At 38.4% G+C, this 72,089-nt stretch overlaps 3 protein-coding genes and 2 long non-coding RNA genes across 9 annotated transcripts; 2 read left to right on the forward strand and 3 right to left on the reverse strand.

Moving 5' to 3' along the window:
* The first annotated feature begins 19,596 nt into the window (after window positions 1–19,596).
* Window positions 19,597–29,549, forward strand: LOC109187048 (microtubule-associated protein 70-1-like). 4 transcript variants are annotated; one of them, XR_002055208.1, is made up of 9 exons: window positions 19,601–19,689; window positions 19,964–20,170; window positions 20,487–20,588; window positions 21,110–21,192; window positions 21,508–21,622; window positions 28,334–28,374; window positions 28,468–28,614; window positions 28,749–28,820; window positions 29,168–29,251. XR_002055208.1 is itself a non-coding variant. In XM_019337204.1 (8 exons), exons 4-8 carry the CDS (start codon window positions 21,169–21,171, stop codon window positions 29,342–29,344), a joined length of 504 nt encoding a protein of 167 aa, XP_019192749.1. In that variant the 5' UTR covers window positions 19,597–19,689; window positions 19,986–20,170; window positions 20,487–20,588; window positions 21,110–21,168; the 3' UTR covers window positions 29,345–29,549. The 4 variants fall into 4 exon arrangements, 3 of the variants coding, with proteins under 3 accessions (XP_019192749.1, XP_019192748.1, XP_019192750.1); XM_019337204.1 differs by lacking the exon at window positions 28,749–28,820 and having other exon boundaries at window positions 19,597–19,689; window positions 19,986–20,170; window positions 29,168–29,549; XM_019337203.1 differs by having other exon boundaries at window positions 28,749–29,254.
* Window positions 29,550–39,738: 10,189 nt separating this feature from the next.
* Window positions 39,739–41,394, reverse strand: LOC109187040. Its single transcript, XM_019337194.1, has one exon. The coding sequence runs from the start codon at window positions 41,392–41,394 to the stop codon at window positions 39,739–39,741; it is 1,656 nt and encodes a 551-aa protein (XP_019192739.1).
* Window positions 41,395–43,442: 2,048 nt separating this feature from the next.
* LOC109187103 (probable sulfate transporter 4.2) lies at window positions 43,443–53,851 on the reverse strand. 2 transcript variants are annotated; one of them, XM_019337251.1, is made up of 18 exons: window positions 53,765–53,851; window positions 53,348–53,727; window positions 52,671–52,719; window positions 52,038–52,239; window positions 51,297–51,465; window positions 50,387–50,452; window positions 50,160–50,267; window positions 48,502–48,609; window positions 48,340–48,405; window positions 47,857–47,917; window positions 47,552–47,679; window positions 47,250–47,291; window positions 45,772–45,888; window positions 45,128–45,179; window positions 44,429–44,567; window positions 44,236–44,324; window positions 44,062–44,138; window positions 43,443–43,964 (listed from the first exon to the last, which is right to left on the reverse strand). In XM_019337251.1, exons 2-18 carry the CDS (start codon window positions 53,699–53,701, stop codon window positions 43,644–43,646), a joined length of 2,148 nt encoding a protein of 715 aa, XP_019192796.1. In that variant the 5' UTR covers window positions 53,702–53,727; window positions 53,765–53,851; the 3' UTR covers window positions 43,443–43,643. The 2 variants fall into 2 exon arrangements, with proteins under 2 accessions (XP_019192796.1, XP_019192795.1); XM_019337250.1 differs by having other exon boundaries at window positions 53,348–53,732; window positions 53,765–53,836.
* LOC109187105 lies at window positions 52,857–53,328 on the reverse strand. The gene is made up of 2 exons (XR_002055225.1): window positions 52,950–53,328; window positions 52,857–52,912 (listed from the first exon to the last, which is right to left on the reverse strand). It is a non-coding gene; the product is annotated as an uncharacterized LOC109187105 (long non-coding RNA).
* LOC109187104 lies at window positions 53,618–53,903 on the forward strand. Its single transcript, XR_002055224.1, has 2 exons — window positions 53,618–53,727; window positions 53,764–53,903. It is a non-coding gene; the product is annotated as an uncharacterized LOC109187104 (long non-coding RNA).
* The last annotated feature ends 18,186 nt before the right edge of the window (window positions 53,904–72,089 follow it).

The raw sequence follows: 72,089 nt of genomic DNA on the forward strand, positions 1-72,089 counted from the left end.
TATAACTATATTGTATTTTAACGCGTTGGAGTGGGTTACTAGCATTATTCGCTGAATAGATATATTTGCCTTTCAGGCACAGATGAGTAGACTCCGGAGCGCGCTAGAGGACCGAAGCTTAGTTAGATAGTTTTCCTTTCGGCCTGCGTGCCATGATGATGTATTGACATTACCTTGAGGATATTTAGTTAGCATAGCCTGTGCATCTGAGTTCTCCAGCTCAGATGTGGCATAGCACCCCAAACTCTTATGTTTATTACGCTATGTTTTGGGATTTAATGATAATACTACCTTTATTTCATAAGCTCCGAAAGTTTTAAATTTTAGGGGTGTTACAACAGGCCATAGCGGTTACTGTGCTAAAGGCACAAACCCACCTTCGACTAGCTTGCCGTTGAGCATGGGTCAGGTTATAAGTGCTGCTGTGTCATGTTAGAGCTATATGCGCTAACCCCTTGATATTGGCACTAGAGGTGCTGATCATGTGAATGGCACTGCAACACCATCTTGATATATTGGTGGTTGATAGGTGGTTTGTCGGTGGGGGCATGTAGTTGCCCGAAGGAATAAGGGGTAGTGATATAAGGGTGGCCTGGGGGTATAGGTTGGAACTGATATAAGAACAGAGGGGAGCTACAAGGTTGGAACTTGGTATAAGGTTGGAGGATGAATTGTGTGCTTTGATGACTACTTGCTAATTGATTGTCTTGAATGCCTTCGTTGCCTCTAACTGTTACTTATATGCTTATCTGCCTGTTATGCCTTGCGTCGCGTTCTTAGGATGCATCTTAGTCTTTATGATTATTCTATAATGTCGAGTCTGTTAATGTATCTTGTGCCTTGATCTTTGACTTAAACTAGAGTCTCGTAAGTATATTGTATTCCAGTTTCAAAATGAGTTTCTTATATCTACCTATATTGTACTTAACGCGTTGGAGTGGGTTACCAGCATTATTCGCTGACGGTTGTTATACCTAATGTTTTTCAGGTGATGAGCATTAGCTACGGAGCGCACTAGTCAGAACCTTGGACTTAGCTTTTATAGCCTTAGCACAGTAGTTGGCCTGCGTGCCTTGGATTGTATTTGAATATTGATTTACGGATTAATTATGCTTGGTTAGTTTAGCATGTGCATCTAGGTTCTCAAACCTAGGAGTGACATAGCACCCCGACTCTTATGGATAGTTTATGCTCTATTTTGGATTTAGACTTTAAGAATCTAGGCTGCATCTAGGATAGTACTCTGTGTTTGAGACTTTAAGATGATAAGTTTTAACTCTAAATGTTTAAATTCCTAGGACTTAAGAATCTTAGGACGCGCGGTGAGGCTGTGAGTTTATCTATCATTTTCTGCTTAACTTCTCCTCACTTTATCTGTGCTCAATTTAAGAATTCCCCGTAATTATAGCATCAAGGTAAGGATGCAAACACCTAACTTACCATTACGATCGGTGTTGATCCTGTAAACACTAGGATGGCACCGACAAGAAGTCAGTCAAGGACCCCTGAACCCTCCGCCCACGAATCATTAACTTAGAACCTGCAGCAACTGACTCACGTCGCCCAGACACTGAGCAACGCCATCCTCCATAACAACAACTGACCACCACCGCCGAACAGGAACTCGGATATAGCTCGCCAAGTCTCGAGTCATCGCCCGCCTATCTTCTCCGGGGAAGAAGATCTCACGACCCTCGAGGAATGGATCTGGACATTCGACAAGATCTTCGAGGTAGTAGAATGCCCGAAGGGACGTCGTGTAGAATTAGCCTCGTTCTACTTCGGGCACGAAGCCGACCTTTGGTGGGTCCACGAAGGACCTGCTTGTAGACAAGAACCAGGATTCAACTGGGAATCCTTGAAGGCACGATTACGAGGACGGTTCTACCCCGCACACATAAGGGCAGCCATGTACGAAGAATTCCTCCACCTGAAACAGGGGATGGCCACGGTCATGGAATACCACAAACGATTTCTCGAGCTAGCTCGTTTCGCACCTGAATTGGTGCCTACAGAGACGACCAAAATAGAGAGGTTTGTGGCAGGCCTCAACTTCGAAGCTCGAAAGGCTAATCGTAAGTAAGCCCAAGACCCTTAACGAGGCTTACACCTGTGTCGCGGACCTTTACTGGATCCAACTTCTACAACGGGGAGTTCAAGAACAAATCCGCAAGAGGAACACCGGAAGCGGGGGACCGACTGTGAAAAGAGCAAGGAACGACTCTAACACAAGGACAGCTAACCCACCTAATCAAGGATCGTCCATGGGTACAACAAAACCAACGCAAGGCAATTCCTTTGCAGAAAATGTAATAAGGACCATAGGGGCAAGGACTGCCTCGGGAACTCCCTACGATGCTTCAACTGCGGGGGAGAAGGACATAAGGCCTTCCAATGCACTCAACTCCCAAGTGTGAAGCCTACGGTTATGGCCCAATAAGGGAACGCGAACAAACGGGGAATTACGGGGCGCCCGGAAAAGTATTCGTCATTAGCCGCACTCAAGCCGACCTCGAAGCCGAAGCCGAGATCGACACAGAAAACGTAGCTCTAAGAGACGAGGACCCCACAAATCAACTGAAAGAGAATCCGGAAGAAGAATTCTGTCTAGGATAAACTACGAACCCTTGTAAACTAACTTTTAGTAGAATCGCTTACTTAGTTCGGTTATTTAGAGTGCTCGTACTTTTCAATAAAAGCCAAAGTTAATTAGTTTAATCCCTCTTGCTCCACCCCTCCCGAAAGAAACGTTTGGGCAAGGTGCAACTCGAAAGCCCCAAAAGATTTAATGTGGCTAGTGTAAATTAAACCTCTGACCTTCTACTCCCAAACCAATGCCTTGACCATTGACCCACCATTATTTCTTAAAACCACAAGGGGATACAACCTTCTTAACCCCCTCCAAACCCTTAAAACCCACAAAATCCCCAAATCAAAAACCCTTCTTCTTCTTCTTCCTCCCACTCTTTCCCTCTCTCTCTTCCTCTCCCTCTCTCCACGCCGGCCGACCACCCAAACCCCGCCCAAAAACCGTACGCCATCCGCGAGTCATCCGTTCGATGGCCGTCCACCGCCCGCCGAACGCCCACAGCTGACGCAACGCCGACCCGAGCTGCTACCATCGGTTACATCGCCCCTCCCGCTCGTCGCCCAGCCGCGTCTTGCCAACCACCCAGCCATCACCCGCCGCCGAACCGGCCAGCCACCGCGCTACCACAGTAACTGCGCCGTGCACAAGGACCTCCACCGTAGCTGCCGTCCGCCGTGCTCACCGGAAGTCTTGTCGGAATTCTCGCCTAAAAATCCCGCCAAAAAATCGACCCCGCATCCGTAGCCACCTCCTAAAATCTCTACAATGTTGAAGAAATCCACCAATGCCTGAGTCCCGGAGTGGAACAATGCCGACTACACGGTATTGGGAGGTAATGCGCTAGAACCCGACCAATTCTCTCCAGAGTTGGTTGATATGCTTAAATACCAAGGCTTTTTGGATACCTACCTCACAATTAAATGGGATACATATCCCAAGTTGGTAAAGGAATTCTATTGCCATTTGGTAGCTACCAAACGGGGGGACAAGCTGGAGATCACCTCCAAGGTCCGAGGCAAAGAGATAGTGCTCTCCGAGGGCCGCTTGGCTAAACTCCTAAAATTGACCACCACGGGTGTGTCAGACTATGACCGAAAGTCATGGGTCAGTACCCGAGACACGGGGTACGCGGACTACTTCGTGTATTTGTTGAGAAGAGAAGGCGGTTTTACTTCGGCCACAAGGCCAATCAAGAAGTTGCTAAACGCCGAGCAGAAACTGCTAGTTATGATTGTTTCGACAGCTTGGTTCCCACTAACAACAAGAGCAAGGACGTGGGAAGCTTGGAATTCACATTTTCCTACTTCTTAAACATAAGGTCAAGTTCAATTTACCCGCCCCTATGTTGAAGCACATAGAATTCTGTAAATCTAGCAACCGGCTCAGCTTGCCCTACGGGATGATCCTAAGTTGGATCATGGAAAGAAAGGGAGTGGACCTAAGCCGGACTGAAGCCAGACCCATGAGTGGAATGGTTTTCAATGCCCAAAACCTCCGCCGCAACGACATCTACCATGTCGGAGAGAGACAATACATTACCCTCGAGAAAGTTTGCCTGAAATCCCCAGAAGAACGGCGGGTATTAGTGGATCAGTTGGAGATCTCAAATAAGAAAATAAAATGGGCAATGCAAGAAAGAGAGGAGCAGGAGTAGCAAGAGGAAGAAAGCGAGCCTAGCCAGCCCGAACCCACACAGGGAAGGGGAAACCTGGGGGACCAAGACGAGAAGTCCACCAATGAGCGCATCCTCGCGCAGCTCCAAAGGCAGAATCGGATCATGGATGAAGGATTCTCGTCCTTGATTCTCGCGACGAGCTCATTCGACAGGAGGGTGGCTTCAATCGAGACCATGTTAGGCGCACGTGGAGCTTCAAGCTCAGGAGCGGGAAACCAAGGTATACTCGAAATCTCAAACCTCACTCACCACCGACCTAATCAACCCCCATCCTACACTCGTTAAATGGCAAACTTGAGCCACATTTCCTTAATTAGGAGACCAAATAGCATGACCCCTAGGGGCAAAGAGAGTAATATGTGCCCAAGCTTCGGGGACGAAGCTCCTTGTAGGGGGGGTGTAACACCCCGTGTTACGGCCTCCGTATCCAGATAAATTATTTAATTAATTCCGTTACCATATAATTAAAAAGGATTTAATCATACTAGAATCCCCATTAATTGATTAGTGTGGTCCACAGGAGACCATTGACCCTTATCCTTAACAAAGTCCTTAATTCCATAAGGAATAGGAAAAGTGGACCTTTACCATTCAGGCCCTAGTTAGGACTCCTAAATCTATATATAGGGACTTAGGAAATATTTACAAACCCTACCATAGTTAATTCTACCACACAAGATATTCCCGAGGGGAAACTTACAAAGGAATTCTCCTGCCACCAAAAGTAGAGGAATCCACTGGAGGGAAATCTTAGGGAAGAACCTTAGTAGCCAAGGACATTGATTAGGGCTAAGAGGTAACCCATGTCTCAACAAAACCTATTTTCCTTGCTATATCTTATTCATTGGCTCCTTTGATAATCGTATGTGTAATTCTGTGATTGAGTCTTGATAGAACCTTGCTTAGGGTTTATGTAGTGTTTATGTGATAATCTTGATGTCCTTGATACTATGATTGATTATATGAATGATCTTGTATTTTGATTATGTCTAGAGCCCTAGGGTTTATATTGTGAATTTTGTATTTTGATGTTCTTGGTATATTTGGGTGGGTTTATGCATGATCGGGTGTTGAGTCTAGCCTAGGACTTGTGTTTAGGACTTTGCATATAGATTTCTTGATATTGTTGTGGTTCCGGATGCTCCTGAACCGTCATATGATTTATATTGAGTCTTGGCATGTTTAGGAATCATGTTAGAACATATTTTGTATGATTCTTGGTTTGTTTCCTTTAATTGAATACGTGGTGTTGTCGTTATGTGTTTGAATGTGTCTAGACATGGTTTCGGGTTCCACGAGAGATCCCGGGATCGAAAGTTACCTGTGAGTCAGTGGGGGGTAGGTGGGGGCAGGGGTGCCCGCCACCTACCCGCTGCCCGTTGCCCACTTTCCAGGGGACAGCCGGCGGGCAGTCGCCAGGCGACTGCCTGCCGGGTATCCGCTGGAGTGGGGAGCCGCCGCCGGCGGGTGGTCCTCCACCCGCCGCCCATCCGCTGGAAAGTTGGTGTGGTCCGTGATGTTTTCCCCTGTTTGTTGTTTCCCCATGTCCCGTTGTGTGCAGTTGTACCCCGTTTGTCGTGTATGAGTCTCGTTGGGTGTTTTGGGTATCGTTCTAGGAATTTATGTGCAATACCTGTCATTGTTGTTGTGCCTTGATTGTTATGTGATTATGTGTTGATTGATTGAATGGTGATGAGTATCGTTGTCATTGCGCAGTGGCCGGTGTGAATGATGATGATGAGATTGTGATTGGTGGAAATTAATTGTTGGCGATTGGCACCATTTGTGCCCGGTCATTGTACTAAAGGTACAGGCCATACGGTTACTGTGCTAAAGGCACAAACCCACCTTCGACTAGCTTGCCGTTGAGCATGGGTCAGGTTATAAGTGCTGCGGTGTCATGTTAGAGCTATATGCGCTAACCCCTTGATATTGGCACTAGAGGTGCGGATCATGTTAATGGCACTACGGCACCATCTTGATATGTTGGTGGTTGATAGTTGGTTTGTCGGTGGGGGCATGTAGTTGCCCGGAGGAATAAGGGGTGGTGATATAAGGGTGTCTTGGAGGTATAGATTGGAACTGATATAAGGACGGAGGGGAGCTACAAGGTTGGAACTTGGTATAAGGTTGGAGGATGAATTGTGTGCTTTGATGACTACTTTTCTAATTGATTGTCTTGAATGCCTTCGTCGCCTCTAACTATTACTTATGCTTATCTGCCTGTTATGTTTTGCGTCGCGTTCTTATGATGCATCTTAGTCTTTATGATTATTCTATAATGTCGAGTCTGTTAATGTATCTTGTGTCTTGATCTTGGATTTAAACTAGAGTCTCGTAAGTATATATGTATTCCAGTTTCAAAATGAGTTTCTTATATCTACCTATATTGTACTTAACGCGTTGGAGTGGGTTACCAGCATTATTCGCTGATGGTTGTTATACCGAATGTTTTTCAAGTGATGGGCATTAGCTACGAAGCACGCTAGTCAGAACCTGGGACATAGCTTTTATAGCCTTAGCACAGTAGTTGGCATGTGTGCCTTGGATTGTATTTGAATATTGATTTACGGATTAATTATGCTTGGTTAGTTTAGCATGTGCATCTAGGTTCTCAAACCTAAGTGTGGCATATCACCCCGACTCTTATGGATAGTTTATGCTCTATTTGGGATTTAAATGTTAGATTCGCCTTTATTTCATAAGTTTTAAATATCTTAAAATTCAGGGGTGTTACAAGAATGATCACCAACACCATTCAAATTATCCTCACTACCTGTTTCATAACTTAGTGGGTTATTAGAATCATAATCTTCACAAAATGCAACCTTATCTTCACATCCACTATCACCTCCAGTTTGTGGTTTATCTTCAAATCCACTGTCACCTCCAACTTGCTACCTATTTTCATCATTGTCTGTATTTTCAGCCCCATCAATGTCTTCTTCAATTTGTTGCTTACCATTCCTCCTAACTTCCCTTACCCATTCATCACCATTTGGCAGAAAAGGTTCAATATTGTCTTCTGCATCAGTCTCATCTATAGGTTCAGCATCTATCTCATATTCATCATCACACTCAGGTATAGAGGAAGGTAAAAATAAGTTAGGAGCTAGTTCTTCTTGAATCCCATGGTCGACATAAATGTCTACCTTACCACATCTACACGCCAAATTAACTGCTCTTAATGTATTGCAATCATCATATAATAGTTCAAGCATCTCCAAAGGCTGCTCTACTCTCTTAAAGTAAAGTGTAGCTACTTGTCCATAAATGTCTTCTTTAATATATTTCATTAAGTGAACAGATGAAATCTTATCTGGGTTAATGTCAATGACTTCTACCTCACCATTTATTTATGACAACCTAGGATTTTTTGCAAAGGTACCTACATGATGAAGTATTAACGCAACTACTTCAAACATCCTATAACAACAAAATATACAGACACTTTAGTGTAGACCACAATAATAAAACATTATTCAAAATGATTATACAACTGGAAAAAATTACTTCTAGGGACCACAACAACACATCATGTCTCCATTATCAACTATAGAGGGACCTAACCATTCACATACTAATTTCAACACACTAGGGACCAAAACAGCACATCTGAGGAGGATCTTTATAATATAGTTCAGAATTTACACACTGCATACATTAACACAGTGCTTCCACATATATACCATCTAAAATTTACAATACCCATATCAACATAACACTTTGCCCACACAAATTTGTGAATAAAATACCCGTGATTTGTGTTTTAGTAATCGACAATGACCGATCTACTTTCTAACCTAGAACAGTTCGCTGTTGATATTATATAGAACCTAACCGGTGACTCTATCAGATGAAACAACAGCTAAGAACACAATGCGGAATTTAAAGGGTAGAAAGTAAATGGCACAAATATTGGTTACCCAGTTCGATACAATGTGTATCTACATCTGGGGAATGATCATCAATGCGTCCAATTCACTATCTCCAACTCCAAATGTACAGAAAGGTAGAGATGAAACAATCTCACCCAAAGTGTTCCCCACTCAGTCAATAACCAGTCTACAATGGAATAGCGAATTATTGAAGACGGAGATCCAGGCAATCAGAAGTCCAAGAATCCCTTCTTTGGAGAGCCACTTTGTTACAGTCTACTTCAATGACAGATCCTACACTATTCCCACAATTGCATGATCTTTACATCCACAGATTTAAGCTTCAATGTTTTCTTATCAAGTTCTTCTTCGTAAAGCTTCAGAACATAGGTCTTGAGAAGAGAATGAATTAGAGTTATTCTGGTAGAGTATTGGGAGAGATAGTCAGTGATTCAAGTCGATGTGGAGTTGTGTGTAAAACCCTTGAATCTTCTCCATTTATATAGAACTCTTATTGAGGAACGGTAGAACAACAATCTTAATTTGAATCTCATGTAACCAGATTACTGTTTTACCCTTTGAGGTGAATAAACTGATCAGTGACTTTCTTGTAAACACACATCTTGAACTAACTGTTGGGAAATAATGAACTAAATTCGATTTAATATCGCAAAATAATATTTATATATACACACAAAAATAAATAAAATATTATACGATATATATATATATATATATATATGTGTGTGTGTGTGTGTGTGTGTGTGTGTGTGTGTGTGTGTGTGTGTGTGTGTGTAACCGTTGGGGTCCGTTTTATATATGTAACCCCAAAGGTTACATATACATATACATATACATATACATATATACCTACGAAAATATATATATCAACCAAAATGGAACTTGTGATCCTCCAGATTACAATTTGATAAATAATATTTTTATTATTATTTTAAATAATATTTTTATAGTTAATTTGTAATAATTAATTAATTTATATATAATTTTATTTATTATTTTGATTAAATAACTTTGTTAATACTATTCTTTTTAAGGTTGTTTTTATTAAATTTATTTTATTATTTGAATTCTGTTTGTGCAATAATTCCTTGATCCTAATTTAATGATAATGTTAATAATTTTAGTAAATACATGTTCAGCAGGAGTTTAATAAATGTAGATTAGTTATATATGGTCACTAATAAGTTATTATTATTATTATTATTATTATTATTATTATTATTATTATTATTATTATTATTATTATTATCATAAGGGGATCGAGAATCAGATTTGCGGACGGTATTGTTCAACATATTCGGTCAGCGGAAGGCCTGGATGAAGGATTTCCTATCGGCATTCCCTGTTCCTGTTCTTCAACGAAAATCTAAAATCGAAGAAATCATGACTAGTGTAGGAGAAGTGGTTGGAGACTAACGGTATAAAAGAGGGCGATTCGAGGAGGAATGCATCATCAGTTGGCCCCGGACTAATTTCGGAGGCGAAGAATTAATTTCCACGAGCTTTGAATTTCTGTTGGTGCACCGCAGTTTGTTTCTAGCGTGTAATTCGGCGACTTCGATCGACGTAGCAACAATCTTCGTTAGCAGCAGCAACATCCGTGTTGGCAGAAAGCCTCTGGTTCTTTTTCTTTTCTTAATCTGTTTCTCTGTATTCTTAGTATGAGTTTGTAATCCAATTCCTTTTAACTTCAATTCTGTTAAGTTTGCAATGAAACTCATAATTACTGTTAAGTTTGCAATGAAACTCATAATTACTGTTTCACTTAAGGAATTTGTAATTTTGCATTTTCTCTTTTTTGATAAATTAACAGGATTAGTCAACTGTCCGAGATTACTGATTGATTCAGTTACGAAGATAGTCAGTAATAATAGATCATATAGAGGATGTAAGGGAAAGATAGCAGCACAAACTCAACGACACAGAATATTTACCCAGTTCGATACAGTGTGTATCTACGTCTGGGGGACGATCACATAGGCGTCCAATCCACTAAATCATAATCCAATGTACAAAGGTAGATATACAATAATCTTACCCAAGTGCCCCACACATGGTACAAACCCAATCTACACAGGTTTAGTGGATTGTTGAAGATGGAGAGCCATGCATACAGAAGTCCAATGAAATCCCTTCACTTGGAGAGCCCACTCTGATGCAGTCCACTTCAATGACGCTCTTTAAGGTTGTTCTCACAACAGTGTGATCACAGTGTCCTTTCGTTTAAGCAGCAGCGATTCTTCTCAATTTCATCATCTTAATCACCATGAACATATTGTATTGAGAAGATGCATGACAATCAAAGATCTAATCTCATATAGCAGATGGGGAGTGTTTCTTCATACTTTCGGCATAACCCTAATTCTCTTCGAATAAGGGTACTTATAGATTCTTCAATAAACACTTCTCCATAGATGACTTTGATTGTAGAAGGTAGGACTATAAAAGAAGAATGTAATCTCAGAAGATTAGGTCCATACCTTTCTTGAAAATATACGCTGATCTCCTTTCCAAACTTGTCTGATAATACCGCGTAAGGCTTTTAGAAATCAGCTTCCTAAATCAGATCTTCAGTGTCAGTCCTTCTGTTGTTGCTTCTGATTGATCAGTCGTCTGTAGCGCTGGACGGACAAACTCTAAACCTATCTTAGTATGCCATAATAATATTGCCAATTATAATATGGGGTTTTTTGAACATTTAAAAAAACACTAACAGAATTTGTAATCCTTTAAATTCTAATAAGTTTGGAGTTGTGCTGCTACTCGCATAGTTATTGTGCTAATTACTTAGTGCTAATTACATGTTTATTACAATTCCTTCACTGTAATGGCTTGTTAAATTGCTTTTCTAGTAATGGTAATTGATTCATGAACTTAGGTTTTTCTATTCTGTTGTTATTTGATCATCATCTCGTTCCTCGTGATTCATTTAATTAATTTCTTAGATTTTAATTTAATTATTATGCATTTGAATTGATCTTTTATCTTTGGCATTTGATTTTAGTACTTTAAATTTTCAGTCTTTAAATTGCATTGTATCAATTCCCTATGAGTTCGACCTCTTGCTTTTGCACCCTATTACTACAGTGATTCGTGCACTTGCGAGGACATTATTAAAATTGTCCATCAATTTTCGACGCCGTTGCTAGGGAATTGTTTAACTTGCAATTTAATTTTTTGTTCTTTTTCTTTCTTTAATTTCTTGATTTTTTTCTCCTATCTCTTCATTATTGTCATCTCGTTCATTTTTAATCTTACATTTTATTTAATTCATTCATCCGTTTAAAAATTGCTTTATATTTGTTTTTACTTAAGCTATTCTCTTTATTTTATTTTCTCATTTCTTAACTGCTTGATTCAATTCTTTTAAGTCTATCTCTATATTATTATTGTCATTTGTTTCTCCTTTTTAATCTTGCTCATTTGTTTAATTCATTAGTTCATTCTACTTTTTGAATTTTGCTTTTTTTTTTTTCTCACAAATCAAAATTTGAAATCTTTCACTTTTTGAAAAAAAAATAAAAATGAATGAGCTTACCTACCTGGCTTTTCAAATAAACAGATTATCCAAACAAGTGGATAATATGTGCTTTTTTGTAAGCTCAAACCACAATAATCCTTTTAATAATGGTTTTGGACAGGCACATCCAATGAATGTTTTTTTTTATCAATGCCTTGTGCACGACCTGTTTTATAATTCTTATAATTCGGGTTGGGAAAATCACCCTAATTTTTATTGGGGTAATAATCAAAATGAGTTTCAACCATATCATTCTAATTTCTCCTGGGATGATAATCAACATGATTATCAATCAAGTCGTCCTACATTTTGGGATGATGATCAAAAAGATTTTCAACTTAGTCATCCTAATTTTACCTAAAAAAACAGCTTTGGAAGATACCTTGCAGGATTATATACAAACCTTCAATAGGCGGCAAGAAGCTTAGGAGCACCAAATGCAGCAAGAAGCAGATGAGAACTGATTCCAACAACATGAAGCTTCTTTGAAAAAAATTAGAAATACAAGTGGGGCAAATCGCCGAAGCTTTGCAAGGCAATGTGCCATGTAAGTTACCTAGTCAACTTGAGGAAGCTAAGCTTGGTGAAATGATTGAAAACAAAATAAAAGATAATATCAATTGTCAACAAACTGAAATGATTGAAAAATTGAATAATGATGTTGATGATATTGTTGTTGAAAAGGATGAACCTCAATTGCATAAATCTGATAACCCTTATGTGCCTCCCAAGCTTTATGTGCCCCCAGTCCCTGTTGATGAAAGCTTTAAAAACACCAAACTTATATAAAATAAAGATTGCGAGGAAGAGGAGCCTTATGTATCACCCAAGCCTTATGTGCCCTCAGTTTCTTATCCAAATATGCTAAAAAGTTGTGTGCCTGAAACGGTAAGTGAAGTGGTACAAAAAGAATTGCCCCCAATCCTTATTGATGCTCAAGCAGACAAATTGACCAAAAATGTGCTTGTTGAAACTGCTGAGTTTCCAATTTTTACGTCTATGAATCTGTCTGATAGATCTAACCAAGTTTTTGCAGTTAAGAGGTTGAATTTTGCTGATGATGGTAAGTTAGAGTTTGATAAAATTCAAAAAGAAAATCTTTTGAATGACGTTGATAAATCAGTTTGTTCTTATTATTATCAAACTGCAGGGCCATATGAGAATTTCACAAATAAAAAATCTAATAAAGGAGGACTCTCTTTGTCTTCTTTTCTTTCCTCTCACAACATTTGGGATAATGTTAAAAATAAGTGTGGGGAAGGGGTTCTACCCACAAATCACAAAAAATTAAAAAATTTCAAAATTTTTAATTTTCTTATGTATATTTTCTTTAGCCATTTTATTTTAAAACTCTAGCATTAGTTGAGCTTTGTCCTAAGTCTTTTAAATATTCGGTGATGAAAATAATGCATGTTTTTGTCAACTCTTAGTTTGTATATTGCTTTTGACTAGTTGTTAATTTCTTTAATTTTATATCTTTGTCAAAAAAAAAAAAAAAAAAAAAAAAAAAAAACAAAACAAAACAAAAAAAAATCCAACAAAAATCAAGTATAGACAAAAAAAAAAAAGAGTAAAAGACATTTTTGGTCCTAGACTTATAGTGGCTTGGACAATTTTAGTCCTTTATAAAAAAATTTGCCATTTTATGGACAGAGTTATTGTGGCGAGGACATTTTTGGTCCTCCGTCTATATTTCTGTTAGATAACCGTATGAGAGAGGGGCAATTACGTCAATTTAAGCTATCTCTTTATTGTGAGATGGACGATTTTGGTCCCACAACCATGCCTTTACTCTGACCCTCATTTATTTGTAGTTTTGCACTACGAAATGCTCTGCCCACAACCATGCCTTTACTGCAACTTGGACTCTCCGACTCCTTCGAATTATGACCGAGAAGAAAACAAAACACACATAGATATAATAGATAGAAGGAGATAGCCTAAATTGACGTAATTACCCCTCTCTCAGACGGTTATCTAACAAAAATATAGACGGGGGACCAAAAATGTCCTCGCCATAATAACTCTGTCCATAAAATGGCAAATTTTTTTATAAAGGACTAAAATTGTCCAAGCCACTATAAGTCTAGGACCAAAAATGTCTTTTACTCAAAAAAAAATCATAAATAGAATTTACAAAATCACAAATAACCTTATATGTTTTATGCATTTTCTTTAATAGTTTATATGTTGGTTTCACTTTATATTACCTTTTTCAAATTCTTAAATAAATTCTTGATTGCTATAAATTGTGGTGTAATGTGTTGATTCAAGGATCATCTTTATGGCATAAGTGAGGTGAAAAGAAAAGATTTAAAAAAATATTTAAAAATAAATGAGAGTGTTTGTTTATTTATTTATTCTTTTTGCAATAAATCAGAGATTCTACTCCGCTGAATTAGCCACCTACACATGTACCATAAATAAATAAATAAGTGTCGTGGTCTGGTTTATGAGTACACACAAAATTGAAAATCCAAACATGCCTGGCGTAAAATGTCGAGGTTTTTTGGGGAAGTTCTCCTTGGAAAAAGTCAAAAATAGAAAATAATGAGTGAACTTTGGAAGAGAGTCAAGAGATGAGTATTTGCATTTTAATTCTTAATAAATGTCTTGATCCTTGTTTCCTTCATGTTTTGCACTTGCACCGTGATAGATTATTTCTGAATTTGGCTTAGGTTATATTTTGTGAAAATTTCATATTTATTTTATTAATTTTTTGTATAGTTCATATAAGGGGTGTCAGCACACGAGCACACGTTTTATATTTATTTTAGTTGTTAAAGTTTTTAACTTCTAGTCAACTATATATTTTATGCATTCTTTGAGTTGGCACTAACCCTGCATTGTTGGCAATAAAATTTTAAGGTTATTTCAGTGAAGCTCGATCTAATACATTCTTTTATTTTAATTTCTTTTCTTGTTAATAATGTTTTTGCTTGAGGACAAGCAAATAATATGTGTGGGGAAGTTTGATAAACAGTATTTTTATTGTTATTTTAAATAATATTTGTATAGTTAATTTTTAATAATTAATTAATTTATATATAGTTTTATTTATTATTTTGATTAAATAGCTTTGTTAATACTATTCTTTTTTTAAGGTTGTTTTTATTAAATTTATTTTATTATTTGAATTCTGTTAGTCCAATAATTCCTTGATCCTAATTTAATGATAATATTAATAATTTTAGTAGTACATGTTCAGCAGGAGTTTAATAAATGTAGATTAGTTATATATGGCCTCTAATAAGTTATTATTATTATTATTATTATTATTATTATTATTATTATTATTATTATTATTATTATTATTATTATTATTATTATCATTGAGAAATAAGGGGATCGAGAATCAGATTTGCGGACGGTATTATTCAACATATTCGGTCAGCGGAAGGCCTGGATGAAGAATTTCTGATCGGCATTCCCTGGTTCCCGTTCTTCAACGAAAATCTAAAATCGGAGAAATCGTGGCTGGTTTAGGAGAAGTGGTTGGTAAATAACAATATAAAAGAGGGCGATTCGAGGAGGAATGCATCATCAGTTGGCCCCAAACCAATTCCGGAGGCGAAGAATTAATTTCCAGCAGCTTTGAATTTCCGTTGGTGCACCACAGTTTGTTTCTGGCATGTAATTCGGCGACTTCGATCGACGCAGCAACAATCTTCGTTAGCAGCAGCAACGTCCGTGTCGGCAGCAAGCCTCTGGTTCTTTTTCCTTTCTCAATTTGTTTCTCCGTATTGTTAGTATGAGTTTGTAATCCAATTCCTTTTAACTTCAATTCTGTTAAGTTTGCAATGAAACTCATAATTACTGTTTCACTTAAGGAATTTGTAATCCTTTGAATTCTAATAAGTTTAGAATTGTGTTGCTACTCGCATAGTTATTGTGCTAATTACTTAGTGCTAATTACATGTTTATTACAATTCCTTCACTGTAATGGCTTGTTAAATTGCTTTTCTAGTAATAGTAATTGATTCATGAACTTAGGCTTTTGTATTCTGTTGTTATTTGATCATCATCTCGTTCCTCGTGATTCATTTAATTAATTTCTTAGATTTTAATTTAATTATTGTGCATTTGAATTGATCTTTTATCTTTGACATTTGATTTTACTACTTTAAATTTTCAGTCTTTAAATTGCATTGTATCAATTCCATGTGGGTTCGACCTCTTGCTTTTGCACCCTATTACTACAGTGATTCGGTTAAATTGCATTGTATCAATTCCCTGTGAGTTCGACCTCTTGCTTTTGCACCCTATTACTACAGTGATTCGTGCACTTGCGACGAAATTATTAAAATGGTTCGCTCTGTTTATTAAAATGGTTCGCTCTGTTTCAGCACTCGTGCACTTGCGAGGACATTATTAAAATGGTTCACCCTGTTTCAACTCGTGCATGTAGTGTAGGCAAGTGGCGTTGTGTTGAATCAAGCCTTTTTTATCTCAATTTGGGATTTGATTTGCACCCCCGCGCACAAGAGAGAGCCTCTATGCTATACAATTTAATAAGCTTATAAAAGACCTTTGTATAAATAGTGGTGCAAATCCACTTCTCAAACCAATGTGGGACAAGAGCTCATCTTTTTCCCCTCATTTTTCCAACTCAATGGGTCTACTTTGAGAATCAATATCTCATTCACCCATTATCCATTTTGAGCGTACAATATATCAATCTCTTCGTCTCACTAAGAAGAACCCGAATCCACTTTTACCCGACCCATTTCGGAAGTGGACCCCACTGATAATTGTATCACAAAATAGCCACTTAAATGTCATTTTAATGTTATTTTTCCAACAATCCCCAACATGAATGAAAATTGATTTTCAGGGTATTTTGAAATCGGAAACAACTGTGTTCAACGGTCGATCCCTGCATAGGATAGGTAGGTGTTACCCTTTGAACCTTCCCTTGTGAAGATATGTTTACTCTACAGGTTGTACGGTATGCGATGTTTTTGAACCGACTGCCGTTTGTGTAGACGATGACATATCTCACACAGGAACCTCCCAACCATGCTTTGTTCTCATGAGTGTGCCTGTTTTGGTCGTGGGTCACCGTTCCTGATTCTGCGAGAGTTTCTAAAGAATTGTGCCCATCAATTCTCCTTTGAAGCGACCCTCACTTCTCTCTTACATAGATGATTCTTTCTCGAGTATCCCGCATACTCACACATGTCAACCGACATTCAAATCATTAAAGCATCAACGTGCTAGCCTCGTGCGGGAGTCAATGTTTCTAACGAGGAGTGGTAGGGAGTCGGAGACCCCCACAGTGACACGCTCTGTTCCATAATTTAGTTGTCCCATTGAACCTAGGTGCCAGCTAGGTTGGGTATCCACTATAGAACTTTTAGTCCAAGGGCTTTAGACCCATTCCTCGTTCCAACTTCTCAACAACCATTTGCTTACCCTCAGGTTAGCGAGTTAGCAGTCGCTACATTATCTTTTGACATCAGTAGTCAATAGAGATAACCCCAGTTGTGAGAAATTGTTTAATAGTATTATGTCTACGACTTATAAGTCTAGACTTACCATTACACATCTAACTCTGTACTTAACTAATTTTGACTTGACTATCGCAACGCACACAAATTGGAGGTACGAGTTTACCTCTATGAACATTCCCGAAAAATGGCATGGCCATTCGGCCTACTCGCTCACGACACGAGTCTAAGGCTCTCAGCTTAGATTCCATCATGGATCTTAGCTATCACAAATCGTTTTGAGAATTTCCATAAAACCAACTGCACTGGCCTACGTTAACACGTAGTCTTTAATGGACTTAGCGTCCTTTGATATCCTTTTAACGTGCTATACTTTCCAAATACAGCTAGATATCTCACGTAGTGTAGTCCAAAGTCATGAGTATAACTTAAGTATCTCATAACTTTCACTGTTGCCGTCTAGTGCTTATCACTAGGGTTACTCGTATGTCTACCGAGTTCGTTAACCGCAAAGGCAATATCCGACTTAGTACAACCCATTAGGTATAATTAAACTACCAATAATCTGAATGTATTCTCCGTGAGAAGTACAATCTCTGTGATTATTGGCTAGTTGTACGTTAGTATCTAACGGTGTCCAAGCCACTTGATTAACATCCTTTGCAAGGATTCAATCAACACGATGAGATTGGCTTAACACGAGACCATGCGGTTTTCTCACGATTTTAATCTCGAAGATTAAATCTGCCAAACTCACACCTCTCATGTCAAATCTCAAATTTAACATGTTCCTGGTAGAATTGATCATTTGATCGTTACTACCCACGATGAGTTTATCGTGTATAAACAAACAGTGATATCACTGTCTATCGTACGCAATACGTAGACCCACTTGTCAGTTTTATTTATACTAAACTCGTTTGTCATCATTGTATGACAAACCTCTCATGCCAAATACTAAGGCAAGTGTTTTGAACCATACAATGATCTCACCAATTACACACTTTCTTTCCATAGCGCGGAACCACAAAACCCTCAGGTTGTTCCATGTCTATTAAGAAAGTGATACATCCATTTCGATGAACTTCCAAATCTCGCTAAACGGCTGTGGCAAGTATCATACTAATGGATTTCATTCTCATCACAAGAGAATACATATCGAAGTAACCGAGGCACTCACGTTGCATGTAATCTTCAATTACAAGACCGACCATTTACTTCAATATAACCAACCAGTTTTTATCTTCCGACACGTGATCCACAAGGATCCAAAGGTTTTACAACCTGGAGGAAGAACAACCAGTTCCAAGTATGATTCTGTAAGATAGAATCCACTTCACTTTCCCGTAGCCTCTTTTATATTGGTCCATCCGTAGAAGTCACAACTTCTACATACGTTTTCAAGGCTCATTTTCTAACAATCTCGTCAGAAAAATTTGGTTTATTTTCTTGTAAACAAGTTAGAATATGCGCGTCACATTCTAGCATGTACGTCAGAAAATATGGACCACGGGGTTTTTCAATCCTAGTTCTTTTGCTACGTCTAGCTTTGACCTCGGGTTCTCTTTCATACCCCCTAACCATAGCTACGTCAAAAGTTCATTTCAACGTGCTAGGTCCCTTCATTGAACCTTCGCAGAAATACATTCTCAAAGAGCGATGAATTTCTTAATTCAATTTATCGTGTTCTTATGTACATCCAAACTGTAAGACTCATGTACTAAGAACGAATAAACGCCTTTGGCAAGACACCCCCACATTTCAGGTATTAGTAGGAAAACTTCCTACGTACCCATAATTCGTAAGAATTTCATGCGGGTAACCTTATTTAAAAGGTACTTACTTGTCCAAAGTATTGTCTCACTCCACATACTTTGAGGTAGACCCGAACTTATCAACGTCTTGATATTGATGTTCGGCAACAACGTTCGACTGAGGTAAACACGGTGTCGTACGCTCGAGTACGATACGCTTGCGCAGAAATCACCAATAGGTCACTACAACAGACAGCTTTTTTAGCGACATATATTTAACGGCGGTTATATATAACCGCCGCTAAATGAATATTTCGCAACAGTTATAAAACCGCCTCTAAATCTTATACTAGAACTTAAAAAAATAATCGTACGAAAGGCGTTATACATTAATTTAATATGTATTTTAGCGGCGGTTATATGACCGCCGCTAAAACTCAAATTAAAATTTATAAGTGTTTAAAAATTAACCCTTCCTGTTTTCCACAGCACTCTTCAACAGTTCAACCGATCGTTTCTCTCCAAAAGAATAGTCGCCAAAAACCCGTCTCCCATTATTCAGTCTTTTCTCTCAAATTTCAATTTTTCCCAATTCTTCCACAATCCCCAGTGATTTCTAAAACACGAGGAAGCAACAATCACTGAATCGTTCATTCAATTCTTTTGTTCGTAGCCGACGGAGTTCGATTACGTGTTCGTCGCCGCCGGAGTTCGAATTCTTGTTCGTCGCCGCCGGAGTTCGATTTCTTGTTCGTCGCAGCCGAAGTTGGGAAGAGCAGTTTCTGCAAAATCTTCTACTAGGTTATGATATGATTCATTTTGCAATTGAGTTAGCCTTCGAATCTGCTATTTGTAGCCTATTTTGAAAAATCTTCTGCTAGGTTGATAACTTGATATTTTTCACCATCGATTCCAAGTTGAACTTTGACTGCATTTTGTGTAAACTTGTTTCGTCACTAAATATTTTGACTATTGGTTATTAGTTTCGTCAGTTTTTCGGTAATTATGCTCGCCTATGTGGAACTTGCTTCAGTTTAGTACCAATACATTAACATTTTGAAACTAACTTAGACAGGTTCCTATTTTTGATGGGTTAGCAAGGGAATGGGTAAATGCAATAGAAGAAGTTGGGTTGAAGGTTACTGCTGATTCTGGTGGCAAAAGCTGTGATAAGTTGGCACCTTATGTTAATGAACCTTTTCATGTGTGGAAAAATGACACTTTTGTTGCTGCATTTCCTTCTTCAAAGCTCAGGAGCAGCTATGGAATTAACTTTCCTCAGGTAAAATTATGCACAAATATGATATATAGTGATCAACCATTGCGGCATTGCATATATTATTGTTAAGAAATCATCCAGTTTGTCTTTTGAACTTCAGGTTCAGAGTCTATAAGTGTCCCTGTGGTCCTTGTCTTGGTCCTATTTTGTATATTTATTTAGCTGAGTATTGACAAATGAATTTATAGTATGTTTTTCGATTAGAGGATTTAACTTGCTGCTGCTTGTAGTGATGACTAACATGTTTATATGGAACTTGGAAAGTGCTAATTGTGGATCTATTCTGCCTTATAATGATTCATGTCTTGCACTCTTGCAGGCTCCTGCAATTGGGTGTCAATGGTTTTCTTGTTCATTATCAGATGATTGCGTCTATGTAGAGCAGATAGCTTCTTCAAGAACATTTTGCATTTATGAGAAGGTCCTTTCCAATTGTTTTTAGTTGATTGTATTTTCATCTACCCAATTTTTTTTCATTATGATGCTCTGCTGGCCTATGATTATATAATCATTTATTCTGCTCTTGGTGGTTATTTATTTATTTATTTATTTTTCTGTGTGACCTAAGGCATAATTTGTGCTCTTATTGAAATATTTGTTTGAAACCATTTTCAGGTGGTTGAGAGATTAATGTATTTAGTCTTAAATTTCAGCTATTCTCAAAAAAATTGAACATTTTTTTTTAACTTTAAAAAATCTATTCAAGATAAACTTAATAACATATTTTAATAATTATTAGTTAAAGTAAATAAACTTTATAACATATTTTAATAACTAATTAACATTGATTACATTATTATAAAGTTGGATTTGTGTCAACAATGGTGATATGATAATTTTATCTGGATAAACTATTCGTTAGTACCTGTTAAAGACTCACTAACCCTTTATTTATCTGTGCACTTTCTTGCTATGTTAATGAGTTTTGTTGAAAATTTTCAGGTATCAAACCTTGGCAGTTAACTGAAATTGTACATCAAACTCAATGCCTAACGGTTTCCATGCCAGAATGCTCTGATGCAAAGGTTTTGACCTATTTTCTCTGTCAATTTTCTTGTGGTTCATCTTTCCTACTAACCAATAATTATTGCTTTAAATAATAAGGTGCAAGCATTAATTATTTAATTCTCGAAGGTTTCACAACTGACTCAATGCTGAAATGATTCTATTAAGGTTGCCAGACTTCTTTATACAAAGTCTGGTGATGGCATCATGACAGTCAGTTTAAACATAACATTAATCTCTCAAAGTATTTTTCTGTGTTGGTTTGCTTTCTCTATTAGTGTTTTTTTTTTCTGGTCTAGTTTTTAAATTTGTAATTTAATCCCAAAATACTTCAGGAAGAGAACAAAATATTGGATAAAATGCATCGCCAAAAGGTTGCAGAAGTTGAAAAGCTTACCCAAACTGTGCGTGAGCTTGATGAGGCTGTTCTTGCTGGTGGTGCAGCAGCTAATGTTGTGTAGGAACCGTTGGTAAGAAAACAAATAATAGTCAATTTTATTTGATCACTGTAGGAACCGTTGGTAGGAAAACAAATAATAATCAAATAAAATTGACTATTATTTTCTGGAAAGAAGGGAAGAAAAGATGAAGAAATTTGGCTTAGGTTTAGCACGAGTTCGAACACAAAGTTCTTTTCCTTAAAATCTTATTTGCTACCTCCCACAAGTGCTAGGAGCGTTGTAGCATAGGTTTCCCAGGATAAAACTTGCTACGATTCTTTGTTTAAGCACCTAAACAAAGAACCCGGCAAACAAAGCACAGCAAGAACACTGGTTGGCTAAAAGAAGAGAATAGAAGCAGAAGTTTTGAAGTAAAACTGTACTGGAATTCCTTAGTTTCGTGTACTGTGTAAAATGCTACTGCTCTACCTCTCTTTATATAGGGATGTTGGAGTGCTAGCATTCAACATGGCCATTAAATTGGTATTAAAACCAATTGTGTAACACCTGTAACAACCACCCACTAAGTAGGATTAAACTGAGAATTTAAAATTGGAATTAAAACAGTATTAATTCAGTAACAGATGAGTTTAATCTGTACAACAGGCTGAACTTTCGGGTTTCAGACCGTTGGGGTGCAGGTGCACACGAGAGCATAAGGACCAGTAACACGAGAGTTGTCGGTTTCGGTCGAACCAAGTGACTATATCAGATGGAAAATGATACCGAAGTTTGGCATAACTTAGCCCGCAAGGCCAGCCAATTTCCAGAAGACATTCGTGCCCGCAGGCGCGAGCTCGGGCTTGAATCAAGCCTTTTCGATCTCCTCTAGTTGGATTTTGATTTACACCCCCCCCCACCCCCCGCGAGAGAGCCTCTATGCTATACAATTCTACAAAGTCCACTATTTTCCCTTCATTTCCCAACTCAAATGGGTCTACTTTGAGAATCAATATCTCATTCGCCCATTATCCGTTTTGAGCGTACAATATATCAATCTCTTCGTCTCACTACGAAGAACCCGAATCCAATTTGACCCGACCCAAATCGGAAGTGGACCCCACTGATAATTGTACCACAAAATAGCCACTTAATATGCCATTTTAAGCTAATTTTTCCAACAATCCCTCACATAAATGAAAATTGATTTTCGGGGTAGTTTTAAAAATGGAAACAACTATGTTCAACGGTCGATCCCTGCATAGGATAGGTAGGGTCACACCCTTTGAACCTTCCCTCGTGAAGATACATTTACTCTACTGACTGTACGGTAGAACGCGATGTCTTTGAACCGACTGCCGTTTGTGTAGACGATGACGTATCTCACACAGCAACCTCCCAACCATGTTTTGTTCTCATGATTGTGCCCATTTTGGTCGTGGGTCACCATTCCTGGTTCTGCAAGAGTTTGTGAAGAATTGTGCCCGTCAATTCTCCTTTGAAGCGACCCTCACTTCTCTCTCACATAGGTGATTCTTTCCCGAGTTTCCCGCATACTCACATATGTCAACCGACATTCGAATCACTAAAGCATTTAACATGCTAACCTTGTGCGGGAGCCACTGTCTCTAACGAGGAGTGGTAGGGAATCCGAGACCCCCACAGTGACACGCTCCGTTCCATAATTTAGTTATCCCATTGAACCTAGGTGCCAGTTAGGTTGGGTGTCCACTATAGAACTTTATACCAAGGGCTTTAGACCCATTCCTCGTCTCAACTTCTCCATAGCTACTCTACATAACCCTTTGGTTAGCGGATCCGCTATATTGTCTATTGACTTTACGTAGTCAATCGAGACAACACCAGTTGTGAGAAGTTCTCTAATGGTATTATGTCTACGATACACATGTCTAGACTTACCATTATACATATGATTCTGTAGTTGTCCAATTGCAGCTTGACTATCACAATGCACACACATTGGAGGTACAGATCTTTCCCAATTAGGAATATCCTCTAAAAAATGGCGTAGCCATTCAGCCTCTTCACAACATTTGTCCAAGGCTATCAGCTCAGATTCCATCGTGGATCTAGCTATCACAGTTTGTTTAGAGGATTTCCATGCAACGGCTGCACCGGCTAGTTTAAACACGTAGCCACTCGTGGACTTAGAGCCCTTAATATCATATATCCAGCTAGCGTCGCTATACCCTTCAAGTACAGCAGGATATCTCCCATAGTGCAGTCCAAGGTCTCGAGTATACCTTAAGTATCTCAGAACCTTCACTATTGCCGTCAAGTGCATGGCACCGGGGTTACTCGTATATCTACTGAGTTTACTAACCACAAAGGCAATATCCGGCCTAGTACAGCTCATTAGATATATCAAACTACCAATAACCTGAGCATATTCTACTTGAGAAATACACGTACTCCCCGTGGTTCTTGGTTAGATGAACGCTTCGATCTAATGGCGTCCTAGTCCCTTGATGATTATCCTTGTTAAATTTTTCAAGGATTTTATCAATATAATGTGATTGGCTTAACACCAGACCATCAGGTCTTCTAATGATTCTAATCCCGAGGATTAAATCAGCCAAACCCATATCCTTCATGTCAAATCTCGCATTTAACATGTTTTTGGTAGACTTGATCATTCGATCGTTACTACCAACGATGAGCATGTCATCTACGTATAAACAAAGAATGACATAACCGTCTATCGTTTCTTTAACGTAGACACATTTGTCACTTTCGTTTATTTTGAACCCATTAGTCAACATCGCATGGTCAAACTTCTCATGCCATTGCTTAGGCGCTTGTTTTAAACCATATAGTGATTTAACCAACTTACACACTTTCCTTTCTTGGCCCGGAACCATGAACCCTTCGGGTTGTTCCATATAGATTTCCTCATCTAATTTGCCATTTAGGAAAGCGGTTTTAACGTCCATTTCATGAACTTCCAAATTCTGCAATACGGCTATGGCAAGTATCATCCGAATGGAGTTTATTCTCGTCACAGGAGAATATGTGTTGAAGTAATCAAGGCCCTCGTGTTGCCTATAACCCTTGATTACAAGCCTAGCCTTATACTTCTCGATGGAACCATCAGGTTTCATCTTCCTTTTAAAGACTCACTTGGATCCTAAGGGTTTACTACCCGGAGGTAGATCAACAAGTTCCCAAGTGTGATTCTGTAAGATAGAATCCACTTCACTTTTAATAGCCTCTTTCCACATTGGTCCTTTTGTAGAAGTCACGGCTTCTACATACGTTCGATGCTCGTTTTCTATCAAACAAGATAGAAAATCGGGTTCATTTTCTAATAAACAAGTTAGAGTACTCGAATTGTACTCCAACAAGTAAGTTAGAAAATCAGGACCAAATGATTTTCCAACTCTCGCCTGCTTACTGCGTCTCGGCTCGAGCTCGGGTTCTCTCTCGGATTCCCCACTATCATTATCCATAGCTTCGTCAAACGTTCATTTTGACGTACTCGGTCCCTCGCTAGACCTACAAGGAAATACATTTTCAAAGAAAGATGCATTCCTTGATTCTATTATCGTGTTCTCGTGTACGTCCGGATTATGGGACTCGTGTACTAAGAACCGATAAGCACTACTATTATGTGCATAGCCAATAAAGATACAGTCCACCGTCTTAGGACCTATCTTTACTTTCTTAGGTGTTGGCACCAAAACTTTGGCAAGACACCCCCACACTTTTAGGTACTGGTAGGAAGGTTTCCTACCGTTCCACAGCTCATAAGGAGTCTTATCAAGCTTCTTGTGGGGTACCTTATTTAAAAGGTAATTACTTGTCAAAATAGCCTCACCCCACACATCTTGAGGTAGGCCCGAACTTATAAGCATCGCATTCATCATATCTTTCAATGTACGATTCTTTCGTTCGGTAACACCGTTCGATTGAGGTGAGTAAGGTGTCGTACGCTCGTGTATGATACCTACACTTGCACAGAAGTCACCAATCGGTGCTTCGTACTCACCACCTCGATCGCTTCTAACCTTCTTAATTCTCCGATTAAGTTGATTTTCCACTTCATTCTTATAAAGAATGAATTTATCAACGGCTTCATCTTTGCTTTTAAGCAAATACACATAGCAGTATCGTGTGCTATCGTCGATAAATGTGATAAAATACTTATTACCACCTCTCGTTTGTATCGATCTAAAATCGCACAAATCACTATGGATTAATTCTCGTGGTTCAGTTTCCCTTTCAACCGATTTGAAAGGTACTTTCGTTAGTTTTGCCTCAACACAAATTTCACACTTGTTATTTGTGTTAATTTGAAAGTTAGGAATATGGTCCATGCTAATTAATCTACGCATAGAATTAAAATTAACATGACCTAGTCTACCATGCCACAAATTGGAAGACTCAAGCAAGTAAACAGAATTAACTTTGCTTTTATTGATAACAGGAATTACATTGAGCTTAAACAGCCCATCAGTTACATATCCTTTACCAACAAACATCCCTAACTTGGACAAAACTACTTTGTCTGACTCGAACACCATGCGAAAGCCATGCTTGTTCAACAGAGAGCCAGGCACAAGATTCTTCCTCAGCTCAGGAACATACAGCACGTTGTTCAACGTCAGTTCCTTCCCGGAAGTCATCTTCAGAACCACCTTACCCATGCCTTCCACAGCAGACTGAGCAGAGTTTCCCATCCACACCTTTTCACCCTCAACGGTCTCAAAGGTGTTGAACATCTCTCGGTTGCAACACAAGTGCCTGGTTGCACCGGTATCAATGAACCATTCACGAGGGTTTGAGCCCACGAGGTTCACCTCGGTCACCATAGCCGAAAGGCTAATCTCGACCTCCTTCTGATTGCTATCTCCAACAACGTTGGCTTCAGAACTCTTGTTCTTCTTCCCTGGAGCCTTGCATTCAGATGCTCTGTGGCCATGCTTGCCACAATTGTAGCATTCACCAGGAAACTTGTTCTTGGTAACGCCACCTTTCTGACCTAACTTTCGCTTGTCCTTCTGGTTCCTCTTGGAGTTCTTACCGTGCTCCACAACGTTGGCCTTAGCGCCAACAACGATAGGAAGTTTCCTATCATTCGTCCTGTTCCCTTCCTCAATCTTGTGTCGCTGGATCAGGTCCTCCAGATTCATCTCCTTTCGCTTATGCTTAAGGTAGTTCTTGAAGTCTTTCCAACCTGGAGGCAACAAATGGATCACAGATCCCACTTGGAAGGCTTCACTTAGCACCATGCCCTCGTCACGGATCTCATCAAAGATTAACTGCAAATCTTCTACCTGACTTAGCACAGTTTTTGAATCAACCATTTTGAAGTCGAGGAATCGGCCAACCACAAATTTCTTTGACCCGGTATCCTCACTTCGGTATTTATGATCCAAAGCTTCCCACAACGCTTTTGATGTGCTTATCTTTCGATATACATCATATAGCGTGTCACACAATCCATTCAGGATGTAGTTTCGGCAAAGGAAGTCCGAATCCTTCCAATAGCCAACTACCATCACGGATTGTGCATCTTGTTCCTTCAACGCAGGAACACTCTCGGACAAGAACCTTGCCAAGCCGAGAGTTGCTAGGAAGAACAACATCTTCTGTTGCCGCATCTTGAAGTTCGAACCAACACCAGTGAACTTCTCTGGCTTTTCAGCCGAACCACTCGATACCGAAGGTACCCGAGACATGCGAATATATCCCTCAGTGCTCCCACCATCCTGTGAACCAACGTTCACTGGTGTAGCATGGGAATTAGCAACATTGTTGCCATTTCCTCCATTGTTGTTCTCAACAATATTTTCTTCCCCATTGTTAACGATTGGCAACTCCGGGTTCTACATTTCTTCAAAGAAATTCGAGAAAACAACCAATGGGAAAACAAGAAAAAAGGTTTTAAGACTATAGGAACCGTTGGTAGGAAAACAAATAATAATCAAATAAAATTGACTATTATTTTCTGGAAAGAAGGGAAGAAAAGATGAAGAAATTTGGCTTAGGTTTAGCACGAGTTCGAACACAAAGTTCTTTTCCTTAAAACCTTATTTGCTACCTCCCACAAGTGCTAGGAGCGTTGTAGCCTAGGTTTCCCAAGATAAAACGTGCTACGATTCTTTGTTTAAGCACCTAAACAAAGAACCCGGCAAACAAAGCACAGCAAGAACACTGGTTGGCTAAAAGAAAAGAGTAGAAGCAGAAGTTTTGAAGTAAAACTGTACTGGAATTCCTTAGTTTCGTGTACTGTGTAAAATGCTACTGCTCTACCTCTCTTTATATAGGGATGTTGGAGTGCTAGCATTCAACATGGCCATTAAATTGGTATTAAAACCAATTGTGTAACACCTGTAACAGCCACCCACTAAGTAGGATTAAACTCAGAATTTAAAATTGGAATTAAAACAGTATTAATTCCGTAACAGATGTACTCTCGTGCGTGCTGTGGTGCACTCTCGCACGAGAGTTGTGCTTTCGTGCACCACAACCTTTCCTCTCGTGCTCTTTGTAGCACGAGAGTAGGTCCTCTCGGTTCGGTTTCGGCCGAACCAAGTGACTATATCAAATGGAAAATGATACCGGAGTTTGGCATAACTTAGCCGACATTCCCATTATCCGTTTTGAGCGTACAATATATCAATCTCTTCGTCTCACTACGAAGAACCCGAATCCACTTTGACCCGACCCAAACCGGAAGTGGACCCCACTGATAATTGTACCACAAAATAGCCACTTAATATGTCATTTTATGCCATTTTAAGCTAATTTTTCCAACATGCTGTTCGGGATTACCAACGCAAAGTTCAAGAGATGAATGTACTGTGCAAAAAATAATTCCATTATACATCATGCCTGATAAGTCAAGAGTACCATGTATCTTAAAATATGTTCTGTTTAATCTGTTCCCAGGAAGAGAGAAAAACTCTTGACCGGGAACTGGCACATGCGAAGGTTACTGCAAATAGGGTGGCCACAGTGGTTGCTAATGAGTGGAAAGATTCTAATGACAAAGTAATGCCTGTAAAACAGTGGCTTGAAGAGATAAGGTTTTTGCAGGTATATTAGTTGTCGATCACAGCCCTTGATTGGCTTGATGTTCTAATTGTGATTCTATCTTGATTAATGAATTTAATGCATTTTGATTGTTATGTTTAACTGGGTTGTGGTGGCCACATCTTCTAATGCCACAGGGGGAGATGCAACAATTATGAGATAAGCTAGCAATTTCTGAATGAACTGCAAAATCAGAAGCCCAGTTGAAAGTATTGCTTCACCCAATTTAATATCTGAGTTTTAACTCAATTTCCTATTTATGTCCTAGTTTAAATTGCACTTTACTATTTTCCCTAGGAAAAATATCAATTAAGGCTTAGGGTTCTAGAAGATACATTAAGGTCATCTAGCACAAGCGTTTCATTGGAAACTTTGTTATCTTTGGTTAAAAGCATCTTTATTGATGGTGGAGTTGGTTTTGCTTTCATCAATGTTGCTGGCAAAAATGATTACCCATTATCTTTGTTCTTTATTCAATCAATTATGAATCCTCCCTAATGGAATGGGGGATGTTTGAGATGTTCATTGTGTAGTGTCTAACATCTAAACATTGCAGGTTGAGGACTTTTATGTCTTGGGGGAAGAATTTTTCATTCCTTTGATGGTGAATTTGCATGCAGTTCCCTTGGGAGAAGATGGAAACCTTGCTTCATTGAAAGTTCCTTCTGGGAAAAAGACTACTGGAATAGAAGTTGATTATGTCACTGTTGCTCCTATATGTGTTCAGCTTTAAGAACCACCAATGTTCAAGACCTAGAGAGAGCGAACAACAGTACCTCTATGCCATGCTTCCTGCATCTGCTCATCTTCGTGTATTTGAAGAATTGTGTTTTGAATTGTCTAAGCTGATGAAGCAACTTCTTTGAATACTATACTATTGAATGTTATTATTTGACAAATATTAGTTACAATTGATTTTCTTTTCAATTAAATGTGTATATAGAGTTTATTTGTGATTATACGCATTTGAATATAAATATTTTTGAAGAAATATAATTAAATGATTATTATAAAAATATAATAATGTAATTATAAAACATTTAGCAACACTTAATAACTGCCACTAAAATTTAAGGATACAAATAAATAGATTTATTTAGCGACAGTTACAAAACCGCCGCTAAAAGCAAACCAAAATAAATAGATTTATTTAAACCGCCGCTAAAAGCAAACGAAATAAATAGATTTATTTAGCGGCGGTTACGCAACCGCCGCTAAATGCATTCAAAACCGCCGCTAAATAATTTTCCCATGAATTCCCGCGGTTGTAGAAAATCGCCGCTAAATGCTTCGCGACACACTATTTAGACACGGTTGTATAACCACCGCTAAACATACTAGTGGCGGTTTATAACCGCCGCTAAATGCCTGATTTGGTGTAGTGGGTGTTTCATGTTCACCACATCGATCGCCCGTAACCGCATTAATCCATGATTAATTTGGTTATCTCTTTTATTCTTATAAAGAATAAACATGTGCTACAAATTAACACATCTCTTAGGTGCGAACAAATCAACACTTACGAAATTTCTAAATTGAGACCGGATCGATGCACACCAAATTGTGTCATACCCAATTCCAAGTAATTAAGCTTTCATTCGCAAGCTTAATCACCAACAACCACTTTGCAAGTGATAACTGCTAAGAATTAGCACCACGCTAAAGGTTTAAGCTAAATAAATTAGCATTAAGACCAATCATAATCTAGCACCTTTATTGCTATTATCAAAGCATCAAATGCTTAATTTTTCAACACCTAAAGGTGCTGCCACCAAGTGGCCGCTAGTGCCTAATTAAGCACTTTACCTAGTGCTTAATAGCACTGTTACAGTGCTTTAATTTGCACTTCAAAGTGCCAAATTAAATTGCACTTTCCGCTAGTTCTACGAAAGTACTATTCAACAAATCACAATTTGTCTTAAATTAAATTTCATACTAGTACAATTTGGTATTTTGATCAAGTTAATTATAACACAATTAACAAGACCAAATCAACCAAAATTTCCAAACTAGTTGAACCAAGCTTATATAATCATACCCAGAATATTATTAAAATATTCAACACTTGAGCTGCGACGCTCGCGATTATACAGCTATCCCAATTTTTGACAAATTGATTCTACTTTGAAATCTATATCGTTCAACATGAACTAGAACCGAAATCCTTACGAGATTTCAAACATGTAACACGCTTGTTACATTTCGTTCCGGCCGTTAAGCATTTTAGCATTTTTCCACATAATGCTACGTGATGCTCAAAGCATCCTTATTGAATCTTTTATATATTAAAAATATCACACAAGAATATTTTAAAATATACAAAATTCAACACACACAAATGGAACAATTCATTTTTATTCAATAATAAAAATGTATCACAAGGATACAACAACATTTATTTAAAATAAATAAATAGAAAAATACATTGAAAACAAATTCCTTATTCCTATCTCGTAGTAGTCCTTCAAACCCGCGTGCCTTGTTCCATTTTCCAACCGTCCACTCCACGAAGGGTGGTCCCATAGCGCACATCGGGGGTACCTGTTAAAGAAACCTTGGTTGTGACCTCACTCGTCCAACCGTCCACATTCTTTAACACAATCGAAGTTGTCCTCAACCTTTTCACCAGGATAACGATTCGCTTCATAGTGGCTGCTCACTTCTTCCTCATAATCATCTTCAGGCCTAAACTTTCGTTTGCCTTTCCTTTGATTATCGTTGAAGACATTGGTCACACTATAATAGTACTCAGACCATGTAGTGATCACGTAGTCACTGGATCCTTTATGGCTTTTAGCCGATCCACTAGGCAACGCAATAGGTACCAATTGTGTGCCACCAGCCACTAGTCTATCGATTCGTAAACCAAGGTTCTAGCTCCGGAGCACCATCGTGTGTTTTTGCAACTCCCACGAAAATATCATTTTCAACGTTGCTGCCGTCAACCGGCATCACGGAATGTGCAACATCGTTGCCGTTCCGACCATTTGAATGTGCACCACGAGCAACATTCACGGTTACAACACTTTTGGAATCCATCGACTTGTTCATCATATAAAATAAGGTTTTAATATTGCTGGAAAATAATGAACCAAAGTCGATTTAATATCGCAAAATAATAATTATATATACACACGAAAATATATAAAATAGTATTCGATATATATATATAACGAACCCCAAAGGTCCCCTGCATGCGAGAAAAAATCTCTATGCTATACAATTCAATAAACCTGTAAAAGACCCTTGTATAAATAGTGGTGCAATCCACTTCTCAAACCAATGTGGGACAATAGCTCATCTTTTTCCCCTCATTTTTCCAACTCAATGGGTCTACTTTGAGAATCAATATCTCATTCACCCATTATCCGTTTTAATCGTACAATATATCAATCTCTTCGTCTCACTATGAAGAACCCGAATCCACTTTTACCTGGCCCATTTCAGAAGTTGATCCCACAGATAATTGTACCACAAAATAGTCACTTAAAATGTCATTTTAATGTTATTTTTCCAACAGTAACTGCTTCTGCCAGCGCATCATTATTCATTCTGAGAAGTCCAACGGATATATCCAAGACGCTCTGTTGTAGAGTCTGATCGATTAGGTCTCTACTCTAAACACTAATAGACACCTAGACTAAAACCTGTCTAATTTTGCCCTAATAATTTTTGTCATTTACAAGTTGGGATTTAGACTTAAAACACTAACAATATCTATAGAAAACTACAACTATTAGCAAATCAAAATTTGCAAACCAACATGCAATAAACTAAACACTATCAAACCGAAATCGATTCTTACCTCTTTGAAAGAAAGCGAAGTCGTCTCAATATCCTATATATAATAAAGCCATATGGTCTTGTGAAAATTAAATAGTGATAATCAAAATTTAATTTTCACAAGATCATAATAATATTGTTAATTATAATAACAATAACAATAATAATAATAATAATTGCAATAATAATAATGATACCATATGGTCTTGTGAAAATTAAATAGTGATAATCAAAATTTAATTTTCACAAGACCATAATAATATTATTAATTATAATAACAATAACAATAATAATAATAATTGCAATAATAATAATGATAATTATTATTAAAAGGGAAAATGGCACTTTTTCCCCCTATGTTATATACTTATAGCACTTTTTCTCCCTCAATTATTTAAGTGGCTCTTTTTCCCCCTGAAATGTTAAATGGACATATTTACCCTTAAAATAAATATTTCATTTATTTTTATTCTCCAATAAATTATTACTATAATTTGGTTCAAACCAGATACTATAGTAACCAAACCAAAATATTCCAATTACAATTTATAATCAAAACGCGATATTTAGAGTTTATTAAAATCACGAACTGGAATGGGCGGTTCATGTTCCAAACTGAAAAAATAAAATACATTTATTGTTGAATTTAAACTAATTTAAAATAAAAAATAAAATTTTAAAATAAAGACGGTTCAAAATCGCGAACGGGATCCGGAACCGTCGGTTCATGATCCAGTTTTTTTTTTTATTCTTAAATTTAATAAATTGAAATCCAAATATTGGGTTCTAGATCTGAATCATAACTGAAAACTTTTAATTCGATTGCTATAGTGTCTGGTTCAGTTCGAACCGAACCGTGGTAATCGCTACATATACGCAATAATTTGTTGGAGAAGTAAAATAAATAAAATGTTTACTTTAAGGGTAGAAATGTCAATTTAATATATTAGGGGAGAAAACCACCACTTTTAAAATAATTGAGGGGGCTAATGTGCTTACATAAATAATTGAGGGGGAAAAAGTGCTATAAGTATATAACATAGGGGGAAAAAGTGCCATTTCCCCTTATTATTATTATTGCAATTATTATTATTATTATTGTTATTGTTATTATAATTAACAATATTATTATTATAATATATATATATTTATTTATTTATTTATTTATTTATTGTGTGAACGATGGTCTATGGATCATGAATATCAAATACATTTTTAATATATTAAAAATACATTATTTTTATATTAAAAGTACCTTACATACATATATAATGTACCCTTAGTATATTTAAAATATACTTTTTATTGCATGCAACCCCAAAGTTCATAAGTTTGAAATTAATATATGGCATAGCTAGGCGGCCTAATATTTAAGATTGTTGATGTGCATATTGAGGACTACGGAGACAAAGATGCGTTATTCGTGGATTCATCGGATACTATCCAACAACACTATCCAACTTAATTGACGTGAAGTAGGCTTAGTAACATTAAGATTATATTCTCGAATTATTAGTTCTCATCTTTTATTGATTACACACTTAATTCAATAGTATTTGGAAGAAAAAATCAGTGTTCGAATTAAGATTGTGATTTTGGTCTTTAAAGGTCAATTGTATGTTGCTACATCTAGAGTTAGAAATATCAAAGGTCTAAAAATTTTAATCCGTGGTGACTCTAAAATTGTAATTCAATTACTATTGTAGTTTACTGAGTTCTTAAAAATTTGTAATATTAAATACTATGTACTAAATTTGTAATACAGTTTAAGATTTGAATCATCCACCTTAAATATTATTTTAATTATAAATATATTTATGTTCATAATTTTATCATAGGGATTCACACATAATAATTATTAATAACAAAAATTTTATATATGAATAAACTTCATATAGGGTATATTTTTATAACATATTGTCCGTGCATCGCACGGGACAAATACTAGTTAACTATAAATAGCTTTGTAGTTCTCCGTCTCTTGTATTGAGCGATTAAGCTCCAGAATGCGAGAAAAACCTAAGACATTATGTTTTTTGAGTTGATAGAGCGTAAGAGTGAAGAGAGATCGACGATAGAGAAGAGATTTAGGGTTTAATTCGCACTTAGTTTGAATTTTATTATTTAAAAAAAAAAAAAAAGAATTCCACTTAGGATAGATAGTGTTGAAATTATCCACATTGGCGAAAACTAAGAATTTACTGGTTGGGTTGGGAACAAATGGACTTAATTGACTTATTTTACCGATTTAGGGGACTTACATGAAGCTTTTTCACTTGGGGGGGGGGGGGGGTAGGGGGGGCTGGTCAACTGCACTATCCGGTTGACTTAGGGGGCTGATTTGACCCCTTTTCCTACATTTTTCATATAAGTAATAAAAATTTATTCTTGATTTAGTATTACATTTGCTAGTATAAGACTATAAGTATTACATTTCATATTGACTTGACCCGTCTTACGGAGTCATGAATAAAGATCCTTGAGATAGTCTCACACAAATTTTTGACATGAAGTATATGCATCTAATACATTTCTAATTTTTTAACCCAACAGGGTAGCTCAAGTGGCAAATGAGCTCTCTTTGTGGGGGAGAATTCCGGGATAACCCGGGTTTGATTCCCATAAGTGACGATTCCCTTTGGGCCAGCTTCTGTGCCTCTCGGAGTGAACTGGGTGGACTTGGACCGTTAAACGGATAGAGAAGGACCCGGACCACAATGTGTGGTTTCCACCAAAAAAAATACATTTCTAATTTTTACTTTTTTTAACTTAAAATATATTTTTCTCTTTTTCTTTATGTGCAAATAAAATTAATGCATATTTTAATTGAGATATTTTAAATAACATTTATATTGATATATTTTTAATTTTTTAAAAATTAATTACAGGGACATATAATCATTACTTTAGTATAATGTTTATATATATATATATATATATATATATATATATATATATATATATATATATATATATTAAGTTTTGTTTTTATGAACATTATGAATTGCTATAAAGTAAATGAAAGTAGATATGATGTCCTTTCGAAAAAAAAAAAAAAAAAGTTTATATGATTTTTTTTTTTTTTGATCATAAACGAGGGGGCTACCCAAAACAAACACAGGATCAAAACCGATCCAAAACACTTTGACAAGTCCTTCGCAAGAAATTTGCTCCCAGGCGATCCTGTTCAACAATATCTTGTATTTCCATGGGTGGCACATCGTGAAGACGCAGCCCAACCGGGTGGGCAAGTGCCATGTTCGCGAGAGCATCCGCTAGCTTGTTCTGTTCCCTGTTCACGTGTGCGATTTGAAACTCCAAATGGCTTTCTGCCTCTTGTATACATCGGCGGAGGACGTTGCAAGGTATGTCCAGACCATCTAGTGCCGCGCTCATCCTCTCCGCTGCCCGTTTGGAGTCACACTCCACGATTACCCTGTTGGCGCCGTGAGCCTTCGCCATTCGGATGCCCTGTAAAATTCCCCAAGCCTCCGCCTTCTCCGCTGCACATCGCCCGATATTGTACGTGAAACCGGACTGCCACACTCCATGCGCGTCTCTAAGGACACCTCCACAACCTGCACAATTGTCTCCTTTACTACAGCCATCGACATTAAGCTTAAGCCACCCCGTGGTCGGTCGTGCCCATCCCATGCGGGTGGTGGTTGTCGTCGTGCCACCCAGTGCCGGCGACCACTTGAGTCTGAATGCATTTTTGACCTCCGCGTCAACTTGCGCGTGCCACTCACGCTTCTGCCCAGCTGTCAGCGTCTTGGAGTTGAAAACTTCATCGTTACGCCACCTCCACAGCCACCACAACCTTACCGCAAAGCGCTCCGGCCAATCCTCTTTGAAACCCCATTTCGTGTCGCCCCTCAGGTTCGCCGCAATCCAGTCTTCCCAGTTGAGGGTGTTGAGTTTTGACCTTGTGCTCCAGCTCATGGACGTTTCCCAAGTCTCTCTCGCAGCCGGGCACCACCGGAAAATGTGGTCTAGATTTTCCACCGAACCTGCACATCGAAAACATTTATCATCAGTCGTTAATTTTCGCCTACACCTCTCTGCGTTAGTGAGAATTTTCCCATGTATCACCAGCCAGGTAAACAAGCTGATTCTCGCAGGGACGTGTAGTTTCCAAAGTCGCTTCCAGTCCGCCTCCAAATTGCCTCGATCGTGACTGGCAATTATTTCATATGCCGATTTAAGCGAGAACCTGCCATCATCCTCCAATGCCCAGCCTATACCATCCTCCATCTCTGTGTCGGTTAGGATGACGCTTGCCAATCTCTCCATCATTGCCGTAGGAAGGGCCTGCCCAATGATCTCCCACTTCCAACCGCGAACATCATCCCAAAGATCTCTTACGTTGGCATACAGTTCGGGGAGGCTGAGAGGCACTTGCATGCACCCATATAGAGGCTCCCGATCCAACCATTTGTCCATCCAGAATCTGGTGGTAGTGCCGCTATGTACGTTCCGCTTGATACCCTTCTCGACATGGGCTTGGGCAGCTGTTATTCCGCGCCAAGCATTTGACATCGAGCGCCTGGTAGAAGGCCCTGCACAATTCGTCCCCGACTTATAGTACTTCGTGGCTAAAACTCGTGCCCAAAGGCTATCTGGTTCCTTTTTCATCCGCCATCCCAGCTTGGTCATGAAGGCTTGGTTCATCGCATGTAGGCGCCTGAGTCCCAAGCCCCCTAGTTCCTTTGGCGAGGTGACTAAATCCCACTTTACTAGGCTCAATTTATTAGCCCGCCATTCCTTCCCCAAATAAAGCCCCGGGTTCGTTTCTCAATTTCCTCACATACGCTTTTAGGTAGTGCAACAGTTTGCATGGTGTACGCGGGTATGGCATTTAACACTGACCTGGCCAGAACAACCCTCCCGGCCATCGAAAGGGTCTTGGCTTTCCATCCCTCTAACCTGCCAGAGATCCTAGAAAGGAGATCCGCAAAAGTGTTATGTGTAACTCGTCCATGGATGGCAGGTACGCCTAGATATTTGCCGAGGTTATCCGTCGCTTCTATGTTGAGTCGGCTAGCTATAGCCTCCTTAAAACCCTGACTCGTGTTCTTGGAGAAAAAAACTTGAGACTTGCTCAGACTAATCCGTTGGCCGGATGCTTTGCAAAACCTGTCCAAACATTCCTGGATCACTTCGACTTGTTCCAGCGTGGCTTCCGTGAATAAGACCATATCATCTGCAAAACAAAGGTGGGTTAGCACGGGTCCAGAAACTGCGAGCTTAACGCCTTTCCACCTGTTATCGTTCACCGCGGCCGCAATTAGTTGGCTTAGTCGCTCCATACAAAGGACAAAGATCGCCGGTGACATGGCATCTCCTTGTCTAATTCCCCGTTCCGGTCTAAAAGGACGTAGCCTCTCGCCATTCCAGATTATAGACAAAGTGGGAGTACGAATACATGTCATCATGAGTGTTCTCCATCTCATGTTGAAGCCGGCTAAGTCAAGCGTTTCCTGGATGAAGTCCCAGGACAGCCGGTCATAGGCTTTTTCCAAATCCAGCTTAATGGCCATGTATCCTGTATCCCCTTTCTTTTCTCGCATGGAGTGCATCACCTCCTAAAAAATTAACACATTGTCAGTAATCTGCCTCCCCGGGACAAAGGAGCTTTGGTGGGGCCCCACGATTTTGGGAAGGATGAACTTGAGCCTGTTGGTGATAGTCTTTGTGATGAGCTTGTAACTAACGTTACACAAACTGATGGGCCAGAACTGCCTGATTGTTTCTGGGGCGGCGACTTTCGAGATAAGGGCAATGAGTGTTTCGTTGAGACCCTCCGGGAGTAAACCTGATCTGACCGCCTCCTCCACTAACTTGAACAGACTAGTACCCGTCGTGGTCCACATGTTTTGGTAAAAACCTGCTTGGAAACCATCCGGTCCCAGTGCTTTAAAAGGCTTCATGTCCGTAAGGGCGGCGTGCACTTCTTCCTTTGATATCGGTCTGTTGAAACACAGCCAGTCGATGTCCCGGAGTGCGGGAAAACTTGTTCCGAGGTGATCCCGGTGGCCTGCGGTATCCTCCTGTGAAAAAAGCTTAATGTAAAAAGATTGGATATGGTCCCGAAGGCCATTATCACACGTTAGCCAGGTGTTATTCTCGTCCCTTAAAGATACAATGTGCTCTGGGATTTGCGGACTGCAGTGGCCGCATTGTAGTAAGCCGTATTCCTGTCCCCGGAGCGTATCCACTCTTCTCTGGAGCGCTGGTACCACAGAATTTCTTCTTGGTGAAGAACGGCTTCTAGGTCCTCTCTTAGTTTCCTTTCTAGCTTAATGAGCCCCCAGTGGTAATTCGTGGATAGGGCTCGCTGGACCCCACTGATCCTTGACAAAAGAACTCTTTTCCGTTTAAAGACGTTGCCAAAGGTCGCCTTGTTCCAATCGGCCAGGATAGAAGCCAGGCCATTGGTGTTATCCGTGATGGCAGCTTCTGGCCTCCAGTTCTGCTCAACAACCTCTTGGAAATTAGCGTGGGTAAGCCACGCTGCCTAGAACATGAATGGAGCCGCTCGTAACGTGTGATGCCCACCTTCCAGTTCTACCAACAGGGGGGCGTGGTCCGATTCCACGCGGGCTAAATGGGAAACCCGAGCATCTTTAAAACTTGTGCGCCACTCGGTATTGCAAAGCGCCCGATCAAGCCGGGCGCCCTTCGTGTATCCGGAGTCTCCGTCCTTAACCCATGTCAGGCTGGGTCCCGAGAACCCCAAGTCAATGAGCCCTTCGTCCTGCACCCAATTAACAAAATCAGAATTTCGGAGAGGAGACGAGGAAACATAATTACGTGTCTCTTCGTGAAAGAGAACCGAATTAAAATCCCCAGCTACTAGCCAGGGCCCCGTAAAGTTCTGAGCTGACTGTCTCAGATCCCGCCACAGCCTGCGACGAAGATGGTGGGCTGGACTTCCATAGACCACTGCAAGGGTCCATGTCAGTTGATCCCGCCCCCTAACCTGCAATAAAATGAACTGGGGGTGAGTAGAGAGAATTGCTAAATGCACCGGGTCCTTCCAAAAGACCCATATTCCCCCACTGAAGCCCACATCCTCCACTCGGACCCAGTCAGAGAAGCCCAACTGCTTGCAGATCGAATCTGCCTTAGTGCCCGACACTTTTGGTTCAAATAGGCCCAGGATGCACGGCTTGTGTACCTGGAGAAAATTTTTTTAAGGCTCGGAGGAACCGTTTGCCTCCGGCCCCTTGGCAATTCCAAAAGAAACAATTCATTAAAACAACAAAACAAGGGAAGAGCTGGAAAACCACAGAGAGGCAGCAAAGTAGATGAACAAAACAAAACCAGCACAGAGAGAGGTGCTCAAACAGCGTCCTCAGCACCCTGCGCGCCACCCTGCCCCGGGACCTCCTCGCGATCCATTACAATATCTCCTTCGTCATCGAGACAGTCCGGAGGGTCATCGTGATGTTCTCCTGTGGGTTGCCAAACGGGAGATGGGATGTCGCCGCTTGTCTCACCATTGAACACCCGTTGAGAACTGATGACCAGACCACCTTGTTCTCCACGTACAACGACATGGTGGGGTGCCTCCGCTGCTCGCCTCGAGCTTCCCCCGTTACTCCTCTGCACACTGACCGATGGCGCTGCCACACTAGGTGCTTGGCGATGAAGTGTTACCGGAGCATTCACGATTTGTTTTTCCCTTGCAATCACATTAGGCCTACGCTGCTTGTCTTTTCCTGTTGCCTGCACTTGTTTCCCACGGCGCGCTGCCATGCCCTCACCCACAGACGTCCTTCCCGCTTCATCCACAGGTACTACGCTATCATCCCCACCAGTATCCTCCACTGCCTCCTCCACATGGTCCGCCTCATTCTGATCGCCAACGTCATCCTGCAAAACAAGCGGCGCAAAACGAGATGCCTGGGGCTGTCCATCGTGCTTTGCTCTGGGCTCTTGTTCTCGACCAGTTGACGTCTTCTGGGCTTTATCCGGCAGCTTTGCTTTGCCCCGTGGTCGTCGGCCAGGAGCTATCATCCACGCTCCGAATGGCGCAGTCCCAACCTGGACACCCGGGCGACTCTGTTCAGCTTGGTTCGCAGCCGTGCTTCCACCCACTGGCTCGCCCTCCTGGTTTCCCGCAGGGGGTTGCTCCGGCTTGTGCAGCGTTGGGCATGCCTCAGCGGCATGGCCATATATTCCACATGTAAAACACACCATGTGGATACCTTCGTATGCCACAGATCGAACCTGACCTTTGTAATTGAACTTGGATATTAGCGGCTTTGTTATGTCGACCTCCACACAGATTCGGGCAAACATGCCTCGTGACACTAGGCTCGTGGCCTGATCAACGCGGATCGATCGTCCGACCTTGTTTCCCAATTTCCGAAGGAAGATGATATTAAAGTACTCAGCAGGTAAACAGGCAATCCGTGCCCACACGAGCACCTTCTCCGTGTTGTCCGCAAAGGGGTCGAAATCTGGCTTCCATGGCTGGACTATGAGGTAATGATCCATGATCATCCAAGGCCCCTCAAACATCGCGAATTCCAGGTCCTCCACCGCTCCAAATCGGACAAGAAAGTAATCGTTATCGATGGCGATAAGATCCATGTTCGCCTTTGGTCTCCACATCGTCTGGAGCCTTCTCAACAAATACGCATATCCAACGCGCCGGCCCATGACCTTGATGATCAGAGTTTTCCTCCAAGGCGCCCGGATCGCCTCCAGTTCCTCCTGTGTCAGACGAATGGTGGGGCACAAGGGATCATCATCCTGCTCGTCGAAAGATTCCATCGGATCCGTCTCCTTCACATCGCCGGGGCGCTGGAAAGAAGGCACGATCTGGCCAGACACGCTCTGGGCATACGTCCGGCGGGATGGTGGGATAGCCTGTACTGACGGCGTTGTGTGGACATGTCCATCCGGCGCAATTCCGGCATCTGCTTGCACCATCTCCTCCACCGGGGTCTCATTAACGATTTCAACGTCCGCATGCAGCGTCCTCTCCATCGTTGGGCTCGCTGATTGTCCTAAGGGTCTTCCGCTCGATCCTTTCTGCTTCTTCGTGCTCCGTTCAAGGAGATCCCGATCTTCTTCCGATTATAGTTTAGTGTTTATGTACATTAAGGTTTAGGTTTATGATCACATAAAACAAATATTATAAACATAGTACAAACAAGAGAAATTTTATTAAATATCATTCAATGTAATGTAATTTTATGTACAATAAGCTTTAATTTTATGAACATATAGAAGGAATATTATAAATATTCTACAAATTGAATAAAAATAGCTACGATATACCTGTAATTTAGTGTGTATGTACATTAAGGTCTAGATTTATAATCATATAGAATAAGCATTATAAACATAGTACAAAATGAATATTATTAACCATGATGTGTCATTTGTTGTGTAATGTTTATGTATATTAAACTTTGTTTTTATAAACATATCGAAACAACGTTACGACCTTACGATAGACTGAATTAAATATATTTGATGTACATTTTGTTTAATATTTATGTACATTAAAATTTAAATTTACGAACATATAAAATAAATATTGTAAACATAATACATAATAGTATTATTAAACATGATTCACTAATTGCGAATTAATACGAAGTATAAAATGATGTCAAGTTAAAACAGAATCCATTATGAAAGGTGGACCATATCTGATCGACGATATAATTGCGGTATTATTGGACGGAGACATTAGACACGCTGACTCTACTTTGTGAAAAGAGTAGTATACCGGAGTATATTTACTTTTTTAGTTTTTTTTTTTGTTTAATTCGTGTTAAATATAAAAATAAATTTTATACATGTTTAATGAGTATAAAATGAATTACAATCGATTAATTAACAAATGGCAAGTTATTGTGTGGACCATGAATATCAAGTACATTTTTAATATACTAAAAGTACATTATTTTTGTATTGAATGTACATTATTTTTGTACTGAAGGTACATTATATAAAATAATGTACTCCTAATATATTAAAAATGTACTTTCAAAAAATCTACTTTACATACATAAATAATGTACCCTTAATATATTAAAAATATACTTTTTATTTATGTTCACACAATTGTGTGGACCATGGTCCATGCAATAATGATTGTCAATAAATACACTTTTGATGATGATGGTAATGGTGATGACATCAACCAAATGCCTTTCAAAAACAATACCGCAAAAAAAAAAAAAAAAAAAAAAAACAAAAAACAAAAACAAAAACAAAAACAAAAACAAACAAACAAAAAAACAAAAAACAAAAAAAAAAACAAAAGAACAAAAAAACAAAAAAACAAAACAAAACAAAAAAGTAAATAAATAAATAAATAAAACAAATAAAAACTTAACTTAAAAGAATTGATTAGTGCAAATAAACATTTTTAAATGAGTTAATATAGTCATAAGGCTATCAATTTCTCTCACTTTTAAAAATGAGTTTCACTTCTACATCATCAAATTTATAATTTCTTTACATCTCTGTAATATTGTCTCACTTTCAAAAGTGATCACACTTTCATATTATATTATTATAAATTATAAATATAATATAAAAGAAATTTAAAAAACTTATGGCGCGACAACTTATCATTTTGGCAACAAAAATTATCTTTAACAAATTTACTAGCCACATGGATTTCAAACCATATTGTGAGGTAAGGACAACCTAATACGGAGTAGTTCTTTTGGATTTAATCCTAAACATTTTTTTGTGTTCAATCACGTTCTTGACTTTGTTGTTTTTACACAATTGAGTACTTAACTGTTAGAATCAAGGACTAAATTGTGTATTAATAGAAATAAAATTAACAAGCAATCTTAATATATAACTCAATTGGGTAAAAGTATCAAAGTTGAAGACCTAATTAAGCACACAGACATTTAGGATTAAATTGAGAAAAAATCACTATAATCAAAGACTAAATTGAGTATTTATCAACTCTTAAATAGAGAAACAAGAACCCCCCCACACACACACACACAAACATATTAATCCAAATAAAGAAATAAATTACAGCAAAACACCATCACTAATGAATTCGTGAGCATTATTCCTCTGCATTAATTAATTACACAAGAAGCAAACAGCAGAGCATATGAACATACGGAGTATCGTTCATTACAATGAATTACCTCAGATTCTAAGTAAACCTCACCTATCAATAAAAACAGGGATACACAGCATCAATATAGACAATTTACTGGTACAAACTGCATGGAAGAGGAGTACCGGTTTTACTTCTTTGACAGCAGAGGCTCCAGTTGAGGGTCTGCATCCTTGGACTGTAAAAAGCGTCCATCGCCCGACTCAACATCAGCAGTTGAGAATTCGTCTTTCCTCTGCTTTAGCAGCCTTTGGAACAATATTGCATTCGGGTTGTTGTCTGATGATACTTCTTGTGTGTTGGGAAATTCGTTTAAGCTCTGTACATGTCGAAGACAAACTTGGACAGCGTCGTGGACTCTAACAAAGTACCACTCCTTGCCGATTAGCTCAACCACACCCGCTTTTGCTAGAGATACCAGAACTTCTTGGTTTGGATTGGAAATGGCTAGCTGCAATGCAATGCAATGTGGTTCACAAAGAAAGATCGAAATTCACGATACTGAATTTATTTTGGTGTTGTATCTTTTAGAGGATTAGATTCCTAACCTGAATGTGCCTTGACTTGTATTCTTGATAGAGGTCTTTCAAAGCTTGAACAGCACTAGCATCTATATATGTAACAGCTGAAATGTGCAAAGGCATTAAAATGGGGTATTAGGAAGACAATTACAACTCTATTACAGTATGAAGTGGAAAAGATTCAAATAATAAGAAACTTACGAGCCATCTCAATAATCACGAAGTGAACTCTGGAAACTTCTGGCCCATGACTTGAGGATCCACCCTTTGCAATTTCATATTCCCGTAACCTGCCAACAGAGTAATGGTTAGAGAGATGATGAACCCAAAGCAATTTAGCCTTCGAATTGGCATAGCAAAAAATATGGATTATTCAACTAATACATGTTCTCACCTGTCCTTGATGTAACTTGTGTTGGCAAAGTAAATAGGTGCATCAATTCGAACAACCACAATCCCGTTGTATGTATACGCTTCAGGATATTGTTGAATGTTTCGGTAAACAGTGGTTCCAGGAAGACGCCCCAGGACAGCTACAAGATAAAACTATATCAATCAAGTTGTGGTCAATTTATGCATTCCTGCAGCAGCTGATACTCTAGACGCCAAAACCATTCACACAGCAACACCCATAAAACTACAACAAAAGATAAATAGAATTTATTTTGGCATACAACATCCGGTATCTCCATCATTGTGAGACTAATTAGGATTTGATTCCGGTTTGACTCTTGCTCGGGAGTATAATGCACACATACAAGAGTTGAACCTCCAACCTTACAATTGAATTAAAAGTCAGCTTGCCAACTGCCCCAAGCTGCTGGGTTGATAGATAGAAATTTTGAACAAGTAGAGGAAATCCAGAAGACTAAGATCAGAATATCTGCTTCTGTTGGTATAAGGAAGCTACGCAAAGAAGCAGAGAATGGAGAGGTAAAACTTCCTAAAAGGCATCATATTGGACAATCGAATAACTTAGGAATTAAGATGAGTGTAAAAGTCAATTTTGAGATTTGTTTAGATGGTGAAAATCAAAATGTTGAACAAGCTTTTTCAGTGTCTCCCATGCCAGTACTTCAGTAGGTGGGCTCACCTATATGCGGATTTGCCGACTCGTGGATCACAAAAGCAAGTGAAACACCAACCTGCACCAATCAAAGTAAACTTTATTCACAACTAAGAGAGTAGGTAAAAAGGTCCTGTTTATCATCATTATCAAATATATTTTCCGATATAAGGTTTGGAGAGTGTACATAAGACTACCAGTGAAATTCAAAAAGAGAGCCAAGGTGTATAATGTTTGGGGACTAATAGTAGGCATTTTATGCAGTCAACTACCACAGTTTATATTTAGTGTCCACAGGCAACAAAACTAAAAAAGATGGTTGATAGAAGGCAGCCTTTTGTTTCTAGTATAGCTATGACAAGTACAAATGTACAATTGTTAAATGAGAAAATATTCAATCTAAGATCAACTTAATACCATGGATACCCAATTTTCATCGTTTTGATTAAAAAATTCATGGATAACCAAGATAAAATCATGCACCTGTTTAATAAAGTTTATGACTATGGATTGTGAATAATCAACTCCAACTTATGGATTATTGGTCTAAATGAGCTAAAAGTGTGTGCAATCCATAATTCATATTTTTTTCCAAGCATGACAAATAGATAATCTATAATCTCAACAATCTAATTAAGCTTTAAAAAACACAAAATAATGTATACACTAACCCCAATAAGGACGCCAATCTCTATACCAAGGAACAAAGTTGTAATGCAAGTAATTGCCCACAGGAGAAAATCTTTCTTGTCAACACGCCATAAAAAAATAGCTTCATCATAATCTACCTGGAGTTGCAAATTATTGCCAGAATGAGAAATTGCAATTTCACCATCACACAATGTAAAGTTGGATAACATATTATGAGCTGATGAAAGGGTAAAGAGCACGAGATAACCTTATCACCATCAAAAGTCACATGCAAAGAATAAAGACAAACAATAGAAACACTATCTTAATTGAATCTAAAGGAGTCAGTGCCTGATACATCAAATCAAATTTGGATGCACCACAAAAGAGAAATTTCACTTACAAATTGAGAAATATATGAAAGAAATTTTAAAATTAGAAAACCATCAGTGATGGAGAGAAAAATTAAATAGAAAGTGTCTAATTGAAGAAATACATATCACAAGATCATTCATTGACACTGCATAATTATACCTTCAATTCAAAGTGTCTAATTAAAGTACGCAACTTTGCTCAACAGTTGATGGCTGCCAAGAAAAACATCCACACATGTGAAAAAAAAGGTTCTGAAAAACAATATGACCGACACTTATCATATTCTATTAACAAATTGTTTATGATGATCACATCATGACTAAATCATCACTCCTACTTCATTTGATCATAGTTATCACGGAATTCTGTTAAGTCACGGCGCCCCCCGACCGCCTCGTCGCCTAGGCGACAAGTTAAAAACTACAATATATATATATATATATATATATATATATATATATGTATATATATATATATATATATATATATATAAAGTCTAAACATTCTAATAAAGTCTAAAAAAATAAAATAAACAAGTGGCAGGCAGTGAGGCACTGCCTCTGCCCACTCCCCACCCATTAAACAAGTGTTTATAAACCAAAATAAACACGTGTCTTTGGTTTATAAACCAAAACCAAAGAGAAAAGAAACTCTCAGCCGGCAGAAAGAAAGAAGACGAGAAATGAAGAAAGAAGACAAAGACTGACGGCGGTGGGATGGCGATGGCGGTGGGAGGGCGACGGGTTTCTTCTTCTCTGTGAGCTCGAGGGAAGTCGACGCACAAAATGTTTCTTCTCTCTTCTCTATTCTTATTAGGGTTTTAGGTCATACCATTTTTTTTTATATTTTTTTTTTAAAAAAAAAAGGTCGGGTTTACGGGTTGGACGCCGGGACGGCGTCCATGGTGTCGCTTGGGACGCCGGAGCGACGCCGTGATAACTATGCATTTGATTAAATGAGAGCACAAGTAGAGGATACAAAGACCGCGTTGTATCATAAGATATATACAACTATTATTGCAAGCAACTTTAGAATGGTAAAAGAAGAATAAAAACTACTCCATAAAAAGAAACATTAGTACCACAACAATGATTACAGTGTACATAAAAAAAGAACTCTTGATCTGACAGTAAGCTATACCTACCAGCCCAATTACAGCAGATATCACTATAGCAGCCAGAGAACACTGCAAAATAGAGATAATAGAAAGAACAATGATTAGCAATTGGTCATTTCAAGTATATGAAAATTCTGGAAAAGAATTGGCAAAGTGTTGAAATATGATTGTAGAAGCCGACAGCGAAATATGAAACAGTATACACATGGTCCAAGATTGCTCTAAACACATTACACTGGGAGATCATAAACAGAGAGTAATGAAATGCATGAGTAGATTTCAATGGTGAAACTGAAATTTCCGTAAATAAATAGACACAAAACCGCAACCTGAGGTATGCATTCAAATAATGGAGTCAAAAATATAAGAGCACAGCACATGATAATTCCCATCACAATCCCAGTTAAGCCTGTTCTTGCTCCACTTTCATGATTCACAGCAGACCTAGAAAAAGAGCCTTACAAAAACATTAAGAAAAAGAAGCCTCCTTCAGGAATCAAATAGTGAGTCATCCAATACAAACAGAAACTAGAATCTCAGGCATCATACTAATTCTTTGTCATTTTAATAAGTGCAATTAGTTGTAATACAAATTCTGAAGAATTATGGGAATTCTACAAAAGTGAAGTCTCACCTGTTGTAGGGTATGATGAGAAGAATGAACCACAAATGTTGGCAACACCAAGACCAAATAACTGGAAGTAAAAAATAAACAATGACATAAAGTGTTCTTTAAACATTCACATAAAATGTTCTTTAAACATTTGGTGAAGAATTAAAACAAGAAAAGTAAGGATTAAGGAAGCCATCTAAATCTGAAATTTCTTTTATAGTTGTATTTGTTAGATATTGAACTTGAGAAGAATGTATGTTGGGCAGAGGAGGTTCAGTAGAATGAGACACTAATTCTTTTTGATAGAAAAGCAAGTTTAAGGTTAATTATCTAAAGGCAATGGCATGTCCTACAATGCTTTACATTAAACATGGTTAAAGGTTATGAAAATAATGAAAGAAAAGGGAAGGTTTAAATATTTAAGCTTAACTCAAGAGTTTATATATATAATAATAATAGTTTGAAAAAATAAGCAAGGAAACTTTGCTTCCTAGAAAGCACTACCTCTTGACTTGAATCCAACTCATATCCATTCTTTGCAGCCAGAGCTTTGGCAATGCCCACGGACTCCTACACATTCAAAAATTGTATAGTTAATAGAGTTTGCTACAAGAGGACTGTAGGAGAGCATAAATACATACAAGTGCATACTCAGAGCTCGCTTACCAAGATAGCCACACCAGTAATAAGAATTGTTGTTGGAATCAAAAACTGTATATGATCAAATTCCTTAGGAACAGAGAATTTTGGCAGCCCCTGTGGTATCTCTCCTACCTAAAACAACGCGCAAAATATTTTAAGCCCCACAGTGAGGGATAATAACTGATTTAAAATTAAAAATTAAAAATAATAATAATAATCAGAGTATTAAATGAAATGGGAAGTCATGAAGAAAAACATTTAAATGTCAATACAAGTTCTCAAATAATGTCAGTTGACATGTAATCAACCATGCTCTATAATAGGAACTAGTACACATGGAATCTAATAAGGGTCTATAATGGGCTCATCACAAGGCCCATAACTACATCCTTAAAGCATCATTAGTGGAAGAAACAAGAAAGCCCAATAATAATTCCATTCGATAGAGGAAAGTATTATAGTGGCCCATTTCAAGTGATATCATGGATTGAAGACAATGCTTACAATATTCGAGGTCGAATCATTTTCAAGAAGGGGAGGATGATGCGACCCAACATAATGAAGATCCATTAAGACTACCAATTGGGCCAAACACAAGGCCCAAGTCCAAACAATTAAGGCAACTCTTCATTGGTGATGTTCAAAGATGGTGGAAATCCAAGTCAAGCCCATTTGCAAAAAATTGAGAAGAACTCAAGGCTTTTTATAATTGTTTAAGTGCTGATTTTGGAGATTAAATTTGGCCCAAATCAGCCTTATTATTTTTTGTCATCATTATTTTAAATTGTTTGGCATTAAAGAGAAAACATTAGCTTGTATTTAGAAAGGAATTCTTAAATCCCTTTCTAAATAGGACTATATTTACTTGCTTTCGAGATTAGGTTTATGACTCTTTTTCCCATTGTATACCTATATAGGTAGGGCACATCCATATCAGTTTTAAGGAGGCTTTCATTCAATAAAATTGTTAAGTTTTTCTTTACACTTGTGTAAGAAACCTTATGGCTAATTGTGGACTCAATTAGTGGCTAGTCATGGACTCGACTAGCAAATTGATTCGTGGACTCGAATCAATCTTCCTTTCTTCAACCTTAGATTTAGGTTCGTGGACTCGTTCTTGAATCGAAGGAAACTAGATCCGACTCTAGTTGATTGAAGATTGCAACATCGAGGTACTTGAAGCTACAATGGGATTCTTCTAAGTCTTTGACAATTCGGGACTAAGGGTTTCTCGTGAGGTCTAAGGTACTTTGATCCATCTCTATCCTTACTTTTGAGAGCATTCTTGGGACAATATTCCATCTTATTTGAACCTTAGACTAGGTTCATATCACTCTAGCAAGTGAAGATACATTTTGTTAGTTGTTTTAATCCTTCCATGTCTCTTCATCTCTTTTCCTAATCTATCAATTACCTATCCACCTTTTGACATTGGAACACCAAAAAAAAGGGAAGCTTCTAACTTTTGTCAATGAATCCGCAGTCAATCACGGTGCATACAAAGAAACATGGCAAATATAAGAGAAGCTCAAGATCATGCTGCAAAAGATTATTTTTAATATTCACTAGGCTATTGTTGAGATCCTATACAGGTTTGAGTTAATTATGTTTTTCGTTTTTCTTTCTTTTTTTGGTTGGTATAAGTAAAGGCTTGTATTTATATATTTGAATTATTTTCTTACCAATGAAATTGAAGTTGGATGAAACATTTTGACAAAGACTGTACCCAGAACAACAGCTGTAAGAGGACCAGCTGCTCGTAGAAACCTCAAGCACTTCCTTGACTTTCCCTGAAGAGGAAGACCAATTAAAGTATGTGAAACATTAGCAGTCTGCATAAATTATAAATATAAAATACAAAAATAAAAAATAAAAAATGAATCAAAAGAAAAGGTCAATAAAGTCATACCAAGTGCTTCATTGTAAGAAGAATAGCTAGCATGATTGAGCCCATTACAAAAGGTGGCCAAGAAAACTACAGAAAGAAAATACAGTTAGCACATAAATAAACACAATTCTTCTAGCAGTAAATTAAGAACCAATTAACCTTGATGTATGAACAATATCATAGGCCACACCAGTTCACATATTGGCAGGACTAGTGTGTTCAATAAAAACACTTTTTTGGCTTTTGAGGAGGAATTAAACTACTAACCTTAGGTTTAGGAGGCATCACTATAGATAATTGTTGAAATACATTAGAAGAGTTATGTCTTTTAGTTTAGGTCATACCTATTGATAATAGGTTCCTTACTTGTATATATACTGATGTACAGATTATTTGAATCTATCAAATACATTCCTCAGTTTATTTATTACTTCACAATAATTAAGCCAATAAGAAGCTAAAAATTTTAGATTTTCTCTTACTGTGAAAAAAAAAAAAGAGCAAAACAACCAAAAAAAAAAAAACAAAACAAAAGGCTGACTGGACTTATAGATTTGAGTTCTTAGTCCAAAAACAATTTCTTTTGGGCCCTGGGGACAAAAGTGAACAGTCCAATGACTAACACAGTATGTTAAAGCTCTGCAAAATTGTCATTCTAGACAAGTACCACACAATAATGAAAATACACAGTTATTTGGTGCCTTAATGAAATGACTTGAGTTAATAGTAAAAAGATACAAGAAAACACAATATGGAAAATTTAACCTAATTGATCATTGGACAGCATATAGTTGATGTTAGGACTAGGTGTCTAGGCCAGAAAAGAAATTTTTTGTATATTTCAGCCTAAGATCAACCAGGATTAGTTTCATAAGATATAAAGTAAATGAACTCTGTCCTAAAAATTAAGTGTTTTGGCAATTACGCATACCTTATCTGCTCCAGATATAATACTCTTGATAAGTGGAATAATTTTGCTGCTTCGTTCTATATCATAGCCTAGGAAATATTTTACTTGGGACAAACCAATAACAACAGCAGAGGCCGTAGTAAAACCAGAAATCACAGAGTGACTGACGAAACGAATGAGCCACCCAAGCCTAAATAGGGAAAGAAATTAAATAAGACATATCAGCAAAAGTTTAAAAGGAATACAGTTATACAAGCAATCTACTAAAGTGGGCTAAGGAAATTTTGAACAGCTGAAAAAACATGTATATCAAATCTCCATTGTGAGAAAATACTTATTGCACAGTACACATTGGATAAGCAACAAATTATCAACTTATAACTTTTTAAGGAGATGTTCAACATTCACAAAGTAGCTGCACTTTGCATGCTGCACCTTTTACTTGACCCTATGAAGTATGGCCTGGGTAAGTCCACTCAAGCAAAATGGGGTAATTGATAAATTGGATTGAGAATAATAGAATCTGCTGTTACTTATTTCAATCATTATTTCCCACAAAACCAAACAAGGTTGCACACCCTAACACCTAGAGGACATCAAATAGTCCCCTAGAATGCCAAACAACCACAACTATAAGTAAAACCTACTGCCTAGGAGTTTAAAGAATTTAAATATTTGGAAGTAAAAGTGCCAGCTTGATATCTGCTCATTTGTCAGCAAACACAAACTGTATAGAAAAGAAACAAGCTTTAACCAGAATACCTTAAAAGCCCCATTATGCATTCTAAAATGCCGACCAGAAGGGCTAAGAGTATAGCAAGCTCCGTGTATAACTCATCTGATGGGTCTACTACACTACTCAAGACATTTGAGACCAGCAGTGATGTTAATGCAACTGGACCGATTGCAAGTTGGCGAGATGACCCAAAAATTGCATAAACAAATATTGGGATAAAACCAGAATCTGACATGCAAAATCCAGAAACAAAAACCACAGTTATGAAGACTAATATAAGAGCAGATTGAAGAATGGGATATCAATTCAGGCACCAAATTAAGTTGGCCTGTAAAACAATTATATAGCACTTAGCCAATACCCCTTTACCATTATAAACTTGAATAGTCAATGCAATTGCTTAGTCCAACTACAATTTGTTTCTTCACAACTAAAGGTAGAGTAAAGACAGAGGAAACTCAAAAAGAATCAAGTGAAAACTCTTCTTTATCCTATTGTAGTTTTCAAATGTAGTAGCACAACTTAAAACCATACACACTCAGAAAGAATCAACACACTGTCAACAGAAATTTTCAGAACATTCATGTTAAAATACCTACTGAAAAAAATTTCGCTCAATTTGAAATAGCAATCAAACTAAAATTAGGTAGCATACTTACAAAGACCATATATTGGTTGAAGCCCAGCAAGCTTTGCATATGACATTGACTGTTCAGATAACCGCATGATTAGAAATTGATCTCAAATTGAGCCACAGGTGATTGATTGATAAACAATCCAAATGATATGGAGCACTTTAAAATCACATTATTATGAAATAGAATGCCAGAGAATGTTTTTTTTTAATAAGAGGGTAAAAAAAACACAATTTACAAATGGCCAAGCATTATAGGATAGCACTCTTAGTGTAAAGCCTTGAGAAGGAATAAAACACCAACTTATCCAATCATCATTTTCTTAAGTGATTTTAACAGTAACCTGTCAGTAAGAAGCAGTACCAGTACTCACAAACAGTGGTTAAATTCATCCATTAATCGAAACACAGAAACTTGCTTTAATATCAGCCAATAAACTCCTATGCTTATTTTCTATGTTGCCTTTTTTTTTTTTTTAATGAAATTTGAGCGATAAAGACAAACTGACAAAGTGAACTATCAATTCGATATATCAGCAAAATCCATCCATTGGTTACATTCTCGCCGTCAGATATCACATATCAATATAAAAAAAATCTCAAATACTCAGTTTAAATACATGTTAAACTATGCGCAACTGAAAGTATGAAACATTTCCAGAGCCAAACATCTGTAGAGAGAAAGAGAGGAGGGAGAGAGACCTGAGGGACGAGCATGATCCCCACGGTGATACCAGCCATGAGATCAGCTTGCAAGTCCTGTCGCCAATTATACGTTCGAATCCAACGATAGCAAGGCAAGCAGAGCTCAATCCACTCCGTCGACGTCATCCGCTTGACTTTCTCACTCCACCGCGACACGGCTGAGCCCGCAACCGACGGCGAGGGCGACGCCGCATCCGTCGGATGCTGCAGCGGTATGACCTTGACGGGGCGGGAAGTCCGCATGGCGGCGGAGGAAAGGGACGAAAGAGGAGCCGAGTCGGCGGCGGTAGCAGCAGCTCCGGCGCTGAGGTCGCGGGCGCTAGGAGACGCGTAGGTTATCTCCCTACGCATTGTTTAAAAAGAAGCGCGTCGGCTAGGTAGCGCGCGTCGGCTAGGTAGCGTGCGTCGGCTAGGTAGCGTGCGCCGGCTGGCCTCAGAGCCGCCGCGAGGAACGGTTTTATAAAGGCTGAGAAATGAGAATAATAGCACAAAATATTGGTGTATCAAAAGAAAAAGAGGCGCAAGTTATTTGTTTGTCATTTACTCCGTTTCATATAAGGGACCTGATTCGCCACTTTAAAAATCAAATCGAATCGAATAATAATATAATAATAATAATAATAATAAAATGAGGATGTTATTCCTCAAACTTTTTTTGTGGTCACATCATATATTTCCTCAGCTTAGAGACAAATTATTGTCTGGGTCACGATCCAAAACAATATCGTTGAATTTTATGAGTTAGAATAATGTACATTATAAATTAGAATAATGTATTTTATGTGTTAAAATAATGTTACATTATATGTTAGAATAATGTACTTTATGTGTTAAAAATAATGAAACTTATGTAATAAGATAATGTACTTTATGAGTTAGAATAATGTACATTATGCTTTAGAATAATATACATTATGAGTTAAAAAATATATGTTGCAGTGTATCGCGTAAAAAAAACTAAACAAAACGACTTTATTTTTGGACTATGGTCCACAAAATTGTATAGTAAAGTATCGTACACCCTATAAAGTAAATCACTAACATAAACTTATTTTTAGTATAATTTAGAAATAAAATTGACATTTTTGCTTTATTATTTTTTCTTTTGAAAACACATTTTTGCTTTATTTAATCCTCCACTCAAGTACAATTTGTGCACTTTTGGAAGTTTGTTGGTTCGGTTATCACATTTTATGTAATTTTCACTTTGTATGTAAATTTACACCATAGAGGAAAAAGTAAAGAAACTATATAATATAAAATGTATATGCTCTATTCAACTTTTCTTTTTAGTGATAAGAGAAATGGCGCAACTACTATATATTTTAGGAATAAGGGTCAAATAGGTCATTCAACTGCATAATACAATTAGATCACTAAACTTAAAAATGAAATAATTATTTTTAAAAATTTATTTTTTAAAAAATAATTTAATTTGGGATGACTGGTTGGAAACCTGCACATTAAAGGAATTGTATAAATTTAATTAGTTTAGGAACCTAATTGTAAGTCTTTTAGGTTCAGTGACCTAATTGCATTATTGTGTGACTTATTTGACATTTATTCATATTTTAATTGTTCGTTCACACTAATAAATTTTTTTAGCTCCGCTCCGATCATCATTTTCTCGTAAATCAAATATATTAAAGTTTGATAAGGGAAGTGTTAAGAGGTTATAATAGTGTGCATATCATCAATGATTTGGTGGCTATGTATATTGACGTAATAAAGGGAAGATTCATTTTCACATTCCAATTACGGGGCAGGTGGGAAGCTTCATTTCATAGTCTTTTTTAGGGACAGTAGTGGGACCCAAATCAAACAGCTAATGCCGGATACGTCAGTCATATACATGGCACGATTTCTATTCCGATAGGCGATAGTCATCTCTAAAGGCATTCTCAATAGTTGGGAATTTTATCCCTAATTTTTGTGGATCCCAACATCCACCTCATCATTCACTATCTCACTCAATCACAAAATATCTTCTTCCCATTAATTTTAAGTTTTTTCACAACTTTTTATGGACCTATCATTTTATCTCCATATTTTAATTATTTCTTTATTATTTAATTTAAAAATTTATAATTTTAGAGGTAAAGATAAATGATATGTAAAAATAATACGTAAAAATTGCAAGCTTTTATTTCCAAACTTATAATTAAAATAAACATAGTAAGCCTAATTAATTAATACGATATTTATAAAATGAAAATTAAACAACTAATTGCTTAAAAATTAAACTACAAAGCGGTTAAAAATAAATTCAAACGCATAAAAAATAGAAATACAAAGCGATTAAATTAATTGCCGTTATTGTTCCATATATGCTCAACCAAATTCGCACAAAGTTGATGATGCAATTGCGAGTCACGTAACTCGTAATTTCTTTGCAAATATCGTTGAAACTCTTCGATTGAGCCTTGTGATGTTTGTGCCGTTCCTACATTTTCGTCGTCCACCCAACTACTTACGTTGTCACCTTCATCCTCAACAATCATGTTGTGTAAAATAATGCAAGTATACATTATTTCTCTCAAATTTTCCCGATACCAAAATCGTCCAGGACCTCTAACCATTGCCCATCGAGCTTGTAACACCCCAAAAGCCCGCTCGACATCTTTTCTTGCTGCCTCTTGTTTTTGTGAAAACAATACTCTTTTGGGATCTGCTGGACATGGAAAACTCTTCACGAACATCGACCATTGTGGGTAGATACCGTCTGTTAGATAGTAACCTTTTTTGTACTCTGTACCGTTCGCGATAAAATTAACCTCTGGTGAAAATCCCTGCAAGACATCATTGAATAAAGGGGATTGATTTAATACATTGATATCATTCATAGCACCTGCGACGCCGAAGAATGCATGCCATATCCATAAGTCTGTTGATGCGACCGCTTCTAGCATAATGGTTGGAACTCCATGATCACCTTGTGTAAATTGACCTTTCCATGCTACCGGACAATTTCGCCACTCCCAATGCATGCAATCAAGACTCCCCCATGTAGCGTTCTTTAGCCTTTCGCTTCGCTGCTTTTTTCCCCATTGGTCGAGGAAAAACTTCTTCACTACCACTTTCACTGTTTGTTGCACTCTCGCTTGATGTTTGATTATTGGATGATCGGTTCCTACAGTGTTAAGTAGCAATAACCGATGGTTGCCAACTTGGAAGGTCTTTGCAAATACCCCATACGTGTTCATAACCAAACTTGTCTCGTTTATGCTTTTGCTTGTACTCTTCCGTTGCACGAACTATAATATCTGCATCGCTAGCACCACTAATATGCATTGATTGTAACTTACAATAAATGTGGTGAAACTCCATGGTTAATCTCTTAATTAGAGTCCAATGTGACTTTAACCTTTCAACGTTTCTTTTTGGCCCACCTTTTGGGTGATTGTCGTTGTAATATTGTTCAACACGCTTCCAAAATGTTGGACCACTTTGCTCATTGCCAGTTTCCGAATCTTGTCCAATTGTGTAGTAAGCGCGTGCCAACATCTTGTCATCTTCAATGCTCTATAGTTGCCGACGACTACTTCCCGTGCTTGTTGGTGATGGAATTATCGTTACATCATTCTCGGGTTGTGTAGAAAATGATGCAACTTGAGAAAATTGCATATTGCGGGAAATTGGAAATTTTGAATGTTGCCCGGATTTTGGCTACTTTGAAAGGTGAATGGAAATTGTGAAGCTTGTGCAAATTGAGAATTTTGGAACATAGGTGCAAATTGTGGAAATTGAAAGTTGGGTGGAATTTGAGAATTTTGGACTTGTGAAAAAAATTGAAGATTTGGTGTGTAACCAAAATTTTGAGAAGAAGAAGAAGAGTTGGATTGAGAAGAAGAGTGGGAATTTTGGTTATTTGAATTGTTTCCTTCCATTTTTGTATGCAAATTGAGAGAGTTGAATGAATTGAGAGAAATATAGAAATTGAGAGTAGGATGAGAAGTGTTAAAAATTGTGAAAGATGTGTTATTTATAACAAATAAAATGATAATTATTTTAAAAAAAAAATTAAAAAAAATAATAACAAGTTGTGCCGTTGCAAATTACAACGGCACAAATTATGGTCGTTGCCAATGGCAAAGGCACAAATTATGGCCGTTGCCATTGGCAACGACGGAAAAATGGGCAACGGCCAGAAAAACAATTAATTTCAGAGTGGCCGCCAGTTGGCAGCCACTCTGAAACGCCTTGGCGGTTACACGCGCCCGCCAAGCAGAAGGGTGAGACGCACCTGCGCGTCTCACCCTTCATTTGTTCTTATTTTTTAAAAAAAAAAAATTCTGACAAGTTTATTTGTTTTGCAGGAGAAAAATGCAACAACATTTTCAGCTTCCTATTTGTTAAAAAACAAAGCAACCAAATTTTATTGTTCCAAAATGAGGGAAGATCCCCCTAATGGGGATGCCCTAAACTTTATCGAAAATTTCCACTTATCATTATCCTAAAATTTTAGTGAGGACAGATAAATTACGGAGCTAGAGCCTAGATGCGACTCAATTGTTTATAAATTTCTTAAAAAGGGTTTATAAATTTTATTAAGGGTCTAATATTTATGTTCAGTTGAATTATTATGATTTATATTCTCTTAAATGTTTTGTCGGATAGAGTACTTTGAGTTGGAAATTCAACAACAATTAATTAATAAATTTCTTAAAGAGTGTAGTGAAATTAATTAATTCAGGATATCCAAATTAACTAAATCCAATTAATTAAAGAAATAAATGGATATAAAGACAAGGTATAAAGCCTAATTAAAGGAGACAAGAGATCTTAATATTGGGAAAATTGACTGAAATGGTCAAAAAATATATATAAATTAAAAGAAAATAAACAACTTTTAAAACTTAGACAAATTTAGAAAAAAAAAAAAATTTGGAGCTTATATTTATGGTAAAAAGTACAACTCTCAAACGAGTTTGTCAAATTTATTGAAATTCTTTTTTTTTTTTACATGAAATACAAGAAACACAAGTCGTCGCATGTATTTTTGTATAAGACAAACGCAAGTGAAAAAAAAAAAAAAAAAAAAAAAAAAAAAACCTTCGCCATGGTTCTTGGGTTTGCTTCAACTAGTGAGTGGTTAGAGAACGTTGAAGGGTCTTGTCATTTGAGCAAACTTGGAAGGTTTGAAGGGTCTTGTCTGTTGGAAAAATTAGCTTAAAATGGCATAAAATGACATATTAAGTGTGTGTGTGTGTGTGTGTGGGGGGGGGGGGGGGGGGAGAGGGTGCAAATCAAAATCCAACTAGAGGAGATCGAAAAGGCTTGAAATCAAGCCCGAGCTCGGGCGCCGGCACCTGCGGGCACGAATGTCGTCCGGAAATGGGCTGGCCTTGCGGGCTAAGTTATGCCTAACTTCGGTATCATTTTCCATCTGATATAGTCACTTGGTTCTGCCAAAACCGAACCGAGAGCACCTGTGTAGCACGAGAGGTTGTGGTGCACCGAGAGCACAACTCTCGTGCATCTGTGACCACGAGAGTAGTGCACTCTCGGGTTGCACCACAGTGCACACGAGAGATGTACTCTCGTGTTGCCTGGTCCGTGTGCTCTCGTGTGAACCTGCACCCCAACGGTCTGAAACCCGAAAGTTCAGCCTGTTGTACAGATTAAACTCATCTGTTACGGAATTAATACTGTTTTATTTCCAATTTTAAATTCTGAGTTTAATCCTACTTAGTGGGTGACCGTTACAGGTGTTATACAATTGGTTTAATACCAATTAAAGGCCATGTTGAATGCTATCCCTTCCAACAGCCCTATATAAAGAGAGGTAGAGCAGTAGTATTTTTACACAGTGTAGAAACAAAGGAATTCCTGTAGCTTTATTCTCTCGAAACTCTGCTTCTACTTTCTTCTTTAGCCAATCAGTGTTCCAAGCTTTGCTTTGTTCGACGGGTTCCTTGTTTAGGTGCTTAAACAAGGAATCATAGCACGTTTTATCCTGGGAAACCTAGGCTACAACGCTCCTAGCACTTGTGGGAGGTAGCAAATAAGGTTTTAAGGAAAAGAACTTCGTGTTCGAACTCGTGCTAAACCTATACCCAAACACTCAACCTTTTCCTTCCCAGTTTTTCTGTTTTCCCATATAATAATAATCTTTCCGTAGGATTATTATTATTTTGGGATTTTTCAACCTCATTACCCAACAATCTTAAAACCTTATATCCGTTTCCCGTTGGTTGTTTATCTCTAATTTCCCAGAAGAAATGGAGAATCCAGTTTTGCCAGCTCTCGGGGAGGAGAATGTTGTTGAGAACAACAATGGTGGGAATGACAATAATGTTGCTAATTCCCAAGCTACACCAGTGAACGTTGGTTCACAAGATGGTGGGAGCACCGAGGGATATATTCCCATGACTCGGGTACCTACGGTACCGAGTGGTTCGGCCGAAAGACCGGAGAAATTCACTAGTATTGGATCGAACTTCAAAAGGTGGCAGCAAAAGATGCTGTTCTAGCTGGAAACTCTCGGCTTGGCGAGACTTTTGACCGAGAAGGTTCCCGAATTAAGGGAACAGGATGCCCAATCCGTGATGGCAGTTGGCTATTGGAAGGATTCAGACTTCCTATGCCAAAATTATATCCTGAACGGATTATGTGATGCGTTATACGATGTATATTGCAAGATTGGCACAGCGAAAGCGCTGTGGGAAGCCTTGGATCATAAATACCGAAGTGAGGATGCCGGTGCAAAGAAATTTGTGGTTGGCCGATTCCTTGACTTCAAAATGGTTGATTCCAAAACCGTGCTAAGTCAGGTTGAAGATTTACAACTAATCTTTGATGAAATTCGTGACGAAGGCATGACGTTGAGTGAAGCCTTCCTAGTGGGATCTGTTATCCACTTGCTGCCTCCAGGGTGGAAGGACTTCAAGAATTACCTTAAGCATAAGCGAAAGGAAATGAACCTGGAGGACCTGATCCAGCGACTCCGAATTGAGGAGGGGAACATGACGAATGATGGGAGAAATTCTGTCACTATTGGCGCTAAGGCCAATGTTGTGGAGCATGCTAAAAGCTCCAAGAAGAACAAGAAGGACAAGCAAAAGCTAGGTCCGAAAGGAGGCATTACCAAGAAGAAATTTCATGGAAAATGCTTCAATTGTGGCAAGACTGGCCATAAGTCCTCTGAGTGCAAAGTTCCAAAGAAGAAGAACAAGAGTTCTGAAGCCAACATGGTTGAGGAAAGCAATCAGAAGGAGGTCGAGATTAGCCTTTCGGCTATGGTGACCGAGGTGAACCTCGTGGACTCTAACCCACGGGAGTGGTTCATCGATACTGGTGCAACAAGGCATTTGTGTTGCAACCGAGAGATGTTCAATACCTTTGAGACCGTTGAGGGCGAGAAGGTTAGGATGGGAAACTCTGCTCAGTCTGCTGTGGAAGGCGTGGGCAAGGTGGTTCTGAAGATGACTTCCGGGAAGGAACTGACGTTGAACAACGTGCTGTATGTTCCAGAGCTGAGGAAGAATCTGGTGTCTGGCTCTCTGTTGAACAAGCATGGCTTTCGCATGGTGTTCGAGTCAGACAAGGTTGTTTTGTCTAAGTTAGGAATGTTTGTAGGCAAAGGTTATGTAACTGATGGGCTTTTTAAGCTCAATGTAATGCCTATTATCATGAATAAGAGCAAAGTTAATTCTGTTTACTTGCTTGAGTCTTCCAATTTGTGGCACGGTAGACTAGTTCACGTTAATTATAATTCTATACGTAGATTAATTAACATGGACCATATTCCTAATTTTCAAATTAACACAAATAACAAATGTGAAATTTGTGTTGAGGCAAAATTAAAGAAAGTACCTTTCAAATCGGTTGAAAGGGAAACTGAACCACTAGAATTAATCCATAGTGATTTGTGCGATTTTAGATCGATACAAACGAGAGGTGGTAATAAATATTTTATCACATTTATCGACGATAGCACACGTTATTGCTATGTGTATTTTCTTAAAAGCAAAGACGAAGCCTTGGAAAAATTCATTCTTTATAAGAATGAAGATGAAAACCAACTTAATCGTAAGATTAAGAAAGTTAGAAGTGATCGAGGTGGTGAGTACAAAGCACCTATTGGTGACTTCTGTGCGAGTGTAGGTATAATACAGGAGCGTATTGCACCTTACTCACCTCAATCGAACGGTGTTGCCGAACGAAAGAATCGTACATTGAAAGATATGATGAATGCGATGCTTATAAGTTCGGGCCTACCTCAAGACGCGTGGGGTGAGGCTATTTTGACAAGTAATTACCTTTTAAATAAGGTACCCCACAAGAAGCTTGATAAGACTCCTTATGAGCTGTGGAACGGTAGGAAACCTTCCTACCAGTACCTGAAAGTGTGGGGGTGTCTTGCCAAAGTTTTGGTGCCAATACCTAAGAAAGTAAAGATAGGTCCTAAGACGGTGGACTGTATCTTTATTGGCTATGCACATAATAGTAGTGCTTATCGGTTCTTAGTACACGACTCCCATAATCCGGACGTACACGAGAATACGATAATAGAATCAAGGAATGCATCTTTCTTTGAAAATGTATTTCCTTGTAGGTCCAATGAGGGACCGAGTTCGTCAAAATGAACGTTTGACGAAGCTATGGATAATGATAGTGGGGAATCCGAGAGAGAACCCGAGCTCGAGCCAAGACGCAGTAAGCGGGCGAGAGTTGGAAAATCATTTGGTCCTGATTTTCTAACTTACTTGTTGGAGTACGATTCGAGTACTCTAACTTGTTTATTAGAAAATGAACCCGATTTTCTATCTTGTTTGATAGAAAACGAGCCTCGAACGTACGGAGAAGCCGTGACTTCTACAGAAGGACCAATGTGGAAAGAGGTTATTAAAAGTGAAGTAGATTCTATTTTACAGAATCACACTTGGGAACTTGTTGATCTTCCTCCGGGTAGTAATCCCTTAGGATCCAAGTGGGTCTTTAAAAGGAAGATGAAACCCGATGGTTCCATCGAGAAGTATAAGGCTAGGCTTGTAATCAAGGGTTACAGGCAACGCAAGGGCCTTGATTACTTCGACCTGCGGAATTTGGAAGTTCATCAAATGGACGTTAAAACCGCTTTCCTAAATGGCGAACTAGATGAGGAAATCTATATGGAACAACCCGAAGGGTTCGTGGTTCCGGGCCAAGAAAGGAAAGTGTGTAAGTTGGTTAAATCGCTGTATGGTTTAAAACAACCGCCTAAGCAATGACACGAGAAGTTTGACCATGCGATGTTGACTAATGGGTTTAAAATAAACGAAAGTGACAAATGTGTCTACGTTAAAGAAACGATAGACGGTTATGTCATTCTTTGTTTATACGTAGATGACATGCTCATCGTTGGTAGTAACGATCGAATGATCAAGTCTACCAAAAACATGTTAAATGCGAGATTTGACATGAAGGATATGGGTTTGGCTAATTTAATCCTCGGGATTAGAATCATTAGAAGACCTGATGGTCTGGTGTTAAGCCAATCACATTATATTGATAAAATCCTTGAAAAATTTAACAAGGATAATCATCAAGGGACTAGGACGCCATTAGATCGAAGCGTTCATCTAACCAAGAACCACGGGGAGTGTATTTCTCAAGTAGAATATGCTCGGGTTATTGGTAGTTTAATGTATCTAATGAGCTGTACCAGGCCAGATATTGCCTTTGCGGTTAGTAAACTCAGTAGATATACGAGTAACCCCGGTGTCATGCACTGGACGACAATAGTGAAGGTTCTGAGATACTTAAGGTATACTCGAGACCTTGGACTGCACTATGGGAGATATCCTGCTGTACTTGAAGGGTATAGCGACGCTAGTTGGATATCTGATATTAAGGACTCCAAGTCCACGAGTGGCTACGTGTTTACACTAGCCGGTGCAACAGTTGCATGGAAATCCTCTAAACAGACCGTGATAGCTAGATCCACGATGGAATCTGAGCTGATAGCCTTGGACAAATGTTGTGAAGAGGCTGAATGGCTACGCCATTTTTTAGAGGATATTCCTAATTGGGAAAGACCTGTACCTCCAATGTGTGTGCATTGCGATAGTCAAGCTGCAATTGGACGAGTACATAATCATATGTATAATGGTAAGTCTAGACATGTGCGTCGTAGACATAATACCATTAGACAACTTCTCACAACTAGTGTTGTCTCGATTGACTACGTAAAGTCAATAGACAATATAGCGGATCCGCTAACCAAAGGGTTATGTAGAGTAGCTGTGGAGAAGTTGAGACGAGGAATGGGTCTAAAGCCCTTGGTATAAAGTTCTATAGTGGACACCTAACCTAGCTGGCACCTAGGTTCAATGGGACAACTAAATTATGGAACGGAGCGTGTCACTGTGGGGGGTCTCGGATTCCCTACCACTCCTCGTTAGAAACAGTGGCTCCCGCACAAGGTTAGCATGTTAAATGCTTTAGTGATTCGAATGTCGGTTGACATATGTGAGTATGCGGGATACTCGGCAAAGAATCACCTATGTGAGAGAGAAGTGAGGGTCGATTCAAAGGAGAATTGATGGGCACAATTCTTCACAAACTCTTGCAGAACCAGGAATGGTGACCCACGACCAAAATGGGCACAATCATGAGAACAAAGCATGGTTGGGAGGTTCCTGTGTGAGATATGTCATCGTCTACACAAACGACAGTCGGTTCAAAGACATCGCGTTCTACCGTACAGTCAGTAGAGTAAATGTATCTTCACGAGGGAAGGTTCAAAGGGTGTGACCCTACCTATCCTATACAGGGATCGACCGTTGAACACAGTTGTTTCCGTTTTAAAACTACCCCGAAAATCAATTTTCATTCATGTGGGGAATTGTTGGAAAAATTAGCTTAAAATGGCATATTAAGTGGCTATTTTGTGGTACAATTATTAGTGGGATCCACTTCCGATTTGGGTCGGGTCAAAGTGGATTCGGGTTCTTCGTAGTGAGACGAAGAGATTGATATATTGTACGCTCAAAACGGATAATGGGTGAATGAGATATTGATTCTCAAAGTAGACCCATTTGAGTTGGGAAATGAAGGGAAAATAGTGGACTTTGTCCCACATTGGTTTGGAAACAAGATTTGCCCCCCTTATATACATGAGCTCTTTTGAAGCTTGTAGAATTGTATAGCATAGAGGCTCTCTCGCGCGCGGGGGGGGGGGGGGGGGGAGGTGGTGCAAATCAAAATCCAACTAGAGGAGATCGAAAAGGCTTGAAATCAAGCCCGAGCTCGCGGGCACGAATGTCGTCCGGAAATGGGCACTTCGGTATCATTTTCCATCTGATATAGTCACTTGGTTCGGCCAAAACCGAACCGAGAGCACCTACTCTCGTGTGTAGCACGAGAGGTTGTGGTGCACCGAGAGCACAACTCTCGTGCATCTGTGACCACGAGAGTAGTGCACTCTCGGGTTGCACCACAGTGCACACGAGAGATGTACTCTCGTGTTGCCTGGTCCGTGTGCTCTCGTGTGAACCTGCACCCCAACGGTCTGATACCCGAAAGTTCAGCCTGTTGTACAGATTAAACTCACCTGTTACGGAATTAATACTGTTTTATTTCCAATTTTAAATTCTGAGTTTAATCCTACTTAGTGGGTGACCGTTACAGGTGTTATACAATTGGTTTAATACCAATTAAAGACCATGTTGAATGCTATCCCTTCTAACAGCCCTATATAAAGAGAGGTAGAGCAGTAGTATTTTTACACAGTGTAGAAACAAAGGAATTCCAGTAGCTTTATTCTCTCAAAACTCTGCTTCTACTCTTTTCTTTAGCCAACCAGTGTTCCAAGCTTTGCTTTGTTCGACGGGTTCCTTGTTTAGGTGCTTAAACAAGGAATCATAGCACGTTTTATCCTGGGAAACCTAGGCTACAACGTTCCTAGCACTTGAGGGAGGTAGCAAATAAGGTTTTAAGGAAAAGAACTTCGTGTTCGAACTCGTGCTAAACCTATACCCAAACACTCAACCTTTTCCTTCCCAGTTTTTCTGTTTTCCCATATAATATTAATCTTTCCGTAGGATTATTATTATTTTGGAATTTTTCAACCTCATTACCCAACATTGTCGTTTTGTGCTAATGAACAATGAAGTTGTACTAGGCAAATGTCATCACCTAGCTTTCTTTCTATGAGTTCATTTCAATCTTTCTTTATTTCTTTCTTTGCGTGGCAAAGTAAACAACTTTTTACTAGACTGACTGAGGAAATAAACATTGGGACTAGACTAGCAATTCAAAGTAATCAAAAGATAATATGAAGAGTATAACCAAGCAAAGTAAACAAAGAGTCTCTCTTACAACTGATACATGGACATCTAATCAAAGTGTGTATCATAACACACTGGATAAATGAACAATGGGGTTTGTTAAAATGTGTCTCAAATTTTACTCCCATTGAATCTCATAGAGGTGCTGATATTGCTAAAGCAATTGAGAAATACCTTATTGAATGGGGGATTAACAAACAATTATGTGTTACATTAAATAATGCTAGTGCTAATGATTCTGCAATTAGATCTTTAAAAGCTGTATTAAAGAATTGGGGTACTAGCATGTGTGATTTTGAACACTTGCATATGAGGTGTGTTGCCCACATACTGAATTTAGTAGTTTAGGAAGGTTAAAAGACATATCTTAGTATGTGAATGTTGTTAGAGATGCAATTAGATATGTTAGGCAATCCCCCGCTAGGCTAAAAAAGTTTAAGGAATGTGCTGAGAGGGAGAAAATTGAATGTAAAAGAGCTCTTTGTTTAGATGTGCAAGCTAGATGGAATAGCACTTATATGATGCTAGATGTTGCAGAAAAATTTCAAAGAGCTTTTGATAGATATGAGAGGCAAGATCTTTAGTTTGAAAAAGAATTGAGTGCTGCTGGATCAATTAGTGTACCGAAAGAAAATGATTGGGAAGTTGTGAGAAAAATGGTGAAGTTTTTAAAATTCTTCTATAAAATGACGGTTAGGGTTTCAGGGAGTTCATATGTCACTGCTAATACATTTCTACCTGAAATAAGTGCAATTGATAATATCCTACAAGAGTGGAAATGTTATGATGATATTGAACTCAGTTTGATGGAAAATATGATGATAAAAAAAATTGAAAAGTATTGGGGACAGCCTAAACAGATGAATAAACTGATTTTCATAGCAACAATTCTTGATCCAACAAAAAAGTTAGGGTTCCTTACATTTGTGTTAACAAAAATGCTTGGGAAAGAACCTGGAAAAAAGTTAGAAAACATGATCAAAGATGCAACTTGATAAGTGTCAAAGACACATACTTTTAAGGTTTCTTTAGGGTGTGTTTTGAGCCAATTATGATCCTTTGGGCACCATTTCTAGGCCATTTAAGCTATGTTGTGCATTATGCGATAAAATATCACCACACTTTGTATTTTGTGTTTCTGTAGGAAAGTTAACCTTAAAACGAGACATAGTGGCACGTCCTGGAATAGAGTGGGATATGGAGACAAGCCGAGGCCAAGCCAAGAGGGGCCAACGCACGTTGTGACATGCTTTGTGAGAAGGCAAAGATGTGCTAAAAAGTAGAAATTTCAACGCACGGCACAACGTGCGTTGTGCGTTCGTTGTGGATCATGTAAGTAACCGGCCAACGCACGTTGGCCGGTGCGTTGTGATGCTCGATGCAGCTCATGTGCGGAATTGTGAAGGGAAAATCAAAGGGAAGGCTATTTAATAGATTTTAGATAGATTTAGAAGGAGATTTTAGAAGGTTTTTAGAGTCTTTAGAAAAGTGCTAAGAAGGGAGATTAGATTTAGAGAGAGAAACATTCAAACTCTTAGATTTTAGATTGCTCTCTAGTTTTCTTTAGAGAGAAACATTCAAACTCTTAGATTTTAGATTGCTCTCTAGTTTTCTTTTGAAGATCAATTGAAGAAGGGAATTGACAATCTCTAACTCAAGAGATCTTTGCAAAACTTCATCTACTTGTAATCTACATTGGTACTTTCTATTTCCTACATTTCAATTGCTTAATTTGGTTTTTAATTCATGATTCCAATGCCGATTTCTATGGCTTTGCTTGGCTAGAGTAGTTAGCGTTTGAATTGTGAAGTGTGTGATTATGATGCCTATGTGACTTAATTCTTGAATTAGGGATTGAATACTTGCTATGCTTATAAGTCTTGTTGTTATGGATTGATTTGTAAGCATCCTAAGGAGCTAGGCCACCTCCTAGGATTGTGCTAACCATGTAATCTGTGCTAGATCACTTGAAGCTTCTATCCTTAGCATTTTATAGCCTAATGATCCTAAGGGGCTAGGTTAGAAAGGTAGTGTAGGCAAGGTATTCAAGGAAATGTTTAGGACGATCCTAAACAAGTCCTAGTAATCAAAAGGTGAAAGGACACTAGCTCCCTACCTTGACTCGGTATATGCAATGTCCATTTCCTATGTCTATTGATTATAGGTGCATCATAATTAACACTAAGCAATTCAACCCTATTTTATTTTATTTTTCGATTCAATTCATAGTTAATTGTTGTTTGATTCCTACTTCGACCATTAAAATCAAATGCGTGACACGATCCTCAAACAATGCACACGTTCTCATTTCTCCAAATCGACAACATGAGGCCATTCCAATTTTCCATCCATAGAGAATGATAAAATCTGGGATTCATCCCATATTTTTTTGACCCCTTGATTTCCTTGTGAAACAGAGGGTTATAAAAAAAAAAAAAAATTGCGTCGTTGCCGGGGATGGCAACCGGTTTTTAGCCAAGTGTTGTTGATTTGAAGAATGAATGTGTTTGTTGTTTGAGTTTTTCTTTTTGTTTTCTTCTCTTGTTCTTTTTTATATTGCTTGTTCTAACCCTCACCAACTACTTTTAGTTGTGATGAGGAATCACTACAAGAAAAATGCACATAGACAACGGTTAATAACCGTTGTTGTAGGTGTAAAATTTCTGTTGTTGAAGCCGGTGTTGTTGTAAGTCTCGCGCATAGACAACGGTTTTTAACCGTTGTCTTTTCTAGAAACAACAACGGTTTTTCAACCGTTGTCTATTAAGTGTTGTTGAAGCTGGCGTTGTTGTAAGTCACGCACATAGACAACGGTTTTAAACCGTTGTCTTTTCTAGAAACGACAACAGTTTTTTAACTGTTGTCTATTAAGTGTTGTTGAAACCGGTGTTGTTAAAAGTCACTCATATAGACAACGGTTTTTTAACCGTTGTCTATTAAGTGTTGTTGAAACCGTTAAAAGTCACGCACATAGACAACGGTTTAAAACCGTTGTCTTTTCTCGAAACGACAATGGTTCGTAACTGTTGTCTATTGAGTGTTGTTGAAATTGGTGTTGTTAAAAGTCACGCACATAGACAACAGTTTTTAACCGATGTCTTTTCTATTAAAGACAACGGTTAAAAACCATTGTTCTCACATTCATAAACAACAAACCGTTGTTTTTAACTTGTTTTGATTTTAAACATAATATAATAAAAAAAATTTATCCAAACACCATAAATACCAAATCATCAATTCATTAGTATAATCATCTTCTACAAATATCTAAAGTATTTCAAAATGCACAAGAATTCATCATCTACATCAAAATACAATAAACAATTCCAACCACCAATTCAAACATTCAAAAATCAACACAATATAACTAAATATCCACCTCTTCTCCGCTTTTTTCTTCATTACTTTCCTCGTCATATAAACATTGCATTCACCATATTGTGGATTATTCTCAACATACCTGCAATCAAGCAAAGTACAAAGCAAATAATAATTATATATCCACACACACTACATATGATAATACTTAAGTGAACTGATCAACTATACACATGTGATAATACTTAAGTTTTCTAATGAGGTTGCCATCAATCCTTCAGAACAGTAATGAGAGAATGAGAATGCTTACAGTTGTATATAAAATGAATGGAACAACTATGTAGAGGAAATCCAAGGAAAGTGTAGCAATGTACATGACCAAGTTCTTAGTATGGGAAAAACCATTATCATTATCATCCTTCTTTGACAAAGTCCCTGCAGAATCAACACCTTTTAAGGAAAACCAAAATAAGTTAAATATGATAGATAATGCAAGTTTTAAGTAAAAAATGCATTCCTAAAATGGAGGAAAAAGAAATGAAAACTAATAAAGAAAAGCGTCAAATGGTTTAGTGGAAATGAAATACACACTTCCACCTAGTACAGGAAACTGCAAGTTATGCACTCTTTTAAAGAGAAAATTAAATTTAATTAAATCAAATATCCTCATTTCCTAAAAGAACTTAACATGCTCAAAAAATACCATAAGAAAATGATAAATAAATACAGGTCAGTCAGATTCCTAAAAAAGAATATGTTATTATTTAGTTGAAACCATTCAATAACGTAACTTTCAAAAATCTTATAACAATCAGGATACATCACAATACTTATTGAAATATTTGAGGTAGCAAAGGCATTCAATGATAGAATGGATTCTTGAATGAAAGTCATAAATCTATATAAACTGAATGAGCAACTTGAGAATTAATAGAAGATCTCTAATTTCAGTACATAGAAGGGTTGTGATAAGATAGGGGTTGTGATTAGAAGGGAAGTAAAAAACCAAAAATATGAAATGTTTAAGCAAGCAAATAGGGGTAACAATCTGGAAAATCATATCTGAACTCAAATTACAGTCAATAAATCTCTAACACACATACATACATCTATCACCAAAATAGTTTGGAATACACCCAAATACAGAACCTCTCGTATACATCATAAGTAGCATTTACCATATTTCTATAGGATTTTCATCAACAAGCTTATGCTCCTCTCCCCTAACTTTATCAGTATCATATATTGAGTTGTTTAACGTGGCCTTCTCCCCATGCCATTACGGTACAAGTGCGCCCTTATAGTATCAAGAGGTTGCTTCCTTAGGTTGCCACATATTGCACATGGGCATGATATTGAATTAGGATCAACAACATTTTTTTTAGCATATTGCAAAAAAGATTCTACTCCAACCTCATATTCATAACATAATCTATCTTTTGACATCCATTCTTTGTCCATTGTTTATATTTATACATCAATTGTAACACCCCGAAATTTTTAAACTTTTAGAACTTATATAATAAAGGTAAATCCTCATTAAATCCCGAAATCAAACATAAGAGTATGGGGTGCTATGCCACACCTGAGCTAGAGAACTCAGGTGCACAGGCTAACTAGCTAAAATCCTCAAAGTAATGTCAGTACATAAGCATGGCACGCAGGCCGAAAGGGAAACTAGCTATTCTACGCTTCAGATATCTAGCGCGCTCCGGTGTCTACTCATTTGTGTCTGAAAGCCAAATATATCTGTTCAGCAAGAGATGCTGGTAACCCACTCCAACGCGTTGAAATACAATAGTTGAAATACAATATAGGTATATATATATATATATATATATATATATATATATATATATATATATATATATATAGGAAAAATCATTTTGAAGCAGGAAGATATATACTTAGGAGACTTTAGCTTTAAAGCCAGGAATAGGCTTAGCAAAATAGGGACAAGCACATTAATCAAGGATAATCAGTTAAGTAGAGTTAACATCATAAGGAATACGCATCTTAAGGTCATAGATTACTTTTCAATTTAAACACATCATCATTCAAGCATCATTCATATCACATTATCATTGGTGGCGCCACGGGACCAATCGCATGCCCCGAACATGAGGGTTAATGCATATAGCATTAACACGGCCCCGCAGCACCCTACCTCATACCGCGGCATGAAGGGAGTTGATCTCAACCAACCCTTGGAGGACCGTTGACGAACTCAACGTCGGACCACAATCCTACACACCGCTGACGCGCACAGTCGGTGGACTGTGATCCCCTTTACAAGGGGGGACATACGACCCTACACACCATTGATGCGTACAGTCGGTGGACCATAGCGGATCAAGTCCTACACACCGCTGAGGGACTCAGTCGGTGGGCGAAGATCCTCGGAGACTACGACCCTACACACCGATGTCCCATCACTCGGTGGATCGCAGCCAGCCGTAGCCCTACACACCGCCTGATTACTCAGGTCGGTGGACTACAGCCTTCCTCGGCTTATTGGCCCTACAGACCGCCTGGCGCGTCCAGGTCGGTGGGTCATATCACCGAGGCCCATGTGGACCGCAGCCCAAGAAGTGAATCATTTCGGCCTTTAGCCAACTTCTGAACCTCAGCTCAGGGACAATCAATTTGGCCTTCAGCCAACTTTCGAACCTTAGCCCGGGAACACCCAATTTGATCTTAACCAAGATGGGGGGATCATGCATCACATAACACATAGGAGCACGTAGTAGCATATTGGGAGTGGAAGACATATAAATAAACTTACGTGTGATCATTCACATACAAAGAATAGTCCTAAGGGGTTCATACAACTTCCACCTAGGTCAACGGGTTACCGATTCAACTAGCATGCAATTCTTAACACTCTTTTATCCTACGAATGACACCCGAAATATCAAACTAGACTCAAGCACGACAAACGGGGTCCATTGGGACACCATGGGGGATCGGGGAACATCAAACGGGGGAGCCGAAGACCCGGGGTGGGTACGGACCAGCGGGTAGCCGGTGGGTGGGGGTCACCCGCCGGAGATCACTGTTCGGGCAGCGGGTTGCCGGCGGGCAGGCGGCTGCCCGCTGCCCGGCGGTGATCTTTGGGCAGCGGGTAGGTGGCGGGTTCCCCTGCCCCC

This window comes from Ipomoea nil, unplaced genomic scaffold (assembly GCF_001879475.1).
Source record: "Ipomoea nil cultivar Tokyo-kokei standard unplaced genomic scaffold, Asagao_1.1 scaffold1416, whole genome shotgun sequence".
Taxonomy (NCBI): domain Eukaryota; kingdom Viridiplantae; phylum Streptophyta; class Magnoliopsida; order Solanales; family Convolvulaceae; genus Ipomoea; species Ipomoea nil.

Excerpts from the sequence above, each read along its gene's own strand:
- LOC109187048 (XM_019337204.1), top strand. The coding sequence starts at position 21,169 with ATGCCAGAATGCTCTGATGCAAAG. Across the intron at positions 21,623-28,333 it reads TGCTGGTGGTGCAGCAGCTA|ATGCTGTTCGGGATTACCAA; the intron begins ATGTTGTGTAGG and ends AATTTTTCCAAC. Across the intron at positions 28,375-28,467 it reads GCAAAGTTCAAGAGATGAAT|GAAGAGAGAAAAACTCTTGA; the intron begins GTACTGTGCAAA and ends ATCTGTTCCCAG.
- LOC109187040 (XM_019337194.1), bottom strand. The coding sequence starts at position 41,394 with ATGGAGAGGACGCTGCATGCGGACGTTGAAATCGTTAATGAGACCCCG.
- LOC109187103 (XM_019337251.1), bottom strand. The coding sequence starts at position 53,701 with ATGCGTAGGGAGATAACCTACGCGTCTCCTAGCGCCCGCGACCTCAGC. Across the intron at positions 50,453-51,296 it reads TTATATCTGGAGCAGATAAG|TTTTCTTGGCCACCTTTTGT; the intron begins GTATGCGTAATT and ends TTCTTTCTGTAG. Across the intron at positions 45,180-45,771 it reads AGATTGGCGTCCTTATTGGG|GTTGGTGTTTCACTTGCTTT; the intron begins GTTAGTGTATAC and ends TGATTGGTGCAG.